The sequence below is a fragment of the Astatotilapia calliptera genome, chromosome 20 (assembly GCF_964374335.1).
Source record: "Astatotilapia calliptera chromosome 20, fAstCal68.1, whole genome shotgun sequence".
Classification (NCBI taxonomy): Eukaryota; Metazoa; Chordata; class Actinopteri; order Cichliformes; family Cichlidae; genus Astatotilapia; species Astatotilapia calliptera.
Window position 1 is genome coordinate 19780276 of NC_137441.1, and position 69849 is coordinate 19850124.

Genomic DNA, 69849 nt, shown 5'->3' on the forward strand with positions numbered 1-69849 from the left:
ACAATATGATTTTCACTCAATATTGTTACATTTTGCTTTAAATTGATTTGGTTGAAATTACAGAAAACTTGTAATGCGTCTCTTCTGTCCAGAACATTTCATCTGGTTTTATCCTGCACTGATGTTTATGCAGGAAATGGTGGCACAAATAAGGTGATTTAAAAATAACCAAAATTCAACCTACTCCTGTGAACTTATTCTTGTGTTGTCCAGGGAGGGACTCACTGATTTCCATGGAAATCCCTCAGACAGCATCAGGTTTACATGCAAACATGCATGGATCAGCTATCTGTACACAGATCACTTTGGTAACCCAGTGTAAATCAGGCCGTATGCCGCTATAACTTTCTACGCATGCAGCCATTTGAAGATGACAAAATCCAGAATTTAACTGAAAAACTGTTAGCAGTGCATTTGCATATATTCATCCACCCAGTAGATCAATACTACTCTATTTACTCCAGGTAGGTAGGTAGGTCTCAGTGGATGTTTTTTTTTTGTCTTCCAGAACAAGATCATGCTAAATGAGGCACATGCGTAGTGATGGATGTGTGTCAGTCCCACAAAGTAAAATGGGTCAACGGTCTCAATGTCAAAATGCTGGAGTAGCTATTAATCTAGAAATGAATATGATGTGAGATTAACATTTGTGAATTTGGACGTTGTCTGAATGTCCAAGTCAACACCAGTGATGGAGGAGCTGTCTGAGCAGCTTAATATTACAAGTATACTAGCAAGCAGGATGACTGATACTAACAACACGGCAGTACAGTCCTGACACGACTGGTGTATGCTTGTATTAAACATGACCAAAGGTTCAAATAATGAACTCATTGTATGTACTAATCCCTGTGAGGCAAAAGATCAGGCTTCAGACTGCTCCAAACCCCTTCAATGTTATTCTTAGCACTTTTCAGTGAAGGTTTCTTGGTGTAAAAATAAAAACGTGCCTTCACACTACAGTTGCATAAGACCCAAACAGCACTTTGGTCTAAATTGATGATGGGTTTATTTGATTGTGAAAAGCAAGAAATCTACAAACAGACAGCACTAGACCTCCAGCACTGAAAGTCCAATCCCTGATCCAGAGACAAACATCCACTCTGCCCGGCCCTGCTGGTTGGGGTTTGAAAGGCAGAGCTTCATTAACAAGGAAGGGCGGACTTTGTGCTTGGGCGGTCAGGCGACTGCTGACCCAGGTGGACAATCTGAACACGGCCCAACAGGTCCCAAAGGAAGCTGCTCAAACCTTCCTCTGGATGGCGTGGGCAGAGCCAGGTTCTAGGAGTGATACATCATTTCTTTTCCACAGTAAACTGTCACCAAATTAACACATTTAATGTTAGCCATACATCCTAAAATAAATCACCCTAATCCAACCATAACTAACACACACACACACACACACACACACACACACACACACACACACACACACACACACACACACACACACACACACACACACACTTCTCATTATTTGCTACTTTGGGCAAGTATGATTCAGTATTTTTCTTTTTTATAGAACTGAAACTCATTTTCCAGAAGCTGTTTATGATTTTGATAAATCATATAAAACAAGTTTTCTATATGAAAGGCAACAGGGAAAAATAATGCTGAGAGAGGCAGTACATTGTGCCCTGAAGTTACAACATGAAACATGAGAAGTACACCATGTTTTAGCAGCTCCTTCTAAAGCTGGACATGTATGCAGCCTGTGGTCCATTTCCTGTCTCAGTGGATCACATGACACTGGGTTTTGGTCTGTGCACTGTCAACTTTTTGACAGAAAAGGTAGATGGGATGAACAACAATTAATACACACATAGACACACTTATTCTCTCTTGCACACACACACCAGAACAGTGTCAGAGGGTGACAGTGTCTATGACACACTGGGGTCAGGGCTGGTGGAGCTGTTTTCCTGATTTGCTGCCTGGCTTCCTCGGGGTGGAACCTCGATAATGCGGGGTTTGTCAATGATGCGAGCATGACGGTCGCCTTTCTCCACAATACCAATAATCCACGCTCCGCCCACCGCCCCCTGACCCCCTGCTCCGGAGCTGAGGTTTTTCATCTCTGAGCAGAACTTGGCTGCCTGCTCTCTGGGCAGACACACCAGCAGCCCACCTGGAGAAGAGGGGGGAGAAGGGATGTGAGTTTCTAGCTTTAAATACTGCATTTATTCAAATTTAACCACATGTTTAATGTCACTGGTTGTACCGGATGTCTCAGCTGAAGTGCCCTGAAGCAGGTTAAACAGGTTTCCGCAGGCTTTACTGATGGCAGCCATCTTGGCTATGATTGGAAGGTTATGGATAACAAAGGCCACCTCGTTTTGCTGCTGTCTTGCCAGGTTGTTGGCGTGACCCAACAAGCCGAAACCAGTCACGTCTGTGGCAGCGTGGGCCTGGTACTTGTGCATTAGACCCGCCGCTGGAGGCAAAATGTGAATGAGCCAGAGTAGAACCACAAGAAAGAAAAGGGAAAATAAATTAATCAATAACAGCTGATATAAAGTCTGCTAACTGTAATTTAAACATTATTTAGTTAAATAGTTAACTAATAATACATTTGCATGACCACTAACGACTCAAGATCTTAATCAAAGTAGTGTACCTGTGCGGTTAAGGGTTGCCATGGAAAACATAGCTTCCTGATAGGCCTCTATAACTTCCTCTTTGGTGACAACCAGCTTGATCTTGTTCCACTTTTCAGGCTGGTAAAACAAAAACAACAACAAGATAATTAATCTTCAAAGCAGTGCTTTTATACATTTCTACATGCACAATGACCCACACATGGCAGCTGTGAACCTTTGCAGGAAGGAGAACTGTTAGCAAACAAAACATTTTTTTGTTACACGGACACAAACCCTGTCAGCAGTCTTGGGCGTTTCATCAAAGAACTGGAGCAATTTTAGCTCATGTGACCAGAAGTAACCAATACATATTGTCTTTCTTGTAAACATTTTTCCAAATGTGTCAGCATGCAATTCTCACCAGATATTGTCAACCAAGTGCCAATTAATATCATGGTGTGGGGCTGTTTTCAGCTAGCCAACAAAGCTACCACACTACATATAACACTGAAGGAAGGATGAAAGGAAAAATGTACTGAGACATTCATGATAAAAGTCTGCTGCCATCTACCAGGAGGATGAGGATGAAACGAGGGTGATGTTTCAGCAAGACAATGATCCCAAACACACAGCTAAGGAAACTCTCAATTGGTTTCCTGTGGCAACATTACACTTAATATTTCTGTGAACACAGTTGAATGGCTAACCTGATCGATCCACAGATAAGCGTTTACAGCCACCCGAGTGCCCAGAGGTTTGGTCAGCACCAAAACGTCACCTGGTACAGCCCCATCAGGCCTGGAAAATAAAACAAAACGTAAACATAAAACATGCAAATCTTTGCATTTTGTGAGTCACAACCTTTCATAATGCGTTATTCATAAAAGGTCTTTGTTTCTTTGTCTTCACAGGCATCTCTGCTAATGAGGCACTGGCAGAACTTTTATTGTTCAATAGAATTTTATTGCCGATGAGCAATAAAAGTTAGTCATACCCAGAATATTGTAGCTGTAAGAGATAAGAATGCAGAGCGTCTCACAACACAGAGTTGACTTGTGTGGTCCCCCATGTTTCACAGCTGCTCAAACACCCTCACTCTTGTTATGAAAGCTTAGCTGGATGTGGCCCTTCCTCCCCAGGCATCCTGGCTAGTTCAGTTATGCAGGTCTTGTCCTGCTGTGAGGCAGACTCCAACTCCACCTACTTGGACTGCAGTAGTCCTTGTTTTACACTGAAGTACCACTGAGTTGAAGGCCACTCTATCTAGAACTAAGTAGAGACCTGGCTTAGCTATGTCAGGAGTTGAACTAAATGTAGATATAAGACTCTCAAGAAAAGCCTGATATTGATAAGTTTGTCACGAATAAGTTTAAAAATAACAAATTTGTTGTATTCCCAGTCATTATTGGTATTATTTGATAATTACATTAAGAACGCATGTGCACCTCCATTTGTCATGCACATGCATCATCCCTGCCAAGAAGAAAATGTAAATCTGTGGCCACAGTTGAACACAAAATGTTAAAGTATTATTACAATTCAATGTAGTTTCAGGGGTTCTGGAGGTTTGTTAACAGTGTTAATTATGACCCTGATTTCCTTGTTACAGAGGTAGGATTGCATTAACAGTTGGGAAAAGGGAAGATCAGGTCCAAAAGGACATAAAGAGGTCTGTAAAAATGTAATAAATATGAGGTGAAATTCTAATTGACCAATTAAAATAAACATTAACAGTGATGTAATACCAACCAATCTGCATCACTGATATCAAAACCGGTGCTTTTAAAACTGGAATTCAATTAAGGAGAACTGCACCACTGACAGACTGGGGTGATCTAACTATAGTAAAGTAAAGCTGTTTCAGGTACTCACATAATGAACTCATTAGGCTGGCAGACGACCGATGCTACTCCTCCCACAATGATCCAGGGATTTATCACAGTCTGTCCACCTGTCACTGAAGTTCCTCCCTCTTCTGCTGCGTCACGAAAGCCTCGAATCATCAGCGGCATCACGCGCTCACGGTCCTGTTTCACACATGCATAAACACATGACCATAAACTATCAACGAAGCGCTTATGCTAGCTTTAATCAATGTTCATTTGTTTATGAAAATTACAAGGACACAAATCTGTTGACAGCCCCCACTTCATAATCACATCAGAGACTGACTCAACACAGCACACAAAATCCTACCTTTTCATTCATCTTCTGGCTGACACTCAGTAGCATCAGCATGTTGTCACACTCTGTGATGCCCATGGCATAGAGGTCGCTGAGGACATTAGCGCATGCTATCCTGCCCTGTAAGACAAACGGAGAGAGAGTAACAGTCATGTGACTGTTAGCTTTACAAAGCTCCCATAGATAGGTGGCACTCAAAGACAGAAATCCTCACCAAAAACTGCCAATGGCATAACTAATGAACAGAAGGAGCTGGAAGCTTTATCACAGTATCACAGTCTAATTGCCTGCGATGTGTTTTTTTTTTTTTTTTTTTTTTTTTAAATCTTGATATTATAGTCTGCAGTACTGTTTTGGACAAAATAAGTAATAATTTAATATGTGCATTTGAGGTTTTGGTTTTATGGGCTAAAATCTCCTATTATACTGCTATAATACTATAAAAAAGAAAAAAAAAAGATGTCACTTTAAACAAAGATGCCTAATTATCAGCAAGTTATCCTGTTACGTTGTTTGCATAGCTTTCCCTCCTTGCCCATGTACTGTGTAGTAATGCTTAGTGGCGGGAAATGCATGCTAGTAAACTCACCATCATGTATGGATCTTCCACCAGAGGGTAAAAGAAATCTGTGGTCTGGACAAGTGACAGTCCTCCATGTCTCAGAGGAATGACAGCGGAGTCCATCCCTATGCCTGTAAACACACCACAAGGATGAGGACAAGACAAGCAAACAAAAGTTGACTTATTTTGTGTTACTACTACTTTTTATTTTTGGTAGTCCGTATTTAACTGCAGTTAAACAAATTTAGTAGTCTAGTTATTACGGGACTGTTACACGGAATTGCCTGACACTGTCTGAACTTTACATGAATTTGTTTTAATCTTTGGGGGTTACTCAGTGTAACTTTGTATATTGCTGTTACACGGAGTTAGAAAGTGTGCAAGTCAGTTACAACAGGAACATTGGACTATCTGCACGAACTTCGCACTCAGAGCATCCGAGACATTTCTGCTGACTCATACTTACCGTGTGGTAATTTGATAACTCGCAAAACACGTGTCCTATACTTGCCTGGTTAGTTAACTATTACATGTATTAATTATTAATTATTTAGCCAAGCTAAAGCACTATTCAAGCTAAAGCTAAGCACTATATGGGTAGCTTTAGCTATCAATATAGTGTGTGTGTGTGTGTGTGTGTGTATTTGAATCTTAAAGTGTTTTCCGCCCATTGCTTTCTGTCAAATAAGCTGCCATTAGTAAACACAAGCTAGCTAGGTTAGCAACAGTTGCATTAGCTAACTGACGTTAACTTGGGTTTTAGAGTATAATGGCTAGCTCTACTAACTTCGAATTTGTCCTTTACCTAGTCGTGGGCCAGGTAGCTGTTGGCCGAACTCCGAAGCTTGGTCTCCGGCCTTCCCTGTCCCGTCGGCCCGGTCCGGCTCCAGTCCCGCCAGGAGTTTGAGCAGAGCCTCCTGCGGGACTTTGCAGCCTCATCCCTTCAGTTCCGAAAAGCTTGTAAGGCGGAACCCGCGCTCCAGTCCGTGCTCCTCGGGTTTGAACGGTTTGTATCCTGGGGGAAAACATCCCTCAGTGCCCACAGCCTCCACTGTGGGAGGCGGGGAAGTTGAGCCTGACATGCTCGTGGCCCTCTTCTCCCACACAATACCAGCTGCGTAGTATAACACCGGTGAACACAGGCACACGGATGAATGGAGCGTGTGGCTAGCGAGTGGTACGTGAAACGGAAGACCTTGGAAAAGTTAAACGGCATAAATGGAACTTCCTGGTGTTATTTTCACCATAAAATCGTTTGCGATTCAGCAGGTCTAACAGCATTCAAAATGTTTTTAAAAATTCCAAATACTACATTTGTTGCATAACTTGGGGATTTGATTTATTGTTACCACTATACCAGAAAAAAATAAGGGGCAACAAATTGAATGAGCTCTAGAGAAAACGCTTTATTTTGTAGGTGATGACTCTACTTCCGGCTTCTCCCTGTGTTTCTCAGTCAAGCAATAGGACCACAGACTGATTAAGTGTGCCTATGTAAAGAGGCACACTTGTTACTATTCGTCGGATTTATTATTCTGCATATTATTAGGGCCCGAGCACTGACAGTGCGAAGGCCCTATTGTAATTGCTCTGTTTATTATTATTATTATTATTATTATTATTTCGGCAAATGAATTGGCCGTTTGAGGGCCTAAACATGCTCGAAAACTCATGAAATTTTGCACACGCGACAGGTCTGGTGAAAATTTACGTATTTTAATGTTCTCAGACTTGGCCAGGGAAAATTAGCTCAGTAGCGCCACCTAGAAAAATGAAAAACGCGAGCCCCCGGTATGGGTATGGCCTAAAGGTTTGAAAGTCGGTACACCTATATAACGTTCAGAGTCGAACAAAAAAAGTCTATTATGGCAATGTCCTAAACCCAACAGGAAGTCCGCCATTTTGGATTGAATGTGACATTTTGGCTCTGATTTTACCGTTTCGATGCCTCGAACTTTAACGAACTCCTCCTTGGCATTTGGTCCTATACGCTTCAAATTTGGACAGTGTCAACTACACCCTTGTGCCATGTTAAATTGCGGAGCTTTTGAGTTTTCACAATACTATGAGGCCGTGGCGCCATGGCGAATTTCGATGACTCGCCATGAAAATCGTATTGCCTCTCATTTTGTCATACATTTTCTGACCTTGACCAAAGTGAACACATATGATAAGGCTCCACCCCTGAACATATTTCAACTGCCATATTTGACATCAAGGACAGCGCCACCTAGTGGGAACAGGAAATGTCATGTTTTACACTTTGGGGTACAGTATAGTGATGGGTGACATCTGCAGCCTCAAATTTCTCCAGGAAAGCCTTAAGGAGTTGGTCTTGGGTTACAGTGAAAACTGTGACTTTTCGCAAAAGGGTGTGACCCCAGCGGCATGGCGAACTTTGATGTCACGCCATGAAGAAACAAATTAGTATAACTCAATGAAATCCAGTCTGATCAGTACCAGACTTTACAGGCATGATGTCACACCCGCCCTGAACAGATTGATGTGCCCATTGTCGGAAATACGGACAGCGCCACCTAGTGGCAACAGGAAATGTCATGGCTTTAATTTTGTTGTACTGATTTTCACAGGTTCATCGTGGCCACCTCAAAAGCGGTGAATATCACCAACAGTCCCTCGTAATGCTTCAGTGTAAAAAATGTGACTTTAAACTGAACGGCGCACCCTGGTGGCAACGCTGTTCAACATGAAAGATGAAGTTACTTTTGAGGGGCTTGGAAAGTTTATAGAGGCTTGAAACTTGGCCCACGCCTCCAATGTGATGAAGGCTTTGTTGTTATGTAACCATTTTCCTTGAATAGCGCAAAATGGCTCCACAGCGCCCCCTACAAAATTCCAAAATATCAGCCCCTGCTCTGTGTTTTATCTATGAGTCTGAAACCTGGTAAGCTTATGGAAGATCATAAGATGTACAAAAAAGTCTCTTGGAGCAATATCCCAAATCCAACAGGAAGTCAGCCATTTTAAAGTTAATGTGTAATTTTGGCAACATTTTCCCATCTTTTCAGGCACCATACTTTGACGAACTCCTCCAAGGGATTTCATCAGATTGATGCAATCTCCTGTGTGTGGAATCTAAAGACCTTTGTGATGTTAAATTGCGAAGCTTTTTACATTCAGGGAAACGGGGTGGTCATGGCGGCACGTAGAGTTTCAATCACTCGCCAAAAAGCAGTAATCTGCTGTCACTCAAAGACACAATGTCCAATCTCTCCCAAAGCTCATAGGCGTGATGAGACTCGAGCTCGGAAATGTTTGTTATGCCATTTGTACATAATGGTTAGAGTGCCACCTAGTGGAACGACTAACTAATCATGAATGAATGAGTTGAAATGTTAGCTGGTGGTTAAATGCATGAATTCCATCAATGTGACATCAGATCGGAGGTGCTGGTTTTAGGTGTTGGGCGTGGCTCGACACGCCGGGGGTGCGAGGGCCCTCATAACGCTGCTTGCAGCTTTAATTATAAATGTATTTGAAAGTAGATTAAACACATCTGTGTCGGCCGTGGCTCATTAAAGTTCTTGTCTTTAAATGAACCTTGTCTTTGTGTGTTTCAGGTACTGAAATCTCAAAGACTGAATGAACCAGCATTGCAGCCATGGGTCATTGTGAGCATCACAGGGAAGGTTGCACCTGTATGACCTGCACCCATGTCGCTGCTCTTCTGTTTAAGTAGAAGCAACAGTGTTGATCCGTGTCACAGGGACTGTTACAGATGAACCTACATACTGGGTTTTGCTGGGTAATATGGCCAAGATACTGTCAGTGGTTGGCCATAAGATAGACCTCTACTCTTCAGCGGCCCAAAAAGGGCTCTGGATCAAAACAAAAACAGACCATCTGCAGTGACAGGTAAAAGAAGCCGTCCTCAAAAAAGAAAAATTCCACCTGCTACTGTGGAGGAGTTGTCTCAAGAGATGGGAAAATATTTTTCCAAGCATAGTTCTGTTCTGAATAACCCATAATGTTGCATTTAGGGGGCTATATAAATGATTTGCATTTACTGAATATGTACTTACTATAACACTGTTCAAAAGTTGAATAAAGAAACAAATAAATGTTTACCTTTTTTTTTTAAAATTACAACCACGTTGTAAAACATCACATCAGTTACAATGTAGTATCCATGTCGTTTATAGTTTACAAATGACAAAATGTTCACATAAAATCATGACAGCATTTAAATAATATCACCCACTACTAGCATTCTGTAATTTACTGTCTCTTTTTAAATGTATCACTATACAGCACAAGACTTTTAAGAGTATTTAACAAGAGCATTTTCCCCTGGTTTTACTACCACACTGGGGCACATGTTCACCAAAACGCAGCAAACCTTTGCCATCTTATCCAGGAGGGTCACCTTTTCACCCTCACATGGAAGATGTAATCTGATTGGCATGGTGGTATGCAGCATGTAGTTTGAAGCAAAGGTTCCGGCAGTGCCCCATGTGTAGTGTTGGAAACCAGTTAGGATTTGTTTCATCCATTTCATAGGCTGGTTTGCTTGCAATAATGCCAAATAATTAGCAACTCTATAAATAGAAGGTAGTTCTGCAAAATCACTCATTATGATGTTTGTTCTAATTTGCTATGACCTCAGAGCACATTGAAAATAAAACTAATAGGCTATAAACAGTAATATGAACTTATTTAGAACTTACCAGAATGAAAATACTGTAGCACACCAACAGATATCTGGGGATGGTAGAGAACTGGATATCAGCTCGTCTCACAGCTGCTATGCAGGCTAGACGCCTTCTTTTGGTAACATCCGATACATAAGCTCCCTCATGATGCTTCCAGGTGAGGAAACAATGAAAAGAGGGTCCATTTTCAAGCTTATTTCCTTGCCGGTTGTGCAATCTAACATCACAACCGACCACACAGCAAGCATTTGTTTGGCCTGCTGATATGGCGCCTCGACCAAAAATCCTGGCTACGCCCCATCCGGTAAGATCACGCTCCAGAGCCCTATTACGGATCTAGAAAGAAGATGCTGCATTTTTAACTCTGAGAGAGATGGAGAATGAGCCTATTTCCAAAAAAAGTGGAGTGTGTTCCTTTAATTACTATATTGTATATATTGTCAAAAATTAAAGTGAACATAGCAGTTGTTGTATCTTGTTTACTGTATTACTGAAAGATGATTTCAAAGTCAAGTTAACGCCACATTATAGTGAGATATTGTGTAATGTGAAATACTGTAAGCAAATGAACAAACAACCTAATTCTTGCTAAACCTTTGACTGTTTTGTTTGAATCCAACTGTTTTTTGCAGATGTACATAAGACATGTTTTACTTTTATTATTATTATTATCATTATTGCACTAAATACATTTTAAATAAAGGATACTTTGATATACATTCTACCGTAAGGTTGGAAATGTATTTTCTTCACCCTAAAATATCTTTTGAAATGTATTTCAGTTTGAAAAAAATATATTTTCAATTTCAAAAATATATTTCTTTGAGCATCACAAATACAACATATTTACCATATATTTGAAATATATTTTGGCCAGGAAAAATGTATTTTTTTTACCGTATTAAATTCCTTAACTACAGCCACATTAGCTCCACTACACTGTACGCCGGGCCGGATGTGGCCCGCGGGCCTTGACTTTGACACGTGTTGTAAACGGTTTCTTTATAGTTGCGAGAAAGCATTTACGATGACGCAAAACAAAGGCAAGGTGAGTCTAACGTGTGAAGCAATGGTGTGACTATGCCGAAATTGTGTCGAGGTTAAGAAACAATCAGAGCGGTTTCCACAGTGACATCTCATAATGCTGTTTTGTGAAGAAAAAAAAAAGAAAAAAAAATACACAAACTCTGCACAATTACAATTAAGGCCAATTATTACACCAGACTATCAATAACTTCGATCAGCACGTGTTTTGGGGAAATACCGGTACAAACAAGGAAGAAAAAACACCGAGGCTGTTCCCACATTGAGTGCTCGCTGATGGTAGTGTCCTTCAGAAAATTTTCAACAATACCATTTTCTCTCTGTTGACCTTCTTGAAGCTGTTTCAGTTGCTTAGTGATTGTTATGAAACACACAATAAATCCAGCTAAAAATATATTGAGAATGGACCGATATGTTTATTGTGTCAAGCTGTTTTGGGGCTCAGTGAGCTTTATTTTTAGCGAGCCTTGCCAACAGCCTGGGAAAACACCCATAAAAAAAAAAATCTGAATCCTTGCGCCTGACCTGCCTTGAAACAGCAGGTGAGCCACCAAACCCTTACTTATGTCACATGACATACGTGTTTGAACCCCACTCTGGAGCAGTGTTTCTAAACGAAACATCAATTCCATATCTATATAAAAACATATAAAGTCAAATGAATAACTGATTTATTTTGTGAATCTCCAACAGTTTGATGCATTTTTTCCACAAATGTTTCTATACTTAGTTAAAATCCACACAAACTGTGAAGAAATCTTACATTCAGATAGATAAATAGGTGCAACAGGTAAAGCTAAGACAATAGAAGGGTCACAAAAGGGCTGTTGGGTTAAGGACTGGGTTTAGCATGAGGTGCAGTCAGTCATGTACACAGGCACAGAACACAGAGAATGGTTACTTTTTTCCTCCAACAAGAGTAAATCCATCTCTAATACATCATAATACATGTTCTGAGGTAATGCAGACAGCTACGTTTACAACCATAACATATCTGATTTTTTTTTTAAGCTCAATATGTTATTCACATGATCATGTGTATAACATCTGGATTGTCACTTCTTTTTTTTCTTCTAAACTTATCATCACCTTAGGTCTAATAATTACTGATCTTTTGGACTGATGGAATTACAAGTATACACATTTACTTCACAGCATGTAGTGTGCTCCTCTGTCATCACTACAGCATTGAAGCAAAGAAGCAAGGAAATGGGGGATAGAGGATCATGTGAATCTAATCACTGAATCTAAAAAATACTGAAGAAAATGTGCATCAAAGTGCTGTCTCAGAGGAAAGTAAGCATAGGAAAAGGTAAGAGGGGAAACATAAGAACAGAAATGATTATAATGATTGTGGAAAGGGAAAAACTACAGCAGAGACTGGATCCACACTAGAGCTACAGGGAAATATCATGCTGATTTTCTTGCTTTTCTTTCACTTGTTCAAACTGTCATCAGATTGCCTTGGCATGAACTGTCTCAATTCCAGCATACTGAACTGTTCAACAGAAAGATCCAGAATTTGTGTTCAGGTTTGTGGATGTGTATTTGTTTGAGAGAGAAAGCGAGAGTAAGGTGCAACTATCCAAACATGTTTTTCCAGCGGGCACCCAGAAATGGGAGAAGACACACTGAATCTAAACAGACTATACATACTGCATATCTATGTATGTTGTTGTCATGGTGTGCAGGGCAATAATGATTATGTTACTGTATACAGTCCATTACATGTATCTGCAGTGTGTCCATATCTGGAGCCAGGTACTGGCACTTAGGACAACATAAATCCGGCAGCTCCTCAGTTCCGACTGGACCTTGATCACCGACTGGTCCCAATCCCGGAGTACGGAATGAGGGAGCAGGGGGCACCGTGTTGAAAGGGGGGAACACACCTAAGGCCGAGAGAAAGAAAACCTTTAAAAGAGAAACCACGTTTTACATTTCCTCAGTACATGGTGGTGGTTAAAGGTAGATTTACTCAAGTACGTATACACTGATCTTGACTTGAAAAACTAGACTGTCTATTGTTATCAACAGGACGATTTTAATTCTGTATAGTTCTGTTGTTTCTCTGGTAATAATAATAATAATAATAATAATAATAATAATGGATTGCATTTATACAGCGCTTTGAGGGCCCCGAAAAGCGCTTTACAATTCCACTATTCATTCACTCTCACATTCACACACTGGTGGAGGCAAGCTACAGTTGTAGCTAGGGATGCACCGATACCACTTTTTTGGAAACGAGTACGAGTACTTGCATTTCAGTACTCGCCGATACCGAGTACTTAATAAAAACATGATTTAAATTTGCAGGTAACAGCTTTAGTCCTATAATTTAACAAAAAACAAACAAACAAACAAGGGACTAGTTTGGAATTAAGAACATTTATTTAATGTTGTATGCAACATATTACAGAATAAATAATTATAAAAAAAAACAAAATTTAATTTTAAATTTGTTTGTCTGTTTCTCTGTTTAGAAGTGTCACTAGCACAGTCACAGCTGGGATGACATCAGAGGCTAGTCCGTCGTAGCTGCTCACTTTTTTAGTTAGTTCCTCAAAGGGGGCGAGGATGGCAACAGTCGTCTCCATAAGAGCCCATTGGTGAGCGAGATAGTCAGGGAGTTCGTGCTCGGACACATACACGCCCAGCACTCGCTTTTGCTCAATCAGGGACTGGAGCATGTAATACGTGCTGTTCCAGTGCGTCTGTACGTCCTGCTGCAGTCTCTTTATTGGCTGGTTGAGCTGTCCCTGAATGTCCTCGAGGCGGGAGTAGGCTAGGGCGGAATGTTTAAAATGCCCAACTATTTTCCGTCCCACTGCTATAGCATCAGCTATGCTCCTCTGTGCTAATAAGCGTGGGTAAACTCTTTGTACTCGTTGTTGTGTTGGGATTTTAGGTGCTTGATTAAATTGCTTGTGTTAAATGCGCTACCTTTAGAGCCTCCTCTGGACAATTTCGCTGAGCACAATTTGCAGTCCGCGTCGCGTCTTCGTTCACTTTGAAATAGTTCCACACAGCTGATATGTCTCGCCTCGCTTTCTCCCAGCTCTGAACTGCAGCCGGGGCCTGGGGGCGGGCACTCGGCGCCTGTGATTAACCCCTTACATGCCGCTCAAACATAGACAGGTCTCAGACCGTGGTATCGGTCCTCGGTATCGGGGGACTTTTAACGAATACGAGTACTTTAGAAAATGTGGTATCGAGGCCGATACCCGATACCGGTATCGGTGCATCCCTAGTTGTAGCCACAGCTGCCCTGGGGCAGACTGACAGAAGCGAGGCTACCATATCGCTTCTGCAGCGAGGCTGCCATATCGCTTCTGCAGCGAGGCTGCCATATCGCGCCATCGGCTCCTCTGGCTATCACCAGTAGGCGGTAGGGTAAAGTGTCTTGCCCAAGGACACAACGACTGTCCGAGCCGGGGCTCGAACCGGCAACCTTCCGATTACAAGACGAACTGCCAACTCGCCACGTGTAAGCAGCAGTGCACCAGTGTCCAGAAGGAAGGCTACCATAACATGAAGGAATTTAACAACAAGAGCTGAGCGGTATTTTGCACTTGCTGCTTCATCACCTTTTCTATACCTGTGAGTAAACCGCAAACAGCTGTCAAATTAGTACAATGTCATCTCTCTCCCTCTCTCATTATGTTCTGACTGATTAAATCAATACTTGTTGGGAAGAGGCTTTTGCACTGACAGTAATATAGCCAGTTGTAATCAGCTCCATTAATCAAGTTGACACATGCAAGCAGGTACTCAGCCAGTAGCAGTATGCAGTAAAGACTTTCACACGATTTTGAATTAAGGCTACATCCACACTAATGGATGGATCCATGAATCGTTTTCAAACGAAAATGCATTGTTTTCTCTCCGTTTTGGCCTCCCGTCCACACCGAGACAGCATTTTCCCCGAAAGAAAGCGCAGCGTTTTCAAAACGCTCTCGAAAATGCATACATTTGAAGATGGTGCTTTCGCGTCGCAGTGTGGACAGCGAAAACGGAGACTTTTAAAAGCAATGACACATGTTAGTCATATGATGCAGTCATGTGACCAATTAAAGATAGCGGAGGGCATTATACAGCAGTTGTTTTGTTTGCTCTCAATTTTGACAGCCCTATTAAAGATTAATATCAGTTTGTACATGCTTCAGATAGCTTTTCTTCAAATTCTTTAATTCTCACTCGCTTTTGCAACTTTGTACTTTTGTGTTACTCGGAGCACAACTCCACCTCATTGTTAGTCCATTTAAAAAAACTTGGTGCTTTTCCTCGACATTTTTCCACCAGTGTGGACGTAGCCTAAGAAAAGCAAAACAGTTAATAGCAAAAATAGTTTGTAAATTCTTACTGTTTTTAACTTGTATTATGTTTTTTACTTGTATTGCTATGTATTAGGGCTGCACAATTAATCGTTAGAAAATCGCGATCTCAATTCATACTTATGTGCCATCTAATTTCGAAATGACAACGATTTAAAAGAAAAAAGAAAAAGAAAAAAAAAGATGAAGATTGTACGCATTTTGATCCGGGACATAAGCTGCATGAAAACACGCGCTCACTCTTCCTGCTCAACAAATGACAAGGGCGGAGGCTTATACCACGTGATACAGAAGTCAGCTGGCAGGGAAAAAACAACGGAGAGCATGTGAGAGATGACGAAGCTGTAAAGGCCAAGAAAGTGACTGGAGAAAATCTGTCCCGGTCAACCACCCAAACATCAAACATCAAACAGCAAACCGTTTTATTCTCCGCGGGAGTTTGCTTCATTCATCCTGGCCGCTGTTTACATCCCGCCAGACGCAGATGCGCAGGCAGCTCAGTGCGCACTCGCGGAGCAGATTCTCCACACGGAGCGGACATTCCCGGACTCTCTCATCATTGCTCTTGGGGACTTTAACAAAGCCAATCTGAGCCATGAGCTTCCAAAATATAAGCAGTATATTAAATGCCCGACCAGAGAGGAGAGGACATTAGACCACTGTTACAGCACGATCAGCGCCCCGTTGATCCCCCTATCGCGCGGTGCCCCGCGCTTCACTCGGACTTTCTGACCACGTCATGATCCACCTAATCCCCGCGTACAGACAGAGGCTGAAGCTCTCCAAACCTGTCGTGAGGACTAAAAAACTGTGGAGCAACGAGGCTGTGGAGGAGCTTCGCACGTGTTTGGAGACCACAGACTGGGACACATTGAAGGCTGCTTCTAACAGCTTGGACGAGTTTACGGACACTGTCACCTCCTATATCCACTTCTGTGAGGACAGCATTGTGCCATCACGCACCAGGGTGAGTTATAACAATGACAAACCCTGGTTTACTCCTAAACTCAAAAAGCTGTGGCTGGAAAAGAGAAAGGCGTTCAGAAGCGGAGACAGGGACTGCTACAGAGAGGCCAAGTACAGGTTCACTAAAGAAGTGGACATTGCTAAACATCAGCACTCTGAGAAGATGCAGCAGCAGATCTCAGAGAATGACTCGGCCTCTGTGTGGAAAGGTTTTAGGAATATCACAAACTACAAGCCTAAAACCCCCCACTCCACTGATGACTTGCTCTTAGCCAACACCCTAAACGACTTCTACTGCCGTTTTGACGAGCCATCAGGCAGCCTTCACACCTCCAACGGCCCCAACAATAGAGACACTTTGGACACTAATTCCCCCACCTCTCCCCCCTCCATAGAGCCATCACCACCTTCAAACCGTTCACCTACAACACCCCCCTCCTCACCCCACACAAAAGAGGATTTCACACCACCTCCTCCCACCACAACTCTTCATATTCATGAAGAAGATGTGAGGAAGCAGTTTAAGAACCTGAATGCTCGGAAAGCTCCCGGCCCAGACGGTGTGTCTCCTGCCACCCTCAGACACTGTGCAAACGAGCTGGCCCCAGTGTTTTCTGGCATTTTCAACTCCTCACTGCAGGCATGTCATGTGCCTGCCTGCTTCAAGTCCTCCACCATAATCCCTGTCCCCAAGAAACCTAGGATCACTGGACTAAATGACTACAGACCCGTGGCTCTGACATCTGTGGTCATGAAGTCTTTTGAGCGCCTAGTTCTCTCCCATCTCAGGACCCTCACGGCCCCCCTCCTGGACCCCCTGCAGTTTGCATATAGAGCCAACAGGTCTGTAGACGACGCCATCAACATGGCCCTACACTTCATCCTGCAGCATCTGGACTCCCCAGGAACCTACGCCAGGATCCTGTTTGTGGACTTCAGCTCTGCCTTCAACACCATCCTTCCAGACCATCTCCGAGACAAGCTTTCCCAGATGAATGTGCCTGATCCCATCTGCCGGTGGATCACTGACTTCCTGACGGACAGGAAGCAGCATGTGAGGCTGGGAAAGAATGTCTCGGACTCCCGGACCATCAGCACCGGCTCCCCTCAGGGCTGTGTTCTTTCTCCTCTGCTCTTCTCCCTGTACACCAACTGCTGCACCTCCACCCACCAGTCTGTCAAGCTAATCAAGTTTGCAGATGACACCACCGTTATTGGACTCATCTCGGACGGGGACGAGTCTGCCTACAGGAGGGAGGTTGAACGTCTGGTGTCCTGGTGCAGCCACAACAACCTGGTGCTGAATGCCCAGAAGACAGTGGAGATTATTGTGGACTTCAGGAAGCACACAGCCCCACTCCCCCCCATCATCCTGACTGACACCCCCATCACCTCTGTGGACTCATTCCGCTTCCTGGGTACCACCATCACCCAGGACCTGAAGTGGGAGCCCACCATCACCTCCGTCATCAAGAAAGCCCAGCAGAGGATGTACTTCCTGAGGCAGCTGAAGAAATTCAACCTGCCAACACGGACGATGATGCAGTTCTACACTGCAATCATCGAGTCCATCCTCACCTCCTCCATCACCGTGTGGTACGCTGGAGCCACTATCAGGGACAAACAGAGACTGCAGCGTGTTGTGCGCTCTGCTGAGAAGGTGATTGGCTGCAGACTCCCATCTTTGCAGGACCTGTACACCTCCAGGACATTGCGGCGTGCAGCTCGGATCTCAGCTGACCCTTCTCACCCTGGACACAGTCTGTTTGACCTGCTCCCCTCAGGCAGGAGGCTCCGGTCCATTCGCACCAGAACCTCTCGCCATAAGAACAGTTTCTTCCCCTCTGCTGTTGGACACATGAACAATAACCATATGACTGTACCCGCCACTAACACATGACCCTACGCTGTGTCACTGCATCATTCCATGTTTGGCACTGATCACCACCTGCACTCATGTATATATCTTTCAACGTAGCACTCTTAATTCTTATTCTCATGTATATATCTCATGTATATCTCATGCACATATCTTTCCACTTAGCACTTTTAATTCTTATCCCTACTTTTAATTTTTTCCATGTCTATTTAAGTGCTATTTTTGACACTATGTTTGCACTGAAGCACCGCAGCAATTTCCTAATGTTGTAAACCTGCTCAACATTTGGCAATAAACCCCATTCTGATTCTGATTCTGATTCTGATCAATATCAGGAACCTTATACAGCGCCTCCCCATACCCGTCGAACTCCAGCAGGCACAAAGAAATTACGGAAGTTATCACTTATCACCTGACCAAAGATATGGCTCCCATCAACACTGTTCAAAACGAGGGACTTAGGAAAATTATCAACATCCTAAACAAACGCTACACAGTGCCGTCCTGCAACTATTTTTCTATTGTTGCACTACCTGCTCTATACACGCAGTGTCGAGCAACGGTGGAGACGGAATTACAAGCAGTACAACATTTTGCGGCAACAACAAAATGTGAGACATTTATTGTTTTTATGTTTATTTGTTGTTTTTATGTTCAATCTCAACTGTTACGAAGTTGATGTGCAGTTAATAAGTGCAATAAATATTTATACTGGAAAAGAAAATCGTGAGAGAATCGTGATCTCAATTCTAAGCCAAAAAAATCGGGATTCTCATTTTATGCAAAATTGTGCAGCCCTACTATGTATCACTTTTATTTATCTTTTTAGTTTCAAATAGTTGTACGGCACTTTGTTTGAAAGCACTTTATAAATAAAGTTATTATTATTATATAATTACTATTAAAAGTACACTGTAAGAATAACATCCACAAATACCCGTGCTAATATTTAGGCAAAAAAGTAGGATCGCTAATTTGAAAAGTATTTTCCTTTTTCACTGTTGCATTTATTTACAACATATACAGTGGGGCAAAAAAGTATTTAGTCAGCCACCGATTGTGCAAGTTCCCCCACTTAAAATGATGACAGAGGTCAGTAATTTGCACCAGAGGTACACTTCAACTGTGAGAGACAGAATGTGAAAAAAAAATCCATGAATTCACATGGTAGGATTTGTAAAGAATTTATTCGTAAATTAGGGTGGAAAATAAGTATTTGGTCACCTCAAACAAGGAAAATCTCTGGCTCTCACAGACCTGTAACGTCCTCTGTAAGAAGCTTTTCTGTCCCCCACTCATTACCTGTATGAATGGTACCTGTTTGAACTCATCATCTGTATAAAAGACACCTGTCCACAGCCGCAAACAGTCAGACTCCAAACTCCGCCATGGCCAAGACCAAAGAGCTTTCGAAGGACACCAGGAAAAGTATTGTAGACCTGCACCAGACTGGGAAGAGTGAATCTACAATAGGCAAGCAGCTTGGTGTGAAAAAAATCAACTGTGGGAGCAATCATCAGAAAATGGAAGACATACACTGATAATCTCCCTCGATCTGGGGCTCCACGCAAGATCTCATCCCGTGGGGTCAAAATGATCATGAGAACGGTGAGCAAAGATCCCAGAACCACACGGGGGGACCTGGTGAATGACCTGCAGAGAGCTGGGACCAAAGTAACAAAGGTCACCATCAGTAACACACTACAACGGCAGGGAATCAAATCCCGCAGTGCCAGACGTGTTCCGCTGCTGAAGACAGTGCATGTCCAGGCCCGTCTGAAGTTTGCCAGAGAGCACATGGATGATACAGCAGAGGATTGGGAGAATGTCATGTGGTCAGATGAAACCAAAGTAGAACTTTTTGGTATAAACTCAACTCGTTGTGTTTGGAGGAAGAAATGGCCTGGTAAATGGCCTGCATTTGTATAGCGCTTTTCTAGTCCATAGGACCCCAAAGCGCTTTACACTACATTCAGTCATTCACCCATTCACACACACATTCACACACTGGCGATAGCAAGCTACATTGTAGCCACAGCTGCCCTGGGGCGCACTGACAGAGGCGAGGCTGCCGGACACAGGCGCCACCGGGCCCTCTGACCACCACCAGTAGGCAAACATGGGGTTAGTATCTTGCCCAAGGATATTTGGAATGCAGCCAGGGTGCAGCCTGGGATCGAACCACCGACCTTCTGATTAGTGGCTGACCTGCTCTGCCACCTGAGCTACAGCCACCCTATACTGAGAAGAATACTGAGTTGCATCCCAAGAACACCATACCTACTGTGAAGCATGGGGGTGGAAACATCATGCTATGGGGCTGTTTTTCTGCCAAGGGGACAGGACGACTGATCCGTGTTAAGGACAGAATGAATGGGGCCATGTATCGTGAGTTTTTGAGCCAAAACCTCCTTCCATCAGTGAGAACTTTGAAGATGAAACAAGGCTGGGTCTTCCAACATGACAATGATCCAAAACACACCGCCCGGGCAACAAAGGAGTGGCTCCGTAAGAAGCATTTGAAAGTCCTGGAGTGGCCTAGCCAGTCTCCAGACCTCAACCCCATAGAAAATCTGTGGCGGGAGTTGAAAGTCCGTGTTGCTCGGCGACAGCCCCAAAGCATCACTGCTCTCGAGAAGATCTGCATGGAGGAATGGGCCAAAATACCAACTACTGTGTGTGCAAACCTGGTAAAGACCTATAGTAAACGTTTGATCTCTGTTATTGCCAACAAAGGTTATGTTACAAAGTATTGAGTTGTATTTTTCTTATTGACCAAATACTTATTTTCCACCCTGATTTACGAATAAATTCTTTACAAATCCTACCATGTGGATTCATGGATTTTTTTTTTCACATTCTGTCTCTCACAGTTGAAGTGTACCTCTGGTGCAAATTACTGACCTCTGTCATCATTTTAGGTGGGGGAACTTGCACAGTCGGTGGCTGACTAAATACTTTTTTGCCCCACTGTATGTAGTTAGATCCAAATGGTTTTGGACAATGACACATTTTAGCCATTTATCCTCTGTACACCACCACAGTGGATTTCAATCAAATAATCAAGATGCAATTGAAGTGCAGACCTAAAAAAAAAAGTATTACAATACATGTTTAGGATTTACAAACATTTTTTTACATAATCCTCCATTTTAAGAGGCTCATAATTAGTTGGACTGACAAGCATTTCATGGCCAGCAAAATGAGTTCTAAAGTGTATAATAATTTACACTCTGCTTTAATTCAGCCTAATGCCACAAAACTGATCAGATAACGTTTCAATGTACAAATGGAGAATGACCCAAACCATACTGGAAAAGCAACCCGAACGTTTCTGAAGGCAAAGAAATGGGATATATTCTTCAATGGTCAAGTCAGTGACCTGATTTCAAACCAATAGCACATGCTCTTTAGTGACTGCATAAAAGGAAACTGACGGTGGTCAAGCAAAACTAGACATTCAACAGACATCGTCATAAGATACGGGCACTTCCAAAGAGCGTTACTATTTCTTTGAATCTTATGAACAAAACATTGAATCTACTAATGAATAAAATAATTGTTAAAAACTTTAACAAATTAATAGTTTTTAATTGCAGCCCTATATGTGAATAAATTAAAAAAGAAAATAAATTCCAAAAAACACACAGCATGAAATTTTCTCTATTTCAGTAGTGAAAGTAGAGCTTCATGAGAATAAAACTATCATGATTCTGTACCTTGTGGGGGGGGGATGAGTGTGGGCCGTGCAGAGAAGTCATCCAGGTGTCTCATCTTCATTTGTTCCATACGTGCACTGAAACAGAAGGGAGCATTGAAAAGTTCTATGTTAAATCTCATCTTATTAACTGTACATGCAGATGAAACACACATAATGAAGCATAAACACATCCACATACCCAATCTGATGACACAAATAATTATTATAATTTGCAATGTCTTGGTTTTTACCGTGCGGTAGCTTCCTGTTTAAGCCTCTCATTCTCAGCCAAGGCCTGATTCAGCTGCTCCTGCAGCTCCTCCTTTTTCTGGTTTAACTTCTCTCTGGCTTCTCGCTCAGCAAGGAAATCTGCCTTGTAGATCTCAGCCTGGGTGAGAGAGACATGTGAGGTCATTTTTCATGCAGTAATTTGGGTTCATTTCAATAAACTGGCATTACATACATGTTAAAATGTCGGCGTGGCTGATGAAGACTGAAGTTCAAATGTGTGCTGTCATCATTATAAGAATACTGAGGTTCTCTCTACTCTTTCCAGGCCAGCTGCTGAAGTCACCTTAGTTTGTGGTGGTTTGAAACAATTATTAGCACTTTAGATTTTCCAGAGTGATTCAAAGGACTCCAATGAGAGGAAAGAATCTGAGGGACCAGTTCACCTTGGCTGGGATAATGTGGAGGGCACTCAAGGGAGAGCATCTAGTGGCCAGGCCTATGGAACCTATGTGTTACACTACTCAGCATTCCTGAAAATGTCTATACCAGGGGTTAGGAAAGTCCATCCATTAGTCGAATTTAGGATTCAGAGGGAACAATGTGGCTTTAGTTCTGGTTGTGGAATGCTGAACGAGCCCCTTACCCTCTCACAGATATTCAAGTGTGCATTTATTCTACATGTACTTTGTGCGTGTGGAGAGGGCATTTTTCCATTGAAAGATACGGAAGAAGGTCATTTGGTCCCTGTGCACCCGCAGTGAGAGTTTCATCCACATTTCAGGCAATGAGCTGAACACAATCCCAGCAGAGTTGGTCTCCACCACGACTGTCCTCAACACCATTTATATTCATAATTTTTATGGACAGAATTTCTAGACAAGAGCTAAGTTGCACCGGTGGCTCTCAAACAGTCTTTGTGTCAGATTCAAGATGCTGCGATTAGCATTTGAGCATTTTTGCTCCACATTGATTACATCCCACTTGGGTCATGACAATGAGATTCACTACACCACTATCGTGGACTAAAGAAATCATATCTCTAATATCTCCCAATTTATAGAAATTTTCAAAAAGTAATGCAATCATTTTTTATTTATTTAAAGTTACAGTGTGTAAAATCTCACCACTAGATGTCAGTAGACTGCAAATTGCATTCTATGCATAAACTTAGCTACATTGGCCGCTGTTCATCTGTAGACTGTCAGTCCGCTGTTTACTTCAACTGTCAATATGTGTCCATAGTCACTGTCATCTACCAGACCTGTCAAGTGACCACTTTATAAGTCAGCTCAACAGCTAAGAAGGAATACCTGTGCAGTAAGGACAGGAATTGTTTCCAGGGAGCCTTTCTGTTGCTCCACCTCTTCCTTCAGTTTATCAATCAGGTCCTGCTTCAGGGCCAGCGCTCGCTCAGCCTCCTCCAGTCGGCAGCACAGATCTCCACCCTGGAATGCATAAACACAGATTCATGTTTGGACTTGACCCCCAAGGTATTCCAAAACTAATGAGTGTAAAAACCTTTTTTAATTTAATGTGTGTTTGGTTGGGTTTTTATTTTTACCTCATTCTTCAGTTTAGAATCATAGTCTCTAAAGAGACACGTGTATGCATGCTGTAGCTGTGTCAGTTTTTTCCTGAGGAAATAAAGTGCAATATATTGGTAAACGTTCAATAAACCAAAAGGAGGAATGACCAAAGAGAATGTTAACAACACAGAGCTATTACCAATCAGTCTGTCTGGCTAGTGATCTATCACAGTTCACATATGACTTTGACCACAATTTGGGTTAAAACCCATTAGGTTATAATTGTGTATAATTACCAGTGTAATGCATCAATAGTGTAATGCAATGATCGGGGAACATTCTTAATTTCGTTGTACCTGTGACAATGACAATAAAGGTTCTGATTCCGATTCTAATATAGAACCACTTTTTTGCACAAAAGATTAAATAGTAAAGTAATTATTCAGGGTCATCACAAGCTAGTGTACCCTTAAGTCCTAAGCTCGGATAAAATGGGAGGCTTGTGTCAGGAAGGGCATCCGATGTAAAAACTGTGCCAAATCAAACATACATATCCGTTCACTCTGGTGGCCCCTTGTTAAATAAGGGAGCAGTTAAAAGCTTCTACATTTTTTTAATGCATGTTCCTCCGTTCAAATACATCTTTCTAAATAGCACAACAGTGCAGAAACATATGAATCATGTTGGCTTCTTCTATCTGTACGCGTCTTGGACTCACTTCTCCTCAGTGACAACATGTCTCTCTGACTTCAGGGCCTGCTCCAAGCTCTGGGTTTGCAGCAGCAGCTTGTCCATGGCTACATGATGCTGTTTCTTCTGCTGTTCAAGCTCCCGCTCTGCCACCTGCAGGGCCTTTATTTTACTGCTTAATCTGCACACAGGCAAAAACAAAACAAAACACATGAGCACACCTAAAGGGTGAACTAAGACATAATTCTGTGTATGGATCTATTGCAGGTGATGTAAAAACTTACTTGTCTTCCAGGAGTACGCGTTCATGCTCACTTTTGTCCAACCAGCTTTGTCTTTCCTGTAGTTCTCCTAGCAGGGAAGTTGCCTGAGCTTTCAGGGCCTCGCAGTCCTTGGCCAGCTACAAAAACACAAACAAGCTTTTTTGCACTCCGCTTGCTAGAATTAAAAGTATAGGAGGTAGAAGATTTTTTTATGCTTTCAGAGTAAAAATGACAGCTAGTCACATGTGATACCTGGGCACAGTCCTTGTCCTTCTGTTTGAGCAGGGCTTCAGTTCTGTCCCTCTGAGCTGAGCTCTTCTGCAGGTAATCAAGCTTCTCCTCCAGCTCCCGATACCTACAAAATAAAAATCACTTGTAACAGGCAGTGACAGTGACAAATATTGAAAAATAAATAAATAAATAAATAAATATAGGAATGCCCTTTTTAAATTACTGTCTAATACAAACAGACAGCATGTATATACAATATACTGCATATCATTATATATTAGATGCAAAGAGCTGATCTTTTCTATAAAAGCACAATTTGAAAGACCGGTTGATTTGACATAAAAATAAATTAATTTAAAGTAGTAAGAAAATCTAAATATTGTACTTGTACATTACTGGATTAAACATTTATAGGATGTTAGGGCTGCACAATTTTGCATAAAATGAGAATCCCGATTTTTTGGCTTAGAATTGAGATCACGATTCTCTCACGATTTTCTTTTCCAGTATAAATATTTATTGCACTTATTAACTGCACATCAACTTCGTAACAGTTGAGACTGAACATAAAAACAATAAATGTCTCACATTTTGTTGTTGCCGCAAAATGTTGTACTGCTTGTAATTCCGTCTCCACCGTTGCTCGACACTGCGTGTATAGAGCAGGTAGTGCAACAATAGAAAAATAGTTGCAGGACGGCACTGTGTAGCGTTTGTCTAGGGTGTTGATCATTTTCCTAAATCCCTCGTTTTGCACAGTGTTGATGGGAGCCATATCTTTGGTCAGGTGATAAGTGATAGCCTCCGTAATTTCTTTGTGCCTGCGGGAGTTCGACGTGAAGCGTTGTATAAGGTTCCTGTTATTGATGTTTGGGTGGTTGACCGGGATGGATTTTCTCCTGTCACTTTCTCCTCATCCCTGACGTGCTCTCCGTTGTTTTTTCCCTGCTAATTTTAGCATCACATGGCACAGCTTCTGTATCACGTGGTATAAGGCTCCGCCCTTGCCATTTGTTGAGCAGGAAGAGTGAGCGCTTGTTTTCATGCAGATCAAAATGCGGTACAATCGTCGTCTTTTTTTTTTTTTTAAATCGTTGTCATTTGGAAATGAGATCGCACATAAGTATGAATCGAGATCGCGATTTTCTAACGATTAATCGTGCAGCCCTATAGGATGTCTTTTAATAACTTTTGGAAATCATGAATAGGGATGGGTATTGATAAGATTTTAACGATTCCGATTCCATTTTCGATTCTGTTTAACGATTCGATTCCTTATCGATTCTCTTATCGATTCTTTTTTTTTAAAAAGGAGAACACTAAAGTCGATTAGCTTAGAACTGTGTTTTATATCTTCTCTTTGAACAAGATAGAAATTTAGGAGTAACATGGCCTTACAAACCCAACAGTGAGATCTTAAGAGATCCACAGCCTACGGCTCTTCAATGGGGTGTCACAGGGTCCCCAGGGAAAAAAATGTATATGTAAAATAATAAAATAAATATTCTCCTGTAGCAATAACAAAGTTTAACATAAATTATTCTGTAGCAATTACACAAGAATATCCAGTAATGTCCTGCCTACAATTAAACACATTCACTTACCAAAGTGAAATCGGGGGCATCTGCTGTGGCAAATGGGTGCAAGTCTTTGACCACAAACTTAGACACTGCTCGGTGACATTCGTCTATCCTGGCCTGAAAGGAGACGCTACCGGTAGACTGCAGCGAGAACTGCCAGCATCTGAGCCAGCCAGACTCTGTCTCTCTCATCATGGTTATCTAAATGCAACGCACAGTAATAGCAGGTTTTGTAATAAGGTAAATCGCGCTAACATAATGTGCAATGCTAATTGATTAGTTACCTGCAGTATTAACGGGAGAGGACGTGGAAACGCTACCGCTGCTGCTGGGTTGAGCTTCGCTAGTCCGGAGCGGATCAAAAACACGACTTTATTTGAACGCAATCGCGTGTTTTTTGAGCAAATGCTTTTGCATGTTCGTAGTGTTTCCTCCCTTTGATGAAATCTCTACTTTGCAAGTATTGCACGTTGCCCTGTTGTCATCCTTTCTCATAAAGTGTAACCAAACTTTTGAGCGTTTGTGCCGCTCAGGCGCCGTGTTTCCTACTGGGTAAAAGACGCTACTCAACGTGATGACGTCATTCGGGGCGACTGGAATCGATAAGGGAATCGTTTATAAAAGTGGGAACCGGTTCTCAACAAGAACCGGTTTTCGATACCCATCCCTAATCATGAATGAGATAAAATACTAGATGACACTGGACAAATCATTGCTGTTGTGTTACAACATTATTGTGTTATTGGTCTGTGAGCTGAAGTTTGGCAGCTCTAATAAAATAAATGAAATAAGAACAAATACATTTCCTAAAACAAACAAACAAACAAGGAAAACAGGCTTTTTTCAGAATAAGAGACACACAGGTAGACCTCCTGCAGTGATGGAGAAGACAGCAGAGCAGGAAGCAGACGTGCAAACAGTGAGAAAGACAAAGCCACACAGAACTGCGGGCTCACCTGCCCTGTGTGGCCTGAAGTTGCTCTGTGAGCTTAGCCAGGCTAGAGCTGGAAAAAAGGAACAGAAAGAGAGGAAGGAGAAGGAAGACAGCATCTCAAAAGTGAGGCTTTTGTTGTTTTAAGCAATCAAAAAGCATGCTGGTGTCATTTTCCAAAAGAGAGCAATTCTCTGCAGATATTCTGTATCATTAAACAGAACTGTGTTAAAGGTTTAGCAGAAAGTAAAGTTAGTGCTGTTAGTTTCCAACAGTGCGCTTAAGTGAAAATGCTTCATACCAGTCGGACGAGTGCTGTGCCTCAGAGCGCTGCTGGACAACCTCCTCAGTAACATTGTTCGTCTGTAAAACAGTCATACAAGTTTTTCCACGTCACAGACGACAAAACAGATTGTGTTTATCATCACGTTATCTCTTTTGTAATTTGCAAGCAGTGAAAGGTCACATCTACCAGTGACACGCAAAATGCAACAGAGGAAAACAAGCCATTACTTTGTGAGGAGATTTCTTCTGATAACATTTTTATCATTTTTTAAATCTTCTTTATTCATGTTTTCAAATGTTATTATTAACTGTAGTGCTAATTGCTATTTAACATTTATGCTAAGAACACACAAGGAGGCTGAAAGCCACCAGGTGGAACTGAGACATGAATCTTCAACGTAACCTAAACAGTGTTGTTCTGTCATGGCTTTAGGAAGGCCACTCAAAATTATTTTATTATTTTTGATGTGATTAGTTTTTGTTTACCATGAAGCTGATTTGTCTGACTACCAATCCAAAACCTGAAACACCTCAATCATATTTCAAATATGATTACATGCAGCAGCATCCGTGAGCGAAATGATAGAGGTCAGCACATTTAGCTACACGGTACAGTAACATTACCGATAAATCATTGCTAATATTTGGTATTTATATTATTAATATTTTTACCGATTTTACTTATTATTGTATTTGTGATTTCATATTAACTTTTACCTTAACATGCCAACTAACTTCTATATTATCTACAGTAGCATCTCGGTGTTACATTCAAGGCCAAGTGGCAGTTCATGCTATACAAATCTGGAAAGTTATGCGACAGAAACAGAACATTCACACATTGTTTTGCTAGTAAATGTTCCCTTTACGCTGCCAGGATCATCTACATTACTACCTTACCATAGTGACTCATCTGAAAGACTTTTATGTGCCTGGATATCAACGTTACCTGTGCCTGGGCCAGTTTACCCCGGAGCTGGTCTATGCAGTGAAGCATTCGCTCCTTCTCTTTCTCTCCCTCGTCCCTCTGCTTCTCTAGCTCCTCATTTTTCCTTCTCAGCTCTCGCATCCCTTCCTCCAGTTTCTCTTTGTGGCTCTTCAGCAGCTGCAGGAACTCGTTTGCACCTTCCACAGGCTCCAGAGAAAAACATGGAAGTGGCATAGAGATGGGTTAAATAGATGAACATACAGAGAAGAATGAGAAAAATGGATCGTGTTCGTTGTGGGCTTCAGCACTGAAACTACACCGAAACATCCAACACCATGTGGATAAGGAGAAAAGGAGAGGTTGTGATTGGGATAAACTGTGTTACTGTCTTTTCCAAATTTTATTTGAGTGTTGTCCAAAAAACCCCCACGTTTGACCTCAAAATTTATGCTGCTGAATGTAAAACACAGTCCAACACACTTCAGTTGCTGCCAATGTCATTTTAGTCACATTTTCTATTAGTTACAATTTTTGACCTCAGCCACTGTTTGTAGATTAGGTGAGGAAAGCTCAAACTGGATGTGTGAGGGCTGCAGGTGCAGCGTTAGAGATCTGACTGGTAGAATTAGGATGGGAGTGACTGGGCTCACCTGGCTATTGTCATTGCCCATTATATCTCCCAGTTCATCTGAAAATGATATGGGGGGAGAGGATTGTGCGTAACTCAATGAGCTATGCACACTTGTGTTATCCTAGACACACAGACACACTGATTAGATGAAAAATATGAGCAGAAAAAAAAAACAGAGTTTGACTGACCATGACAGCACATGAACATGAGCCACAAACACACACACAAACATCTTACCAGGCTGCGAGGCGGTGATGTCTGTGTGCATTGCTCTGTATCTTCGACTCTCTTCTTTTCTCGCTGATCTAGAGTCTGAGAGACATAATGGAAAAGATTAAAAGTCCATTTCTCACCTTTCCCATGATATATATGGAGGCTCGTATTAAACAGGATTAAAAAATTTTAAAAAAAGAAGACGTTTTTTAAAATCTTTGCTCTGTATGTTGTCATATGAGCAGATATCCCTAATATGTTAATCTCTGGCTATTATACAAAAAAATCCCACCCACCTATTACCCAAGCATTTCGTTACTGAGGAACAGCCAATCAAAAGAAAGCTAGCTTAAAGGGGGGATGAGCTAAAACAGTTTGTTTCTGTACTGAGGGGCCACACAAAGACCCGTGTGAGTAAGGATTGCCTTATATACATCTACAGGACACACAGATTTGGTGCATGTCTGCTTGCCTTTGTAAATTTGAAAGTAGGTAAATGGAAACATGACTAATAATTATCAATTTCCAGCTAGCCAACCTGTGGTCCGTCCACTGGTCCATTCCTGGCTGTCCGTAGCTGCGGGTTTTCAGTCTGGCTGGAGCTGCAGCAGTGATTAGACGAGGTGTTGGAGGAGCCAGGTCCGTTCACCATGCTCTGTAAGGAGTGGTTCTCCTGGGCCAGCCTCTCCACCAGGGACCTTGCTTCTTGGAAGCGACAGCTGAGAAACTCTCGTTCCTCTTTTGTCCTTCGTTGCCATCCCTCCATCTCCTCACAGCGCTGACGCAAGGCCAGGTTGCTCCGCCGCAGCGCCTCTGTGGGAACAGAATGAGGTGGTAAAAGGAGATGGGGGAGACTAATATATACTAAATACAGTCATGTGAAAAAGAATCATTTCACAGGCTCTGCAAAGTCCTGTAAAAGACAAATCTGTGAAACTGTGATTCAGTAGCTTGCAGAAATACCTGTACCTGACTATCAGTCTCTCACACGATTGTGGAGGATATTTCACTGATTCCTCTTTGCTCCACTTCACTTAGTTGTACACTTGTTTAAGCACAGCTCTCTTGTAGTCCTAACACATCATTTCAGGCAGGCTGATGTCTGGACTTTCGGCCACTGCAACGCTTTGATTCTTCTGAGGTTTTTTAGTGTAGATTTGGCGATGTGGTTGAGATCACTGTCCCATTGTTGCATGACCCCACTTTACGCTAAGCTTTAGCTGTCAGATAGAGAGCCTCAGCTTTGACTCTATAATACTTTCACCAAATGTGCCACTGTGCATTATAACCAAACACAATCTCCACTTTGCTCTCATCTATCCAAAGACATTGTTTCAGAGTTCCTGTGATTTGTTCAGAGGCAACTTTGCAAAGCTAAGCTATGCTCCCATCTTTTTTTTAAGCGAGAGGAAGTTTTCTCCTGGGAACCATTCCAGTACAGCCATACTCCTTTAGTCCTTTTCTAATTGTCAATCCATGAATTTAAACATGCTAATTGAAGCCGGTGGAGTCTGAGAAGTAGCTTTCAGGGTTTTGTAATCTCCCTTAGCATTGCATGCACTGACCTTGGGGTAAATTTGATAGGACACTCCTGTGTTAACATGCACCTGAAAACCAGCAACCTTAAATTTTTTTTAGAAATGGTCACACCTGCTGTAAGGGTGTACTTTCGGTGTGTGAAAATTATGCTTTTCACACGACTGCGTGTTAATGATATTACTGAGTAACTGAATTAGTTTGCTGATGGTTTCCTTGAATTAATGTTAATAAATATAATTTGCTTAACTGAAAAACTGTTCCACTGACACATCAAATCTAATTATACTTTTACAAACTCTTGCTCAGTTCTTGGAAATGCACTCAGATATGACTTTTATTTTTATGACACCCTTTCCTAACTGACTAACAACAATAGCTGATGTCAACATGAGCATAGAGTAGGGCTGCTCGATTATGGCAAAAATGATAATCACGATTATTTTCACTGAAATTGAGATCTCGATTATTTGACGATATTTATTTAACCCTTTAAGACCTACCATAGAACCAAGTCCGCCAGAGCTTATATTATTTTTTTACATGTTGTAGTGCCATTTTTGGGAGCATTTCAAGTTGCTATACATCAATACAACTGTTATAGCCCATATTTTAATAATATGTATGCATTAAGTCCATAGTAACTACATTAATTGCAAAAAAGTGCAAAAAACTACAAACATTTTTTTTTACATATATTTCTAATTGGAGAAATTAAAGAGGTTTATCCATCAAAACTTTAAATACAAAAAATTTGCAAAAATTAGTTTACAACAACAGGAAATTTATTTTGAGTGTCTTCATAGTTTTATTTTGGAGATACAGCAATTTTTATACACGGCAGGAAAAACAAAAAACAATCCTGTGATGCAAATTCGCAAAGAAAACAGCATGTGCATCAAAATAAACTATTTCCAGCAGTGCAATTCGAGTTCTAAGCATTCCAGAAACTGTAGTTTTTTTTACTTGTAGGCTTTTAAGGCCTACAAGTAAAAAACGACATTTTCCGCGAAAATTACGTCACTTCCGGTTTCGGGCAGGAAATGGCGGACATGCAATAGTTCGCGTTGCGTGTTTCTGGAATATTATGTTTTTGTTCCTGCAAGCCCTTTTATGCAATTTTTGCAAAGCTTTATGTGGAGGGAAACCGTGACCGAGGACCAGCTGATGGCATAAGATGTAAGTACAACAACTCCGGTTTCATATGCAAAAAAATTATTGCGCTAGCTTATGCAGTTATGGTTCTACAGGGATTTAAAAATAGTTATGCAAAACGGAGCGTGCCACTCTGACCGGCTTTAAAGGGTTAACAATAACAATGTATTGAATAATGACTTTAAAAAATAATATAAAATAGTGTGCAAATACTGATAACAGTGCAAATGTTTGCAATATAAGAAATAAATGAAAAATGTAAACATCTATGTTTAGAGAACTTTGCAGTGTTGCTCTGTGGTGCAGCTACGACACCGTAGCAAAGTTTACACACTATGTCTACTTGATCCACGTCTGACTCTGCGAACCCATAATGTTTCCACACCACTGAAGTTTTTTTTACCTCTCTTTTCAACCAACGGCAGTCACTAGTGATGTGCGGATCGATCCTGAAATATCGATTCCTCCGATACCAGTCATTTATGTTCTAGAATCGATTCTCACATTAAAATATCGATATTTTTAGTCATTTAGGGTTAATTTGTAGTTTATCACTAACAGCAACACAGTGGAAAGAAACTATAACATTCGGATTCTCTACATTCAAAGGAACTACTTCCTCTTCCGCCTTTCATAGTCATGTGCGAAATACGGCTGTATAAATGGCTCGCAGCCCCTTGGCGCGCGCACTCACAACAATGGCTGAGCCTAATTGTGCGGACATATTTTACCTCCACAAACAGCTGAGACATGGTTTGCGATACATGTGGCAAAAAAGTGCTCCAAGAGTGAGGTGTTGTGGCTATACTTTCCCAACCTTGAGACCTCAGAATTAGGGAGACAATCAAAAGGGCACATTTTACAGAGTTTATTTATCGGATAAAATACGTTAAATGTCACCGAAACAGCGGGGGTGTCCAAATTCAGAGGCTGCTTCCACCTGAGGACCCGCCCTTCACGGTCTAAAGAAAGCCGGGTAGTACGTCATGAGTTCCCTCGGTGGAGTGAAACTCAGCCGTCTGCTCCTTGCTATCTAAAATATAACCAGGCGCTGGCGTAAACTCTCGACCGTCTCACACTTTCTTTAATTAGTTTTCTGTTTGGTGTTTATTCAGCTGTGTGAAAACCCCGGAGGAACCCACCTGAGGGATTAATAAAGTTAAATTTAATTTAATCTAATCTAATAACTTTAATCTCAGCCAAACCGATTTACTCACGAACAAACAAAACACTGTAAAACCCAAACAATAACATTTTTAAGTTATCAAAGTGACTTATATATCATGTTTAACCCGAGTAGTGAAAGCCTGCGGGGGTTTGAAGACGATGTGTCGATTGGCTCAGATAATTGAAGTTTACACAGCTACATTCTCACCTGAAAACATGTTAAAAGTTGGGGGGGGTTTTGCGACCCAGAAAGAGAAATAAGAGTAATATTAAAACTAAGTAGCTGCCGCCATTGCTGGAAACTGGAATTGGCTCGGCCGCGCTATGAATTCTGCGATATGGTTTTTCAATTTTGTTGTCCAGGTGGAAATTCGGGAGAATGGTGGCTCCGGGATTCTCCCGGAAAAATCGGGAGGGTTGGCATGTTTGGTTGTGGCAACATCACTAACCTTGTCAAACACCTCAGAGTAAATCATATCACAGAATATGAGTAGCGTATGTTGAGACGAACTGAAGAGGAGGAGAGGGACAGGTGCTGCTAGGGCGAGACACACGTCTCTCACAGAGTCCTTTAGTGCTGCAGGCAGGCAACATGTTCAAATAGGGCACAACTTCAGTTTTTTTTATTTCCATATGATGAACTATGCATTATTAAGTGATAAGAACAAGTAATCTGATGACCTGTAATCATTATGACGCTATAATTTGAGATACAATAAATAAAATACGTTTTTTTGTATAAAGTATCGGTATCGGATCAGTATCGTCGATACCACCCTGAAAAGTACTTGGTATCGGATCGGAAAGGAAATCCGTGGTATTGCACATCACTAGCAGTCACTCTCCTCTCCAAATAACTTCTGCTTAGCTTTCCGAGCTTCCCTCGGGTCCTCTTAATTGTTGTGATGTGTGTTCGAAATGCAGAGAGGTGCGCTCGATTTGCCGCACGGAGCAGCGCGAGAGTAAAGCACGAGGGAGGTGCTAATAATCAGCTCAGTCATTTTTAATGATCTGTGAAAGCCCAGATCGTAATCGTGATTAAAATTCGATTAATTGAGCAGCCCTAGCATAGAGTTTAAATAATGACACAGACTCAGTTTGCTGACTCTTTCCTCGCCTTCCTGTTCGCTACTGTGTCTATTAGTCATGTTTACCATTATACAAATGTTGACAAAATAAATGTTCAACTTTATTAGCAGTAAAAACATTTCTCAGTTTAATTAATTTACATGAGCTGCAGCATATAAAGGTTAACGCCAACTAATGCTAGTTAACTTCAGATAGTTTGCTGTATAACTGAATATAGAAAGCTTCCTCTTTACACTCTATAAACTCAACAGTGAATGACTGAAAATACTTTGTTTAAATGTTCCTTTGAAACAGTAATGTGTACTCAGTAAACACACCACATTATTTACATTAATAAAGTATTTTTTTGTGCACTTATCTTGAGAGAGAAAGCATACCGAGCATACCATACTATATACTGGACACAGTTAAAGTGCTGTGACTCACAAGGTGTGTAAAGTAAAGTAAAATTTTACTTATATAGCACCTTTCAAGATAAAAATCTCAAAGTGCTTCACATAAGCTAAAACATAAAAATCAAAATCAACCAAAAGCAGGTTTAAAAAGATGAGTTTTTAGCTGTTTTTTTAAAAGCGACCACTGAGTCCACAGATCTCAGGCTCAAAGGGAGAGAGTTCCACAGTCTGGGGGCCACAGTTACAAAAGCTTTGTCACCTTTTGTTTTCAGCCTTGTGTTTTGGACAACCAGCAAGCCCTGGTCACGTGACCTCAGGGACCTGCTGGGAATGTATGGATGTAAAAGTTCACTTATATATGTTAGTGCTTGTCCATGCAGAGCCCTGAAAGTCAAGGTCAAAACCTTAAAGTGGATTCTGAATTTAAGAGGGAGCCAGTGCAGCTGAATCAGCAGGGGTGTGACATGGGAGTAGTTGGAGGACTTGGTCAGAAGCTTTGCAGCAGCGTTCTGAACAACTTGCAGATGCTCCAAAGAGGCTTTACATAAACAAGTAAACAAAGAATTACAATAATCCAAACGAGATTAAACAAATGCATGAATGACAATTTCTAATTCGGAGCGCGATACAATGGGACTCAGCTTAGCAATGTTTCTCAAGTGATAAAAACAGGAGCGGACCAGAGCTTTAAAATGAGTGTCCAAAGTCAGAGCTGAGTCAATAGTAACACCAAGGTTCCTGGTAGAAGGTTTGGCAAATGTAGCAAGTGGACCCAAGTTTTCCATAACACTAGGAACAAATGTTTTAGGAGCATAAACAAGGACTTCAGTCTTCTCCTCATTTAGTTGAAGAAAGTTTCCAGCCATCCAACCTCTAATGGAGTCTATGCACCTATGCAAAATCTGTAGCTTGGAAACATCATGGGGCTTAAAGGAGATATATAACTGAATATCATCTGCATAGCAGTGATACGAAATGTCCTTAAAAGTGCTCAGTAAGTGCTGAAGAGGAGCCCCTGATATACCCAGCCAGTGTCTCAGCCTATCTAGCAGAATATGATGGTCCACAGTATCAAAGGCAGAGGTCAGGTCCAACATCAACAAAACGGAGCATTCTCCTGCATCACATCTCATCAAAATGTCGTTGGAGACTCTAAGAAGTGTAGTTTCAGTAGAGTGAGATCTACGAAAGCCAGATTGGAATTCATCCAGAATGCTGTATTCATCTAGAACAGCTATAAGCTGCTTAGCCACAACCTTTTCTAAAATCTTAGCAATGAACGGTAATTTTGAAATTGGTCTGTAGCGTCAAGCTTAGGTTTTTTTTTAACAGTGGGTGAATAACAGCATTCTTACAATAAACAGGGACCTGACCGGAAATCAGTGAGGTATTGATAATTGTAAGCACACAGTGACCGATAGACTGAAAGACATTTTTAAACAAAGATCCATGTAAAATATCAAGAGAGCAGGAGGATGCTCTCATTGAATCAACGCCTCCATGTTTCTGCTGATCTAGCTTATGTTTTTCTGTCTGTATTTGTGGTGTAGGTAAAGGGGGATCCTGCTGCTTTGTGAGGCATCTGTTGTAGTCAAAACACTTGCAAACAGGTGTGAAGAATTGTTCAACTTCATTGCATGCATCATTAGGTCTCCATAAATGCTTACTAATTTGTAAATGTGAATAAAGGAATTTGTATCTTAAGTAACATGTGCTTGCAAACTGAGACCTGGAATTGAGTATACAAGTGTGTAAATGACCTGTAGTTAGAGAGAAAGCGTTCCCACAGATATTTCCATCTACAGCGGCACAAGTATATCTGTAACTCATGAACTTTCTATTTTTCAGCCATTAATATCTCCGTACACATCTATAGATTTCATTACACTAGGAAATCTGAAAATAGATTGAGGTTTTTAACAAATGTACAAATCGGACGTCTTTTCCTGTTAAATGATAGTTCTGCCTCACCAACATCATCAGATACTTGCTCATAGGGGATTGTCTGCTCTTTGGGGTTTTCCCTCTATTATGCTGTAGGGTCTTCACCTTACCATGCAAATGTGACTAACACCAGAGACATTGTAAGAATGAGATGTGACACTTTAAGAGCCAAGATGCTTATAGAAACAGAACTTCTAGGGGGGGAAAAAAGCTTGTCTGTAACCTTTGAAAGTATGTGTTATCTCTGCATACAGTTTGTATATCCCAGTGACCACTGAATCGAAGAGTTAATGTAGATAAATGCTTTAAAATAATGAACCACACAAATATGCTTCTAAAATGACTTTTAAAGGACAAGATTTTCTTCTTTCTTTCTTTCTTTCTTTCTTTCTTTCTTTCTTTCTTTCTTTCTTTCTGCATCTGCTGTTTGAGCTCATCACTCAGTGCAGCGATATTCTTTTAAGAGACCTTTTTTTAGTCTGAACACGCTTACCTCTAAGCTGCTGGTTGTCACTCAACAATCTGGTCACCACTTCATTGGCTGCAAGCTCTGGTGGGACCCTCAGGGTCCCTCCACTCTCTTCTCCGGACATCTCCCACTGCATGGGGCCATCGGGTTGTGGCTGCACCATCACTGCAGAAACACATCAACATTACATCACATATAAGCACATTTCTTGTTTAACTAAACCGTTATTAATGTTGAACATCAATATGCCGATGACCTCCATGGCATTCTTCATCACATGACACATGGCAGACCAGGCCTCAGCGCCCTTTAGGCGGCCCAGGCTGTAAACTTTCATTTTCACTTTAATACAACGTCTAAATCCAAGTCCAGCATGTGTGTGAAATGGGTATCTGACCTGATGATAGACTTCACGAGTCAAAGATAAAATGTAAGTGATTTTTGAGCTCACGTACAGGAATGGAGGAAAACATTACGTCATCCGCATTACCGAGGCAATGGACTCGACACAAATGTAGATTAATTAAAGTATAAACGCCAGTCGTCAATTTTAGCCAAAAGCACCAGATCGCCCCAGCTGTGTTACAGGTAACGTTATAAACATCTTATTTTCTCCCCAACTAAACAAACAGGGTCAAACATGACTCCCGTACTAATTCTAAGCCCATCTGGCAGGTAATGTAGCTGCATTACTATGTGAAACTTCACTTACCCAATCTTCTTTTTCACTCCGGTCGCGTAGAGTATCAGACAACACAGCTGTCAGTCACATACAAACTGTTAGTAAGGGTATTTAACGCAATTAAACCAGCATCGGGGAGCTGGGAGCTGGCGCTAAACAGCTAGCGACTTAGCTAATGAGCTAGCTAGGATAACAAACCAAAAAGACAACAAAGTAAACTTAGGCACTTGTTGACTGACATTAAACTAGAACTACATTAACGAGCTGTCTGTCTTCAGAAAGATATTGTACCTGGTTTGTAATATTATTCCAACGGACTGAACGTGTTTGACATGGGCTGAGCTATCTGTTAAAGCTGAAGCGAGTGTTGTTCGCGCAGGAAATGAGAGGAAAAATTTCACCCTGAGCTGAGTCTCTCAGGCTAACCCCTAAGTCTTGCTAGTTTGAAACGTTTCACATCCCATTATTTATTAGAATTAATAGAATATCTTCTGAAACTCAATTCAAATGGTGACCCATTTTAACTGAAACGGATTGCCCATTATATCTAAAACATTAACATAAACTGGGCTGTTAACTAAAACAAAATGTGGTTTATTTTACAAAATGTCAGCATTTTATCTGACAGGAACCATCATGACATGGAGTAATTTAGAGTAATTTAGAGTAATTCATTATCCTTTTTATAATTGATTTATTGGCTTGCATGCTAAAATTGAATGTGTCAGGTCAGTCACGCAGTTTTCTGTGTCAGTCTCGCAATGAGGTGCTGCTCTGCACCACCTAAGTCTCAGACCAATAAAATCAATCAACTCAAGTGTTAAATGTACTGTACTGTTGTGGCACCAGCCTGCAATCACTATCACTCATTGGCTTAAAGCTTTAAAAGAGCTAACATGCTCATAGCTTAAATGACCAGTTTTACAGATTTTGCTGATTTCATGCCTAAATTACACAGATACACAGCTAAGTGACATAACAGTGGCATATATACAAATATTAACTTTCAATATTGATACCATTAGTACTAGCGGACAATACTTCGGTGACTAAAGCTGGTTAGATATTTTGGGTATAAACTGAAATTAGTTATAATGAAACTATTAATATCTTTCTAAAACATACGACGTTGTCACCTTGAGGGACTATAAAAAGGAAACAGAACTCACTTGTATCAAGTCAATAAAAAGGCCTAAGACAAAATACTAAACAGAAGAAAGAAGAAGAGAAATAACAATTTAACATAAACCACTGACACACTCCGGGGCCTGATCAACCCTGCAGGGCCTCAATGGATGAGGGTGTCTAGTGATAATGGCTGAAACACCTGATGAATCCAATGTCCACTATTGACGATGTGTCCCAAATTTTAATATGATAACCTAGATCAGATCTCTGATCCCTAAACCTAACCAAGAGAGGAAAAATGGCAGATAAGTTTGGGTAAAAGACCGAAAGTTGAGGCACACAACGACGTGTCCCGTTGGTAAAGTTTCTGGGCTGCCTTTTCTCATAACAGCCATCCCTCAAGATTTTCTCCATTTAAAGCAATGCATTATCAGGCATTGTAACATCTAGTCATTTTACTAAAAAACTGGTTTCAACTGCATCAGAATAATCCAACAATTCCAAGATGAGGCTTCCGTCACTACTAATATGTTTTTCTTTTTCATAATACAGTGGGTTTCTGTTAGGATTAAGGATTAGGATTTTTAGATCTATTTATTGAATTTATTAAAAAGGTCTGTGCACTAAAATATAAAACTTATTCACGGGGTGAATCGTGGACGAGCGTGGAAGAAAGTCGTGCCTGAGAGGTTAAACTCAGGGCACCTCCTTACACTAGGAAATCCCCTTCCTTTTTTCACCGAGAGAGAAACGTCAGGTAGCCGCAGCGGCTTTACAACTTCCTGTGCTGATGCGCCCAAGTGAAAGAGGCCACAAGATGCTGTCTTTCCCGGCTGCTGGAGTTATTTTATTACTAGCTTGGATTTATCCAAGTGACAGCCTTTATTTTCACATAGGGGAGACGGAGAAAAAATGTTTCATTGAAGAAATTCCGGATGAGACCATGGTTATTGGTAAGGACTATTCGCTTGTTAGCATAACCTAGCTAACTAACGGTACACGCTAACAGCTGGCTGCAGCAGAGATGCTGCGTTGGAAATGACAACGGGGACCACACGAAGACTTCTTCACGGTGTTCACACCGGTTAAAAGTGTTTAAGCAGCAAACTGTCAAGTTTTGGCCTACTAAAGAGGCAATCGGTTTGTCTCTTTATACTTAAAAAATATGTTAAAGTGAGTTTCTAATCTTAGTTAGCTAAACAGTATTTTACACCTGAAGCTAGCATAGTTGGAGTTGTACGTGGTAAAACTGGACGGGTTAACATACGTATAAATATATATATAAACAACCCATATTAGTGTCAAGTATTGCCGAAATAGTATTGTAAATATTTGTGCCAGCCTTGAATTCATAATTTGTCCACATCTAGAAGGTTTAGCTTTACCTTCACTCGGATGAATGCATTGGCACTGCTCCCCGCAGATCTATTTGTGGCAAGTAACCTTCACAGTACACTTGATTCGGTACATTTTAAGCATATGGATCTTTACTGTAGTTTTATGGTGTAATAGATTTAAATGACACGCTTTCACCAAGACTTTTTTATTTAAAAATTGTCGAAACTCAATTTCTTTTTCACACTGGGTAACAATATTCATATTACTAGAAATCTGAACAGAATGATGGTGATGCACCTAATATATGACAGTATTTTTTTTTAAACCAATTTTAGGAACAGTATCCACAAAATTGTACTTACCTTACAGGGCTTTTATATGTGTCACATCTTTGCATTTTATGTATTTATGCATTTTTAGGATGTGTGTAAGGGTTCAGCTGCACTCAGAATACTAAAACATTCTTAAATTGATCTCAGAAATGAGTTTGTTTTTTTAAATGCTGCTTTAATTAGGTGTAAAAAAAAAAAACCAAAAAGAAAAAAAAGGTGACTCTATAATGCTACACTCCGTTAACTCTACTGAGTGTTTTGGCCCTTACAGTTTAATATTTTTGGTCTTGCTCTCAACACTCTGCCAGCAGTGATTTTACTAACTGCAGCAGTGGTGTTTTGAGTTTAGAAATTCCAATTTAGGCCTCTGTACACAGATACATTTACTAGCTTGTGAATTTTGTGTTTAAAAACAATTTTTTGCCTGACATGAACAGAAATATGCATATTGTCAGGATGTAGAGATTGTTCCACTTGCATTTTTAAGATCTTAAGCTGACTCCGCTATTTTCATGAATGCTTTTTAGAACGTCAGAAAACTGAATTCCAGCATTTCCAAAAGTGAAATCTGCCTTTATACCCAAACATGCATAAATGTTAAAGGCTGTTAAAACTACAGATCCACTGAGAACTGTTGTATATTTACACTTTAATGCATCAAATATTTGAAATAAAAAAAAGAAAAATAAACTGTGTTTACTTACTTACATTTTGCTTTTTATGCTTTACCATTCAATGTGTTTTTATGTCCTGACCCTGTACATCTTGTGTAAATACCCTTGTTCAGTGTTATGATAGTATTTTCAACAGTATGTTTAATATAAACACACTTTACTGGCTGTGTTAGCAGTGCAGAAGTGAATGATTACATGATCCATTGATGGTATGTTTGCTTGTTTTTTTTTTTTTTTTTATTTATTTAAAAGGAAAGTACAGGACTCAATTGTGGGACAAACAAACCGGCTCCTTCCTTCCATCCACCCCTGGTCTTGGGATGCATGTTGAGATCAAGGATCCAGACACAAAGGTAAACACATGAGAGGTAATTTTCCATGGAGTGAAATTATTCTCAAATGAATGCTCTATGTTCCACAAGTGTAAACTAAGATTTGCAAAATGGTACAATTTGTATTTTGGAGTAGTCAAAAATGTGTGCTCAAATCTAAATCCAAAGCAATTTGAAAAACAAAAGACAATTTTACAAAATACACATATGAAAACGTGAATAAATGCTAATCATTGACACACAGATTTTTAAGTTCAGCTATCTAAATTGATCATTTTTGCTTTCATAAATCTTACATATGTTTGTTAGTCATTAAGCTAAGATGAATGCTATTGTGCTGTGTTCTGAGACTGGTAAGGTGATTCAGATGTAGTTATCCCACATTACCTGAATTATATCTATATTTCGATTATACAGCAGAATAGTTATCTTGTACTAACTTTTAAGAGGATGAGCCAGAGGGATGGCTTATCGTGCTGTTCTCCAATCCGCAGAGGCATACTGATTGGCTGTTTTTGTAGCGGAAGAGCATCCACCAGGAAGCAGCAGCATATTTGAACCATATATTAACCTTCATACAGTGGGGCAAAAAAGTATTTAGTCAGCCACCGATTGTGCAAGTTCCCCCACCTAAAATGATGACAGAGGTCAGTAATTTGCACCAGAGGTACACTTCAACTGTGAGAGACAGAATGTGGAAAAAAAAAAAAATCCATGAATCCACATGGTAGGATTTGTAAAGAATTTATTCGTAAATCAGGGTGGAAAATAAGTATTTGGTCAATAACAAAAATACAACTCAATACTTTGTAACATAACCTTTGTTGGCAATAACAGAGGTCAAACGTTTACTATAGGTCTTTACCAGGTTTGCACACACAGTAGTTGGTTTTTTGGCCCATTCCTCCATGCAGATCTTCTCGAGAGCAGTGATGTTTTGGGGCTGTCGCCGAGCAACACTGACTTTCAACTCCCGCCACAGATTTTCTATGGGGTTGAGGTCTGGAGACTGGCTAGGCCACTCCAGGACTTTCAAATGCTTCTTACGGAGCCACTCCTTTGTTGCCCGGGCGGTGTGTTTTGGATCATTGTCATGTTGGAAGACCCAGCCTCGTTTCATCTTCAAAGTTCTCACTGATGGAAGGAGGTTTTGGCTCAAAATCTCACGATACATGGCCCCATTCATTCTGTCCTTAACACGGATCAGTCGTCCTGTCTCCTTGGCAGAAAAACAGCCCCATAGCATGATGTTTCCACCCCCATGCTTCACAGTAGGTATGGTGTTCTTGGGATGCAACTCAGTATTCTTCTTCCTCCAAACACGACGAGTTGAGTTTATACCAAAAAGTTCTACTTTGGTTTCATCTGACCACATGACATTCTCCCAATCCTCTGCTGTATCATCCATGTGCTCTCTGGCAAACTTCAGACGGGCCTGGACATGCACTGGCTTTAGCAGCGGAACACGTCTGGCACTGCGGGATTTGATTCCCTGCCGTTGTAGTGTGTTACTGATAGTGACCTTTGTTACTTTGGTCCCAGCTCTCTGCAGGTCATTCACCAGGTCCCCCCGTGTAGTTCTGGGATCTTTGCTCACCGTTCTCATGATCATTTTGACCCCACGGGATGAGATCTTGCGTGGAGCCCCAGATCGAGGGAGATTATCAGTGGTCTTGTATGTCTTCCATTTTCTGATGATTGCTCCCACAGTTGATTTTTTCACACCAAGCTGCTTGCCTATTGTAGATTCACTCTTCCCAGTCTGGTGCAGGTCTACAATACTTTTCCTGGTGTCCTTCGAAAGCTCTTTGGTCTTGGCCATGGCGGAGTTTGGAGTCTGACTGTTTGCGGCTGTGGACAGGTGTCTTTTATACAGATGATGAGTTCAAACAGGTACCATTCATACAGGTAATGAGTGGGGGACAGAAAAGCTTCTTACAGAAGACGTTACAGGTCTGTGAGAGCCAGAGATTTTCCTTGTTTGAGGTGACCAAATACTTATTTTCCACCCTAATTTACGAATAAATTCTTTACAAATCCTACCATGTGGATTCATGGATTTTTTTTTCACATTCTGTCTCTCACAGTTGAAGTGTACCTCTGGTGCAAATTACTGACCTCTGTCATCATTTTAAGTGGGGGAACTTGCACAATCGGTGGCTGACTAAATACTTTTTTGCCCCACTGTATATTACTGTATAGGATCTGTAAGTGAAGGGTGACAGGTTTTTTTTTTTTGTGTATTTAGAAAACAAAAATGTCTGTGTTGTTTGAAGTAATGCAGAAATCCACAAGATTGCCAGATCTTCCAGTTTTTTAACAGGACTTGAACGCTGCTTACGTTTGTGGATCTGTTCTAAGCTGACACTGTGAAAAGAGTCCCAAACCCCTCTGTGCATCTCTGAATTGATCTGTGGAGGAAGCCTTTTGAAAGCAAAAATCATAAAATTTATGTAGCTGAACTTAAAAATGTGCATAAATGATGAGTATTTATTCAGGTTTGGATATTTGCATTTGCAAAAGAGTTTTACCTTCATTCAAAAAGTTTTGTACACCTGTATGGATTGGAGCCTGCAGTTGTGAGTACGAACACACATTTGTAAATCTTAGTTTACCCTTCTTGGTTATAACATACACTTTTGCAACCCTTTTGATACCAATGTAGCTCCATAGTTTTCTAATACACACCTGCACATGGAACATATAAGTTAAATCTAAGCATTTGCTGCTTACACATTCCCCAGATCATCCTTTCGCGTCAGTATGGATCGGATGGACGGTTCACATTTACTTCCCATACACCTGGAGAGCATCAGATCTGTTTGCATTCAAACTCTACCAAGATGGCTCTGTTTGCAGGTGGAAAACTGGTATGTGCAGAAGTGCACGTCTGACTTTTTGAACTGCCAGACTGCTTTCCATTAAAAATAATTAGCATTTGTTTAACAATAACTGAGTAATGTTAAGCAGTGTATAAATGTTTAAACTGTACATTAAATGAGTAGTTTAAAAAATAAACGACCTAAAAGTAGTTGATAAATCATTAAAAAAGAAAAAGAATCAAAAAGTGTGATCTTAGTCAAGTTTAGTGTATAAATGGTTATAATGGGTAGAGATTGTTTATATTTGAGCAATTTCAGTTGGTAAGTTTGAAATTGCTAGCTAAAAGTAGCTAAAAAATGAGCTGAATTACATTTAAATTATTCAATTAAGTGATTTAAAAAAATTAGTTGATGAATTAGGTCTTAAAGTAATGGTAAAACCCTAGCTACATAAGGGTAAGTTTATAACTGATAAATAATCCTTGTAATACAAAGTTGACCAGATTTCTTAAATGAAAACTGTCACCCTTTTTGAAGTATTTGACCTTCACAACAGTGTTAGATAACACATTTACTTGTGTCTAAAAACTTAAATTTCTCAGAAAGTCTGAGATTGAAGGTGAGTTAACCCTAGACGCAATGAAACAACAACAACAGTGGCAGCCTACCTTAATGCTGTTTGATCAGCAGCGTAAATGTAGAGTCAAGTCACTAGAAGCACAGTGCTACCTTAGATAAATTAAAAGTATTGTCTCTTTTTGTATTTTTGCATTACCTATTTATTATCATACATCTTAGACTTATGTTAATATATTTTTTTGGGCACATCAGTGAGCCTAAAAATAGTTTTCACTGATATTGTTTGTTTGTTTTAATCTTTATATATATAAAAAAAAGCCTCTTAACTTTCTGTCTGGTCTGGCACTAGTCTGCACTTCACCTCAGACTGAAGTAGCAAACAATATGCCAGTATCCAGAGAACATAATGTATGTGCTGTAAAATAACACCAATAAATATGGGTGTGTTGAGCTATGCTGGAAATGACCTAAGCCCATTCTGATCCTTTTGTTCGAGCCTCTTGGAAGGTTTTTCCACCAGATTAGCTGAGGTTCTTAAATCAGTACAGTTCAATATTCTTGGGACCAGCATTTCAACTATGCTTTGAGTGAAAACATCATAATCAATAATAATAATAATAATAATAATGGATACTTTATTGATCCCCATGGGGAAATTACTTGTTTTTCTCTGCATTTGACCCATTCACTCAGTGAAGCAGTGGGCAGCCCACTAAGCAGGCGCCCGGGGAGCAGTGTGTAGGGACGGTACCTTGCTCAGGGGTACCTCAGGGTAGCCGTTAAGTGGATTCGAACCGCCGACCTTCCGATCATGGGGCGACCACTTTACCTACTGAGCTATCCCTGCCCCTGTCTTATACTAATCGTGGTGCAGGCCAGTGCACTGCATGAACTGATACCTTCAAGGATATCAAGGATACATTAGCACCAAAGAATCCCACTGATGTCACCGTTCTTCTTCTGTGGAAGGAGAACCTGCTACTTTTTGCTTCCAGACAGGAGTGAAATTTTAAGGTCTAAAAAAAATTATTTCATAAGGACAGTGTGCAGCTGTAGTCACCATTTCCCAAATAAAACTTAAGGTTTTAGTTAGTACATCAATTTAGCTTATTCTAAGGAAGTTCTTGATCTGAAGTTGACTGAAAAACATGTAAATCTGAAGTGTCTGTTACTGTAGAGAGTGCATCTGGACATTCAAGTGGGAGAACATACCAACAACTATCCTGAAATTGCAGCTAAGGACAAACTCACCGAGCTGCAGTTACGAGTCCGACAGCTGCTGGACCAAGTCGAACAGATCCAGAAGGAGCAAAACTACCAGAGGGTGAGTTAAAAAAACAAAAACCAAAAAAACCCAAAACAGTTCTGTTTTATGTCAAAAGTATTGGAGTTGAAGCCACTGCAGTGACTTGAATGTGCTGGTTTTCTTCTGCAGTATCGTGAGGAGCGCTTTCGCATGACGAGTGAGAGCACCAACCAGCGTGTTCTCTGGTGGTCCATTGCTCAGACGGTCATCCTCATCGTCACTGGTATTTGGCAGATGAAGCATTTGAAGAGCTTCTTTGAGGCCAAGAAACTGGTGTAACGTGAGTGTGAACAGAATCAGTGAGTGTGAAATGACACGAGCAGACAGACTTTGCTCACCCAAATAAAAAGGTGTAGGAGGAGACACTTGGTCCTAATATTAGCCATAAATGGTACGCGCAAATCTGCAGATACAATTTTGTGTCCCGGGTAATGTGGCTTTTTCCTTTCCTTTTAGTTTTTCCACAGTAACTCAAAACGGTTTGTTGTGTAATCCTGACAACACTGGACGTGTCACTTTTCTATCTTAAAGTGCAGGAAAAAGCATTTTTGTGATTGTATATGAAGGAAAATGAGAATGCTGAAGTTGTTATAAGTATTTAATTTTGGTCATTGTTAGTGTTACACATAGTTTCACACAGGTTTTGTAACTTTTAACCATAGGATTTCAGCTGTACTCATCAGGTACATACATTTCTGCATATACTATAATGCCTTTGGTTCCTTTTGCGCCCATTTCAGTGCTTGAGTCCCAGTTAGTTTTTATAAGCAGCATAATAAATAGTTTATAATTATTCCAGAACTGTGTTAAATACGCACATACAGGTATTCAAAGATTAACTCACGATACTTTGCCCACAATAGCAATGACATCATGATTCTGTGATATACATTAGGTTGATTTATTCAATGCATTGTGAGTTTCTATAGCTATATTTAGCTATATATAATATTAATATTTATTTAACCTATTGAATATTTTAGAGCTACAGCTTTGATATTGTTTCAGGTGCTTTACAGAAGCTATACCAATATTAAACCACTCGTCGAGATAGGCTTACAGTTATATTATAAACCTGCTGCTTGTTTGTGTGAAATGAAATGTTAAAGTGTTACCATCCATCTTTCTACAGACAATGTATTGTTTGTAGTATACCAGATCTATCTGTAGAGCCAGTTTATGATATTAACAACAGGAATGTGTGTATAGATACTGGCTGCCCTTTTCTAATGCTTTTTACAAGGATTTAATACTACAAGAGCCTCTACACTTATCATTCCTGACACTAGATTGTGTTTCAACAAAACTTATTTATTGAACAGTTGTGACTTTTTTTTTTTTGCGCTGGGCTAGAGCCAAGTTGACTGTCAAACATTAGCAGGACAGCATTTTAAGATTTCTGATCATTTCTTAAATGCAGAGTTTAGATCCAATTTCAGATCCATAGATATCATATGCACTAAAGCCTTTTCAGAAATGTTAAATTGCCACTCTGGAAATATTCTGTTTTTTACTGTGGTCTGGGTGCCTGTTTCACATGCTTAATAAAAAAATAATAAAAAAAAAAAACTTTGGCTGAACTTTTTTTTGTTGTTGTTATTTGCGCCACTTTGTCCTAAGGAGAAGAAATACACAGCAAATGGATCATCGTTTCAACAATAAAATTTATTGCTTGGCTTCAGCTTCCCTGTGAGCCAGATTCCAAACCAAACAATGCTGAAATGCCTCGGTAGGACAGTAACCACACATTAAATCACAAACTGACCTTTTTTCTCCCCATGTTGACAGAAAAAAAAAAAAACAAGACCCACACAGATCTTGTGATACCGGTAAATAAACCACTGCTACACCATCAGAGCTGCAGTGTGAAAACCTAGTTGGATGATGAAACAAAATCACCACTTTGCATAGGTTAACCCTCACACTCACCTCCAAAGCACCACAGCACGGACACGAGACTGCTACACAGAAACACTTCCTCGGTTTACGCTCAGGTTTATTAATATCAAGAATAGAGTTTTGTCACCTTTGGCACACCAAACAGAACAATATCAAACACACAATACAATGTGTCATTATAAAGGGATAAATGATTTATTTGTTAAATCAGGTCTTTGTTTCATATGTTCAACAAGAGTGGTACACTGTGCTGTGTGGAGGTCCTGATCTGTGGGAGACACATTTCAGCACCGTCCTGTGTTTGAGTGGAAAAGTAGAAAATATCACACACCAGCACAAGAATCCAAAGAAACCTCACGCAAAAACACTGAAGTCGTCGTGTTTTCAGTAGTTTGTCTTGTATCCAGTTATCTTGACTAAAAGGTTTTCCATGAGGAGCAAGTCAGGGCACTAAACGTTAATAACACTTGTTAAACAACGTTAAAAAGGTTTTCTAGCTCTGTGCCAAATGCCACTTTAATGCTTAAACTGCAACAAGGGCACACAAAAAGTTAGGATTAGGCAAATACAATTTACAATTAATGCAGGATTCCTCAATCCTAGCTCCACAAGGCTGTGTGGAAAAGATCTGCTTCACCGCTCTGTTCGTTCTGCATGTGAAGAGCAGAGCTCTTTTGTTTTGCTTTTTTAATTAAAGGTATTTCAAAGAAGGAGAGGCTCTTTCTTAGCGTTCAGACACGGTGAGGTGCTGCATCTTCTTGGCGGCATCTTCTGACACCATCTTAGATGTTTTCTCAGGACTGGGAACTGGACTGGGACCAGGACTGGGATTAGGAGTGTTCAGTGCACTGTTGGGATACTCCCTGTTGCCGAATATGATGCTACCCACTCGCACATTGGTGGAACCCACCTCAATCTTTATATGGAAGCAAAGAAAACAAAAACAACAGTTAAAAAGGAGGAAAATAGGATGTGCAGATTCAAATCAAATATCAGCAACAATGCTGAGGAGTCTCCAAGGACAAATGTTTGTGCAGACAGTCAGATTTTCATGATGACTCCACTGATCTTTTCTGCAGTGCCGGTACAATGTTGACATTTTTTTCAAAGTTCAACTTTTAGGAAATGCAATGTATGTGCTGATGTGGGGTTTGACACACATTCATGACCTACAGAGGATCATTGACTTTAATCAAAGTCAATCAAAAGAAATTTGATTTCAGAATTTGGACACAAAGTTTTTTTAAATTGCTGTTACCAGCTTCCATACAGGAGTGACACTCACCGCATGTTCAAAATCGGTGGACATACCCATACTCAGCTCTACATCCTCTGTAGGCAGCTTCAGACTGTCACACACCTCCTGTCTCCGACTCAGCAGCATCTGTGCAGGTGTATTGTTAGGATTACAGACTGACACTAATATTAATAGTGTTTTTCATTTTTCTTGGTGCACACAAAAATGACCACAGGTAAATGTAGCCGTTCTGTAATTGTTTCGTACCTGGAAGTCTGGGTTGGGCCCCAGAGTGAGGTCATAGCCGTAGCGCCCAATGGTCATGAGTCCTAAGAAGTGCAGGGCGGGACACTGTGTCACTATGTGCTTCACCGTGTTGACCGTGTCCTCTGGTGGCAAGCCATGTTTGCCTAAGACAAACATTTGACGCATTGTTCACGTAACAGCAGCAGTGTTGGTGATCAGATCGTCACACCCAAGAAGCACTCACTCTGTTCTCCGCTGGTGTTGACCTGAACCATGACCTTTAACCTCTGTGTGCTGGCTCCTCTGATGCGCTGCCACGAGCTGTTGACCCTGTCAGCCAGTTTTGCAGAGTCGATTGTCTCCACAAGGAAGAGATTCTGCACTCCTGCAAAAATGAGGATGAAAGGGCATCATGCTGTTGTATGTATTCACTTATTTATTTAGAAATAGCTTTAATTTGGTACAGTCATGGTAAAGAGAAAGTACACCCAACAAGCGTCATGGCCCTTCCCACACTGCTTCTCAAAGATCACTGCTGATTGTGTTCCCTTTGTTAACACACACACCCGAATGGTCCAAATGATCACACTGACAAAAGTCTGCCTTTATAGACGCGCTTGTAACGATTAGAAGTACCTGACTGTTCTCTCTTTAATTACTATGGTAGCAGTAAGAGTGTACTTTTTTCAAACACTGTTTTGTTAAAACAGATAATGACAGTGTAATATGACGTGTTGTTGTTCATCTGAGGTTCTATCTACCCAATTTTCAGACCTGCTAACGACAAGATGTTTTTAGGGTTTTTTTTAGGTTTACATAAAACCTTAGAATAACCACAAAGCACTCTGAGAGAGCATTTCACAGGTCTGTGACCTCTACGAGAGAGCTGATGGTCACTCACCCAAAAGTTTGTTGACATTATTCTTCTGTAGATGGCCGATAAAATGCCACTTGATTTCTGGACACAATTCTAAAATCTGGATGAAGGGAAAAGAAACAAAGTCAAGGTCTGCGGTGGGGGAGGAGCAATCCAATCTTCTAAAATATGTGAACCTACCAGAGGATCTGAAGCTTTGTCAACAAGTTCATTAACCTAGGGAGAAATGAAGGGCAACGTCAATCATCTGTATTACTGTCCACCTTCATTCTCCTCACAGGTCATTCAGAGATGCTGGCAGTGTTGCACACTCACATAATTTTCCCCAAAGTTCCGCTGCCCTTGCTTGTAGGCCTCCACAACCATCTCTGGGGGTTTTGTCTTGCTGACAGCTACAAGGCGGGGTGGTACAGCTGGTAGTGTCTGAGGAAGGACAACAAAAGCTCATTTTTCATCCGTATCAGTGAGCATGAGCAGAGGAGCGTGTGATGCAGCATGCAAGCAGAGGTCTTTTGCAGAGGAGTGAGTCAACCCTGTCAGCATCATCCAAAACAACGATGCTTCCGGCTGCATCCACATCCTGCTACAGATCGTTCAGCTGCTCCTCATCATTTAGATAAACCAGCTCACAGCATGTTCCCACAGCTGTGACCTACATCAACCTTGATTCTATTTGAATGGAGTGGCACTTGTTGAAAAGGACATCTACACTCGTGGACGTTTCCCATAGAGCAATAGTCACACAATAATGGAATGAGTAACTGACAGACATCATCTGTACCCACTAACACGCAAACACAGCCAGAGTGCGTGTACCATGCTCCCCGCACGCACTGTCACGCATGGGGTGTTATGAAAGTGCTGCCGCAAGCCCGACTGTCTCCCATTCAAAGGTTGAAGTGTTTGGCAGCCTTACATAACGATTCGTGCTGCCGCAGCACGTTTTTCTCAGGGCCCCAAGAGAGGAGCGAAGGCAGAGGCGCTACCGAGAGGAGCATCCCGGCCTGCAGTTACCTTAGGCCGCCGGGCCGCCGCCTGGTTCACCCGTTCCACTACCGACTGCAAAGCCTTGGCAACTTCCTCCGACATCGCTACTTTCCACATTCCGTTAAAACTGCTATGACACAGAACGTAAAGAAACGCGTCCGCACTGACGACACTCGGCTTTCAAAATAAAAGTCTAGCTGAACGGGAAGTCAGTCGTCCGGAGTGCGCCCCCTGTCGACCCGCCGTCAGCATTTGCGCATTATGATTACAAATGCACACAGCACTCAAACACACCGGAACTGAAACCTGAGTGAGAATTGCATTAGGATAAGACAGGTTTAGTCATTTATTTGTGTAGTCTTTAGTAGTTCTCTTAAAGACAATGTTGGCTGCTTTTTTATGGGCTCAAAATGTGGTCATAAATATTTTGTACTTGTAAAAAAGATTTGTATGTGTAAAAAAGATTTGTGTGTGCGTAAAAAAGATTTGTATGTGTAAAAAGAATTTGTGTGTGCGTAAAAAAGATTTGTATGTGTAAAAAAGATTTGTATGTGTAAAAAGAATTTGTGTGTGCATAAAAAAGATTTGTATGTGTAAAAAAGATTTGTGTGTGCGTAAAAAAGATTTGTGTGTGCGTAAAAAAGATTTGTATGTGTAAAAAAGATTTGTGTGTGGACTTAGAAAAAAAAAACCCTGCAAGTTACAAGTACGGATTTTTGACCCTATTTTTCTACCCTTCATCTGATTGGTCAATGTCATGTCAATCACAAATGTAATAATCCAATCAGAGAACAGATGGGTTTGGCTGTCGGAGGGGCGCTTTTTTGAACTGCAAGTCCTTGAAGGGTGATACCGTTTGTATCCGATAGCAGCTAGGTCCCCAAACTTTCAGTAGCTGTTGAAAGGAAAAAGTTGTGGTATATCAGTGGTTAGAAATAACATTATTACTTTAGGATTAGTTTAACACAAAGTCAGGGCTGACCCAGCACCATTGCTGTGAGTCACAGTGCGCAGCATAAAAGTCCTTTCAGATCGGATGCAGGATACGCTGCTAATGCTAACTGCTAACTAAAAGCAAAGGATCCAGAATTTGTTACGCTGGCTGCTGGGCTCTATGGGTTTTTGCAGCAGCTCTACCTGTACTAGATGCACCTGCTCCTTGTCTTTTCTATCTCTGACTTTATGTCCTCTACAAGAGTTTGTTTTTTTTGCTAGTTCTTCAAATGTTCAATAAAAACATGTATGCTAATTCATAACGAAGAAAGCTTTGTAATGAAGACTGTCATTTCCAAAACACTGCCCGCCCCCACCCCGCGGTCCGCAGCGCTGTTGAAAAGGCTGTGGAAGTCCCTGTATTAAACACGTAGACCTGTGACATAAAAAGCACCAAACTTGGACTACCACAGACTGTTTTCCTTCGTGGTGATGAAGGAAAACGCTGGGTTGGCATGTAAAATGGCATTTATTCCCTTCAAAGACCTGCAGTTAAAAAAAAGCGCCCCTCGACAGCCAAACCCATCTGTTCTCTGATTGGATTGTTACATTTGTGATTGACATGACATTGACCAATCAGATGAAGGGAAGAAAAATAGGGTCAAAAATCCGTACTTGTAATTTGCAGGGTTTTTTTTTTCTAAGTCCACACACAAATCTTTTTTACACATACAAATCTTTTTTACAAGTACAAAATATTTATGACCACATTTTGAGCCCATACCTTTTTGTCCCATTCTCTGTCAACATGATCCCACACTGCTTCACTAATGTTGGCTGAGCTCTGGGGACACCAAACCATGACTGACTGATCAAATTTCACTCACTTCACATGGCCTGTTGCCACTGATTTTCAAGCCACTTCTAATGTCAAATCAGAATCCTTTAATAATCCCTAAGGAAATTATGTGAACACTCATACCTCAGCCTTTTCTGCCTGTTTGTCTTCCTTAAGGATGACTTGTTGACAGCCACTCTTCCACTCAGACCATTTCTGACGAGTCTTTGGTGAACAGTAGATGGGTCAGTAAAGGACCTGTGCCAGATCTCTGCTGGATTCTTCTTTTATTTCTTAAGGACATGACATTCAGATACTGTTTGGCTGCTGTAGCGCTTTAGGCCTGCCACTCCTTTAATCCTTCACTTGTTTGTTTTTCCCAAAAATTTTTAAGCACACACTTGACACAATCTTGGCTCAAATATTCAGTTAACAGCTCTTTGGGCATCACATCATTGGTGAACCCCCCACTCTTTTACATCTGTCAGGCTGCTATCTTTGTAGATTCTGAAGCAGCAGGAATAAATTACTTTTTTGTAAAAGGCAGTGACTAAGTGCATACCTAAATTCAACATGTATTTGGTTTTCTCCTTCTTTTGAAAATAGGCAGGTATAAATGAGCTCAGCAGCAGCCAATCTCCAAAGAAAAACTTTTAGCTTCCGAAGGCCCAGAGAATCACTTAAAATTTCTAAGAAGATCTGTCTCTTAGCGGGGAGAATATGAAGAAATAAGGGTGTTCCACAGTATTTTATATCGGTCCAGCTGGACTCTTATCATCATATTTAGTGTGCAGCTTCCTCTGCCTGTTGCTATAGTAACATGTTGACAGTAACAGAACAATAACTTGTTGTATTGTGGTAATGTGATATAAACTGAATGCAGAAAACCAATTACAAAGAAAACTGATTTATTCACAAGATCACACATTTCAAAAATCCAAACAAAAAGACTGTATCTATCATCTCACAATTCAAATACAAATGCTTTGTCTCCTTACTGAGGAGCCAGAAAGGGACAATAATGTAAAAAACAAACAAACAAACAAAAAAAAAAAACAAAAAAAACAAAATGTAGGGATCATTTTCTTCAGGTGCCTCCTCCGCTCTCATACTCTCTCCAAGGCCTCCAGCATGATGATGCTGTTTCCCCTGATGACCTGTGAGAAACAACACCACACAGAGTAAACACACTACCATCATGACAAATGTCCTAAAGGTTTTAAATAAAGCACTGAGCTTTCCAAATCTAAACAGAATTTAGTATCTTATTCATAGAAGGTAAAGCAAACAGCTTTTCTTGACATTTTAAAGCCTAAATTATACTGAACAGCTGAGCACTCATTCCTGTTGTTTGTAGTTCATTGCCTGGGGAGAATGTGTACTTAGTGTAAAGTAAATCATCCACAGACACAGAGTCCACACAGTCACAAAAAGCAGGCAGGCACAAACTGCCCTAACCATCTCATGATGAAATTTATAACAGTGGGACCCGAGTATACCCTAGCGGACTTGCTGACGGTATAATTCCTGCTTCAAACCGAGTTAGGATGGTTTTGAAATGAATGAAAATGATTTCCTGGAGCAAACAGCAGCAGATGCAGGTATAACTAATAATGTATGGTATGTGAACACAATTCCACAAGTGTGCTATCGTGCAGTCCACCAAACAGTCCCAACAGCATGTCACTGGATGTGGAAGACATATGTGTTGTTCAAATGCTCACAGGTTGACAAGTGGGCCAGAAACGGGGAGGGCGCGATTGTGGAGTTCGGCAGGAAAGGGTATGACACAAACATGAAAAGAAAAGTACAGACAGTGACTGCAGTGGACACTTTTCGTTGTTTTTGAACACACTGTTCACTTCACTTCACTCCCTCCAAGACATCTACAGGAAGCGGTGCCTGAGGAAAGCGGGGAGGATCATCAAGGACTCCAGTCACCCCAGCCATAAACTGTTCAGACTACTTCCATCAGGAAGGAGGTTCTGCAGCATCCGGTCCCGTACCAGCAGAATGAGAGACAGCTTCTTCCACCAGGCCATCAGACTGCTGAACACGTCATAGACACCTCACCTTCACTACTAGAACTTCAACATTATGCACTCCATACTGTACATTAATGCCACTGTTTTGCACATGTCTCAACGCTGTATATTTTTATATATTTTATTTATTGTTTACTCTATTTAATTTGTAAAATATGTGTATACACACACACACACACACACACGCACGTAGAAAAATATTTAGTATACACATCCAGAAATGCATATACTATTATATATTGTACATATATTTATTAGTTTCAGATGTAGCCATTCTTGTATTTTGCTTGTTTACATTATTGTATTTTGCACAACTCTGTTGCTTGTGAAGCTCGCACACAAGAATTTCACTCACATGTACTGTACCAATGTACCTGCACATGTGATGTGACAATAAAAGTGATTTGATTTGATCAACTCGTTGTACTGAGAACTTTATACTTCTCCAAGGCTGGCTGATGGAACAACGACAGCACATGCAAGTGTGGCCCATGCACAGGTTGTAATACATATTTGTGATACTCCATCAACAACAAACACTCTCTGCAGGCAGTCTGTGATTGCGCAGGAACTGCGTTCATGCTACTCCCACTCAAGAATAAAACAAGCATAACAATCTGACGTTGTTCAGGTCATGGTTAATGTTATCGGGGACATGCTAAATGTCTGTGAAATAAGGGCCTAAAACTTGTTCCACCAGCTGAGCTAAAACCAAACCGTCAAGTACAACCAGGTTACAAAGGACGAAATACTAGTAGCACATGATATGCAACCAAAATGTATACAAATGACTCCACCAAGTCTCTTTGCACTCCATATGACAGGAAGAGCAAATGGTGGATGGAAATGACTAATATGATGGAAAAACAGGGCTTTAATCAGGTACAAAATATTTATTTTATTTTGTGATGATATCATGCAGATTTCAATTTGTACTGCTGCTGAAACAGAGTGTGCCAAAATGCAAAGGGTTCACGTGCAAATGAATATTGGCAATCCTGTTAATATACTACAGCTAAAGCTATCAAGAAAGATCGGGGTCTTAATGGGAGTGCTTTGCAGCATGTTCAGACCGTGGCAAATATGAAGTCTGACACCATTATAACCAGAACTCTCTCGTAAATAAGCAAGCTGTAGTTAAGAGGAGAGCAGACTGCTTGAAGATAACAATGCTGTGCTGTGCTTAAGCGCACAACTTTTCTTTGGTTGGATGCACAAACTAAAGAATGAACAGAAGGAATGGGTTAATGGCCTTTGGTGACAATACAGAAAATTAAGAAAGACAAAGGTACTGACCACCATGCCAATTGTGTTCTGCTGTCCTCCGGGGCCCATCTCCAGACAGTCATCCACCACCAGGTTCATAAAAGGGTCGAACCCCCGCAGGATGCCTTGCACATGTCTGCCTCCATTCAGCTTCACTGAAAGGAGAAAAAAATAAATCACTATGAGGAATTTTACAAACTGCTCAGTTCATTTATTTCTGAGACTGATCCATCTTTAAACTCAAAGTTTAGATTGTCCACATACTACCACGAATATTTACATACAGCAAAATAAGACATCCATATTTATGCTATCACATAACCTAACTTTTGAGTCCACATCTATGAAAGGTACTTGACTTACCCAGTGTGAGGAATGAACTTATTATTCCGAGGGTTACAACAAGCTTATTTTCCAACTTTTAAGACCATAAAGACATCTCACAATTATAGTATAGTGTCAATGAAAGACAGTAGGGGTTATAAGATCTGTGCAAGTTATACAATATATCAACATTTGTCCTAACCATCGCATTTCTAGCAGTACTTCCCAGCAACACAACACGCTGCGCGTATTAAAATAAATTCCCCCCCTCCCCATGTGTATTGCCTGCACTACATGTCTGCTCTTTGTTATGAGATCCTGAACAAACAGGGAGCAGAGGTAATCGAAGAAGGCTTTGTGAAGTGTACCAGATGAAAACGTAATTACTGAAATTATTCAATAACTTTACTTTGATATTTCATGCTGTTGCTCAAAAACAACGAAAGACAGGAACAGATTCACTTTTAACATTCCGGCTGCATTTGAATCTGTGCTTGGAGTCATACTCACATGAAAGCTTCTTGTCCATGAACCTGGAAAAGAAACCCATCAGCATCGGTTACATGGTCACAGTTTCTTCACAGGCATGTTAGCTAATGTTAGCTTGTGGCTATTACAAACAATGTACCAGATCTGCTATACAGGAAACAAGAAGCAGGTACAAAATAACCAGTGCGCGTTTATTTATCAAAGATCATTGACTTACTTCTTCAGCTCGGGTGGGTGTGCTTTACTCATTTTAGCTGTATTTTCTGGACGCCGAAGCACTCGTTCGCAATCTTTTCGTTTCACGAAACCGCGGAAGGAAAGCGTGCGCCGACAACCGGAACTTCATTGGTGAACTCTCATAGTGGACCTTCTGCGTTTTCCTCACAGCGCCGCCATGAGGACAGGAGGAGGGAGAGCCGGCCAGCTTTGAATGCATATACCGGTAGTAGTGGAAGAAATATTCGAATCATTTATTTAAATGCAATTATCACAGTATATCCCTCAAATCACCACCAGAAACAGCCTTTCCTGTTGATAAAAGGCAGGATAGATTCATACTTTGATGTTTAGGCAAAATTCTGACCCTGCCATCCAAATGTTGCAGCCTGGGATCAAAACTCATCAAACCAGGTAACATTTTTCTAACCCAGTAATGTCCACTTTTAGTGAGCCTGGTTGATTCATAGTGTCAGTTTCCTGTTCTTAGCTCACAGAAGTGCCACCCGTTCAGTTCTGATGGTGCTGCAGCACATCTGCTTCATTGTCCGTGTTGTGCATTCAGAGATGCTGTTCTGCATACCTTGGTTGTAACCAGTGGTAATTTGAATTATTGTTACTGTCTGGCCTGACGAAGCACTATGCCAAAGCATTTTCACCCAGAGAAATTTTGTTCACTTACTGGGTGTTTTCTCTTTTTTAGACCATTCTTTGTAAACCCCATTTATGGTTGGGTGAGGAAAATCCAGTGTATGTTCAGTTTTTTGGGGGGTGTTTTGCTATAAGACCAAGTGGGCCCAATGACAACCATTATTTGTTGACAAATACATTTAATAATTTGAGGAAAATCATATTAGTGTAACTATTGTTTTAATAATGAATCTAATGTACATTATTGCATTTTATAACATTGTTTTACTGTTCCTGCTTTAAGAGTAATGTGTAAGCTTCATGGCCATTAGTTGTTATACTGTTGACTATGTTCAGAATACAAATGGAAGAGCTTTTAGCTGCGACCTGTTATTTTAATAATGATTTATATTATCTGAACCTAGAAACTAGCTAAAATCATCAAAAATAAATGTATATATTTGAGTAGAAATGAAATAACTTTAAACCACTTTGAATAAAATCAAATTATGGTATAATTTTTGCAATTTGCCCTTGCTAATTTCAACTGTCATCCATTAATTACTATCAGTCTGCTGTATGGCTGTGGCATGCAGTCAGTTTGAAAATTCACAGAATTAGAACAGCAGAAATGATGCAAAGAAAACATCTGACAACTGTTAAATTTTATTTATGTCATCTGCAAAGAGCCATACACACCAACTTACAAAAGACCTCAGAAAAGTAGAAACTTCAAAACCTAGAAACGTATCTTCTACATGTTCACAGTCGCATTTTGAAAACAGTAGTTGAAAATACTTTAGAAAAAAAAAATCATGTTGATTTAAGTTTATTCACCAAAGCGCACTTATTGAGCATCGTAGACACACTGAAGGGCTGCCGTCAGTCCATCTGTTTGCATAGTTAGGAAATACGACCAGAGCTCATGCAAGCTAAAAAGCAGGGGCATTATGAAAGGCATTGTTTCGGGTAGAGTTATCCATGAAAGCCAAGTTTGCTCACTGTATAGATTACTGCGATCTCTCTTCCATGATAAAATATTAGGAAACAGCATGTAAACAAACAGTGTTACACATTACAATCTCATTCAGACCCTGGGGCTGCATTTTATCTCTCGAGCAAAGAAATGAACCTCCACCCAGTGCTCTAAGTAGTGCTGCTAACACTCACGTTCGGGACACAAGACTGACAACACGACAAGTTCAGACACCACAATTGATGAATAATTATTGCCAAATTTGTAAGAAAATACAGCAGAAAATATAACAAAAACTAGACAAGTGGCAAACAATTTGTCAGGCAGTGTTCTGGCCAGAATGTACCACAGTTGAGCAGATGGCCTCATTTCTCAAAAGAACAAAAAACAAAACCCTGAGGCAAAGATGAGCTTAGCTCCACTTTGAGCATGCGAGCAAATCCCAACCTGTTTTTGGAAAATGGGCTCGATTAGAAATGAACAGTTCAAACTCTAAGAGCTGGGAAGTTTATCCAAGGTCCAGGAACCTTTACACAACTGATGTTATTATTAACAGCCATTTTCAGCTGCTCCCTTCTCAAAAGGGATCGCCACAGTGGGTGACTCCACAAGTTTGACTGGCAGAGTTTTATGCTCTTTTTATGGCCTTTGTGTATCTGGCTGGAATTAAACCAGCCCAGTTGCTGCCAAGTGGTGAGACCATCTTCCAGGATCATAAGCTACCATTCTTAATTAAAATAAAAAATAAAAGGAAAAGCAGACAATTTGTGGAAGTTTTTATACCACTCTGTGGTATAAAAGTGGATACACAGACAACAACTGGTCTGAAAGAGGGACTCCTGGGTTTAAAGGTTTGGATACTTTGAATGGATCAAACGAATCAAAATCAAACTGTTCTGGCTTCTACAGTTTTCAATGCATTATAGAGTGAAAATTTGCAGACAACAGTCCTTCACAGTGAAAATATTAGCTTTATGTTCAATTTCATATCATCAGTCTTGCTGTAATAAAGCTGAGGCTCATCTTAAAGGCTGCTGCTGCTAAACAACATAAACACATATTCTGTGTAATTCTTCTTTGTTGTATTTCACTACAATGCAACTTGTTAATGCATGGTTGCTCTGCAAGACGCATCTGAGAAGATGTCCTGTTCTCAGATGTACAAACACTGATTAAACCTCCCTTTAAAAGCTGCTGTGATGGATCTTAGACAAACTGATATCCACACTGTGCTTTTCAATGAGTCTTGCAGGAGAAAATAAAATTCATGGTAAAGGGCTAAATAAAAGCTTAATAAGACATTCTTTTTAACTGTTGATATGGTTTGGATAACAAAGCCCGAGTTTGGGGTACAAAAGCAATATATTCTGAATTCTCAATCAGTGAACTCGTGACTCAACAAGAATTTCACAGAGATTTCATCACTCCCCTCTGTCTAACCCTTCAAGGCAAAAAGGCGGGTTGCTGATGACATTCACACTGACACGTCAGGCTTTGTCGGCTTGATGCGTGTAGCCCTCTGTCAAGCTGTCCTCCTCCACCCTAACTCGAAGGTGCTCCTGACAGTGTTCTAGGAAAGAGTCAAGTGCAGAGAACCCCTGCTGGCAGGGCACGCAGTGGTACAGCCTCTGCCTCCTGGAGCCTGGCCATTTGCACGTGTCCATCTCGGTGGTGCACACACTGCACTGTCTCCTCTTCATGGAGGTTTGGTGGAGCTCCATGTGTTCCTTCAGCTGCTGCTGCAGAGAGAAAACCTCTGCACAGGAGGGACACGGGAAATCTCTCTCCACCTCCTCCTGAGCTTCAGGCACTTCTGTGCATCTCCCTGAAACACCTTTCTTGGTCAACTGTCGAATGACTTTCCTGGGTCTCCCTGGGCCAGCCCTGACTGTCTTAATCTCAGCGAGGCTGGTTTTGGCTTTATTTGGTCTGTTTTCTGATAGTTTGGATGAGTCTTTGGTGGTACATCCTACAGTCTTGCTTTTGTTTTTGATAGCCACCAAGCTCAAGGCTGTATGCTGTCTGTAGTGTGCCCTAAGCGATAAATGGTGGACAAAGACTTTTCCGCAGACCTGACAGGGATACGTGCCTGCTTTCCTCCGCTTGATGACGACTGGCCTCGGCTCTCTCCTGACATTCTTCTCTCTACTGTGCTTTTCTTTTCTGTGCATGTACAGTTTAGAGGTGCTCCTGAAAACCATGTCACAGGAGCGACAGCTCAGCAGCTTTTTTTGAGATTTTGAACTCTTGCTTGGCTCTTCATCCACCTTAGCACTCCTTCCTTTCCTCACCTCCCCATCGGTGGCACTTTGCTCCTCTGCATGGCTGGCCTGTTCATGGCGTTGCAGTGCAGCTTCTGAGCGGAAGACTCTTGAGCAGAGTTGACACGTGTTGATAGCTCGGCCACTGGGCCCTGGAGTATCTGAAGAATCAGAGCGAGTGGAATCCCCCTCAGAAACAGGTGAAGAGCCGTCAGGGAGTCTGCTGGCATCAGCTATATCGGACAGGGACGGCAGCTCATTGCAGCCGGCCTGTTGGTGCTGCAGCAGAGCCTGCTTCTGGCTGAAACCTCTCCCACACGGGGCACACGCATATGGGCTGTGGTCCATGTGATGAGGCTGGCGGTGAAGTGGCTTGTCCAGGGGGCTGCCAGGATCAGAAGTGTGAGTCACACACGTAGAGCAGGGGGAACCAAATAGCGACATCCCATGACAAAGCTCGCAGCATGTGGACTCGCACTTGTGTAGCTGTAAGGATGACCTCAGGGAGAACTCCTGGCCACACGAGGGACACCGGTGAGGCTTGGGCAGTGTGTGTTCAGACTCCTGGTGTTGTAACAGATCTGTGGCATAAGGAAAGGCGTTACCACATTCTTGACACAGATAGGTGGGCTGCTGGGGCAGACGCTGCCTCTGGGTTTGTGTGTGCTGTTTTGTCTCTGCCCTAGCGATAAAGGTGGCAAGCCTTGACAGAGTGTCTGTGGCTGAGCTGGAGCGACCAAATGACTCCTGGGACCTTGTAGTACTCCAGCTGACTCCATCCATCCTCCTTCACCAAGCTTTCTCCTGGCTTTTATGGAGACACAAGAGGTTTTAGCAGCTACCCTTTAATTCACTCAGACACAAGATCTAAAAGGCTAAGGTACTGAGAAGTGTTTTGGTTGTAAGCTAAATGGCACCACGCCTACAGTCAACAGCTAGCCAAGCTCTGTAGGATGAGGGGAAACGTGCCTTCTTTTTAACTTGTTCCTCTTTTTTTGTTGACATTCTGAATTACTGGTCGCTAAGTTTTATTCTTCTATTCTATTTGGACAACACAGACTGCGACGATAGGTATCAGTTTAGTGATAAGTCTGAGCCTCTACAACGGTAAACCTTACAACAACACAGCTGCGACCACGGGCTAGCTTTGTGTTTGCTAAGGTTAGCTCGCTGCTAGCCTCGCCAACACGTCAGAAATGCACACTTGCGCTTGTTAACTAGCTTACCTTGGCACTCAGACAGGAGCAGTGCAGCGGCTGTATTGACGAGTGAATAGATTCAGACAGTGCGTTGCATTATTAATGGGATTCTTTAACACAAACCACACTGGCATGACTGCTAAACTGAAAGCCAAGTTTTCTTAGCACTTCCGGCACGTCACTTACCCACTTTGCAGCTTGAGTTCTCAGGTATGCGCAGTAACTGTAGGTATGATGCTTCTCCTCTCTCTTATCTAGCCCATTTACAGTCTTGCTAGTTACAATTAAAAGGACTTTCAAACCAAAACAATTTACTAATTTTTTTAAAATTAATGCCAGCAGTTGCTGACCCCTAATTAACTATTAAAAAGACATAAAATCAAAAATGTTCTCTGCCCCTTTCAACAAGGGTGTTTCCAGATTCATATCGACCATGTTACAGATGGGAACTAGAACAAATGGTGCGATATGGCAGCCTCACTTCTGACAGTCTGCCCCAGAGCAGCTGTGGCTACAACTGTAGCTTGCCTGCACCAGTGTGTGAATGTGAGAGTGAATGAATAGTGGAATTGTAAAGCGCTTTGAGGGTCTCGAAAAGCGCTGTACAAATGCAATGACTGACTGTTTGTGTGTTTTAGTCCTGTGATATACTGGCGACTCGTGGAGGATTACTCCACCTTTTGCCTGGTGACCCTTCCCCCTTTCCTGACTTGGAAAAAAAGAAGAAAATGAATGGCTGAAATAAATTATTGTCACACAGAAATACTCAAGAAAAATTTTAAAACTAGAGAAACAACCCAAGTAAGTATAAAATGCAGTTTTTAAATGATGATTTCATTTATTAAGGGAACAAAGCTATCCAAACTTAATTTAAAATAGTAATTACATGCGACCCCTGGCAGGAATAGCGACAATCAAGAACAGTGGCTCACATCGCTGTGGAAGAATTTTGTCCCACTCTTCTTTGCATAAGCATTTCAATTCAGCCACACACAAAGGTTTTTGAGCAGAAGCCGCCTGTTTAAAGTCACACCAAAGCATCTCAATCAGGTTTAAGTCTGGACTTTGATTAGGCCACTCAAAAAACTTTTTTTAGTCATTCACAGGTGAACTTGCTGGTGCATTTTGAATTTTTGTCTGAATTATTAAGTGTGCTTGAGCTTCAGGGCATGAACAGACGGTGAGAAATTCATTCTTTCGGGTAGAGAGCAGAATTCAGCAGACGACACCGTCGTGGTGGGCCTGATCTCTGATAACAACGAGACGGCCTACCTGAAGGAGATTAGGAATCTGGAGAACTGGTGCCAGAGGAACAACCTCCTTCTAAACGTCAGTAAGACAAAGGAGCTGATAGTGGACTTCAGCACTAAGCAGGAGAGGAACTACCAGACCCCCGTCATCAACGAGTGCCCAGTGGAGAGAGTGGACAGCTTCAAATACCTCGGAGTTCACATCACGCAGGACCTGTCATGGTCCTGTCACATCAACACCGTGGTGAAAAAGGCCCGACAGCGTCTCTACCACCTCAGACGCTTGAGAGACTTCCAACTGCCCTCCAAGGTGCTCAGGAACTTTTACTCGTGCACCATAGAGAGCATCCTGGCGGGAAACATCTTAACCTGGTTCGGGAACAGCACCATGCAGGACAGACGAGCTCTACAGAGGGTTGTGCGGTCAGCTGAGCGCACCATCCGCTCCGAGCTCCCTGACCTGCACTCAATCTACAGCAGGCGGTGCTGGACCAAGGCCAGGAAGATCGTGAAGGACCTCAGCCATCCCAACAACAGACTGTTCTCTCTGTTGAGGTCAGGAAAGCGATTCCGCTCCCTGAAGACCAACACAGAGAGACTGAGGAGGAGCTTCTTCCCGCAGGCGATACTGTCTCTCAATCACACCACCACACAGTACTGACCCACACATATGGTTCTTACACACACACTGGACTTTCTGGACTTTGGTTTTGCACAACACTGGTCACTATATTCTTCATTTCTGGTTAATACTTGTACAGCTGCTGTTACTGTGTATATATTTATTTATATTTAGATTTCTTCATACATTCTTATATAGTTCTATATTGTGTATTGTGTATTTTGTTGTACAGTTATTTTATTTTCAACTTTAATTTATATATTTATCTTTATCTTATTCTTCCCAGTTAAATTTACCCTTCATTCTAATTTGTGTTGTACAGTTATTTCATTTTTAACCTTAATTTATATTTTATTCCTTCCTAGTTAAATTTACCCTTTTTAATTTTTCATATTTATTTCCTTTCTTATTCATAGCCTTTTCCTTTTTTGTTTTCTTTAGGTCACGAGCAGTTGTCCAAGCATTTCACTACATATCGTACTGTGTATGACTGTGTACGTGACAAAAAAAAATTGAATTTGAATTCATGGTTCCATCAATTACAGTTGAGTTGATGATGGCTGGGATGACGTTCTTCCTATGAAATGATGTAATATTTTTATGTCAAAGTGGTTTTTACTACATTCATATACAATTTTTTTGTTAGGTTTATATGAATGTGTGTGTGATTGGGTGAATGACCTGCTGTAGCAAAAACCACTTTGAATGCCCCCCCCCCAAAAAAACAAACAAACCAGGAAGACAGCAAATACTTTTTCACATCACTATATGTGCTTGTATAATTTTTCCTCACATAGATTTCATCATAAATGTGAAGCACGTTGGAATTGCGTGCTTTAAATGGTGCTATAAAATAATATATCAACCCAATCCATGTACACACATGTTGTTTGTTTAATATCATCAGAAAAGGTGAATATACAGCTGAGACTGTAATAATCTAACAAGTCTTCATTTAAGGCTGAAGCCAGCATTGACTAGTGAAGCACTCTGTAAAACAGGCTGTACTTGTACTGTTCCAATAAAGATTGGATTTGTTGTTGTAGCTGCATGGAAAAAATTTTTTTTGTTAGTCTTTAGTTATTAACATCACATTTTTTTTAACAGAATGACCTTTAAATTAAAACAAACAAACAAACAAACAAACAAACACAAAACCCAGAATGGAGTCACAGTAATGACAATCATGCGGCTCACCTGAATGAATGAAAGTGACTTTAAGGCTACACGCATACTGTAAAACTCCAAAAAACATTCAAGGTGGTAGATGAAGATTGATTATGGAAATCTGATGACTGATAAATAGTGGACAAGACTGGTGTTCCTTCATAAATAAAGGAGAATCTATTTCACCATCATGTCTTCAGTAGCACTTCACTGAATAAAATGCCATTAAGTAGCTCAGAACTCCAGTTATAGTCGAAATGGATTAAGACTCATGAACAATGTTGCTCCATTCAGTCTGCTGTGATCTATGGTGATGACGGTGGCATCCATCTGCTGGGCGTCACAACTTTCCAACAGAGACTTTGGTCCAGAATGAATCAGGTTAAAGAGTGAAGCAGATGACCCAACTTAGATTGATTTTCTTTCTATTAGATGCACAAAGTATAAGAGTGTTGTCATACCTTTCAAACATATGTTGCACTATTATTATCACTGGCAATGAAGGTAGATGAGTTGTAACGCACACAATCATATTTAAAAAAAAAAAGAAAGAAGAAAAAAGAAAGAAGAAAAACACTGTTGCACAAATAAAGTTTCATGGAGCATGTCAGGAAAGCGTTACACTGTATGTGTACCTTACCAATGCTCTATAGGGTATTGTCAGGGATGTGGAGCTGCATTCAGATAGCATAATGACTTTCAATACCAACACAGGCATTTCCTCCAATTAAAACATACTGATTGTAAATATTCTGTATAACTGATGTTAATGAATGTTTTTCATCACTTGTAATTATGCACAGATTTTACACTGACAGGTATCTCTTGAAACACTTCGGGTAAAACCTCCACCCTCAGGCCAAAACTGACAAGCTGGCTGACTTTTGAGTGTTGATGCAGTGTGTCAATCTGCAATCTTCATCAAAAACTGGATCACAATTGTATAAACTTTACTACAATTTTAAGCAGCTACTGAATTAATTTAGCACAGTTCAGGTTCAGGAAAGATCTGAACAGTGCTAAGTTTAGATTTTTAAATAAAACTCTAACTTTACAGTTGTTGTTATTTCCAAACTATACCTCCGTTCTTCACAGTGATTTAGAAATTAAAAGTGATATTGATACCAAATCAGTCTTTTTGCTTTACACCCCAAACACAACCTAAAAAATGAAATACAATACCTTCTATTTGCTACTCATAGGTAATACTTACTAATTACAACCCAGATTATCAGTCGCGGCTTTAAAGATGCTGATCGTACAGAGCGATTTTGGTTAAACCAAAAAGCATCTATTTAACAAAGAAAGGGGACTGACAGCCAGACAATGTAAAACTAAGCTTTGTATTCCAGTTGCCTGCTTTATACCCAATATTGTCCCTTGTAAAACAAAAAATGCAAAAAATATAATCTTTAGATACCATTTCTCACTAAAAGGATGATCTCACAAACATTCATCATCCCACTATATTACAGTGTCTTCTTTCACGCTTACAGTGAACATAAGAGATGACCAAAAACAGTATAAGTAAACCAGAGTGGCATAGTCGAGTTGTTTTTTATACTGTCACAGTCCACCGTTGCAGTGCAACACTGCCTGCAAAATAGTCCCATATTCACTGAGCTGTGTGCAATGTAAGCCCCAAATCCACTTAATATTCACTGGACTTCATTTTCACAGGATAAAGTTGATATCACTGACATAACATCCCGTCAGTCTCTTTTACGTTACCTCAGAGACAGCACCTGATGTGCATCACAGACACCGAAGTTGCCCACTCAAGGTTTAAATTGATTTTTAAAAGTCAAAATGCAGCATTTTCCCTGGTGCGGAAGCATTGGGCTTATCTCTTGTAGTGGCTGGGAGCATCTGCAAACATGTATTTGAGCCTGTAAGCTTCAGCCAGGAGGAGACCGACTTCTTCATTCCCCCAGTGGATTGTAGGAAGGTTCTGCAGTAGCATGAGGAGACCCTAAAGAGCAAGAGAGAGTCCTTAAGACACTCAGTGTTTTGAAAGTTGGAGATACAAAGCCTTTCATTGTCAAACATAACATATGGGTTAGCATATAAAACTTAGCAGATGTACATGCATACTTGGTTGGTAAATCTACTACAAAACTACAAGCAACACTTTTATTTTCTGGTGATCAAATAAATACGGAGCCCCGCAGGGGACATGGGAGAAAAAAAAATTAAGACGGACTTTTGCGAAACAAACAACAAACAAACAAACAAACTCGGGATCTCACAAAACTTTTGCGAGATCTCGCAAAACAAACTTGGGATCTCACAAAACTTTTGCGAGATCTCGCAAAACAAACTTGGGATCTCGCAAAACTTTTGCAAGATCTTGCAAAACAAACTTGGGATCTCACAAAACTTTTGCGAGATCTCGCAAAACAAACTTGGGATCTCGCAAAACTTTTGCGAGATCTCGCAAAACAAACTCAGGATCTCGCAAAAGTTGAATTCCAACAATGGCGGCAGCTACTTAGTTGTAATATTACTCTTTCTGGGTGACAAAATACACTATTAAGATATTTTGAGGCGTGAATGTAGTTGTGTAAACGTCAGATACCTGCTCGGTTTACAAGACATCACATATTTGCAAAAGTGCTCCAACGTTTTCGGAGATCTGACACCCACTATCTCGAAGCTAACGGGAGGTCGAGACCTACTATAGCCAGGAGGAACACCGCTTTCCCAGCACATTGTGCCTCGACCTCCCGGTTGGCTTCGAGCTGACGGCCTCCGAAGAATGCGGCTAAAACCTTTGCGAGATCTCGCAAAATAAACTCGCAAAACAAACTTAATTTTTTTTTCTCCCATGTCCCCTGCGGGGCTCCGTAAATAAATGATTACACTGACATGATGATGTTTAGAAGGATGAAAGAAAAGGAAATCAAATTACAGTATTTAAACCTACTGCCCCCTTGCTCTAGTTCAGGGGTGTCGAAATCCAGGCCTCGAGGGCCGGTGTCCTGCAGGTTTTAGATATCACCGTGGGTCAACATACCTGAATGAAATGATTAGTTCATTACCAGGCTTCTGGAGAACTTCAAGACATGTTGAGGAGGTCATTTAGCCATTTAAATCAGCTGTGTTGGATCAAGGACACATCTAAAACCTGCAGGATACCAGCCCTCGAGGCCTGGAGTTCGACACCTGTGCTCTAGTTCATCATCTTAGTCACTAGTTTCAAGTCTTACCAATTGCAGCAGATTTATTTGGTAATAAATTATGCTACCATTAAGAGTAAAATACACATAAAAGCAGGATATGATGCAGGAAGTGGCTATCTTATGATTGATCAAAAACAAGTTAGACCAGCATCAAAATTGAAGAAGAACTACAAATGATGTGATTTAAACTTTTACAAAGTAAAGTTGATTAATTTTAACTCAGAAGACTCCGCCCTTGTCCGCCAGTCTGCCTTAAATGGGTCATATTAGTTTCTCTGCCGTGACTGGATGACATAGACAAATGTACCTGAAAGTCAACCATGGACAGGATTTCTTTGCGCCACTTAATGAGGAAAGCAGCACAGACGTACAAGTGGAAGCGGGAAAAACCCTCTGCTTCAGCCTGTGGAAAACAGAATAATGGTAGCCAATTATACAAATCAGCTTCAATCAAGAAAAGATTTGTCTAATGACTTACAAATATTGTGTAACAGGCCAAATATTGCAACCACTGACATACACAAAGGTTAAATTATTGTGAGTGATTGAAAACGGCATTCTTTCTAATGTTCAGAAAGAGGCAACTCCTTTGACTGCCAAAAGAAGAGTCCTTGTACAGAATTCTGTGAGGGAAAAATGTTACTTTTCACTTTATCTTCGACCTCAATGAACACATTTCTGAGGGGTTTATTCAATTCAGTTTTATATGTATAGCCTCAAATCACCAAAACAGTCACACTCAATTCACTTAATATTGTAAGGTAAAGACCCTACAATAATACAGGGAAACCCCCAACAATCAGACAACCTCCTGTGTGAAG

At 40.9% G+C, this 69849-nt stretch overlaps 7 protein-coding genes across 13 annotated transcripts in view; 1 reads left to right on the plus strand and 6 right to left on the minus strand.

Moving 5' to 3' along the window:
* Nucleotides 1-990: 990 nt before the first annotated feature.
* On the minus strand, nucleotides 991-6693 carry sephs3 (selenophosphate synthetase 3). Of its 2 annotated transcripts, none has more exons than XM_026154781.2 (8): nucleotides 6134-6693; nucleotides 5356-5459; nucleotides 4779-4886; nucleotides 4455-4609; nucleotides 3290-3380; nucleotides 2621-2720; nucleotides 2225-2437; nucleotides 991-2131 (listed from the first exon to the last, which is right to left on the minus strand). In XM_026154781.2, the coding sequence occupies exons 1-8, from the start codon at nucleotides 6408-6410 to the stop codon at nucleotides 1887-1889; spliced, it is 1293 nt and encodes a 430-aa protein (XP_026010566.1). In that variant the 5' UTR covers nucleotides 6411-6693; the 3' UTR covers nucleotides 991-1886. The 2 variants fall into 2 exon arrangements, with proteins under 2 accessions (XP_026010566.1, XP_080150693.1); XM_080294567.1 differs by having other exon boundaries at nucleotides 6116-6693.
* Nucleotides 6694-11699: 5006 nt separating this feature from the next.
* Nucleotides 11700-38266, minus strand: ikbkg (inhibitor of nuclear factor kappa B kinase regulatory subunit gamma). Of its 5 annotated transcripts, XM_026153592.2 has the most exons (17): nucleotides 38165-38265; nucleotides 37904-37950; nucleotides 37216-37356; nucleotides 29975-30249; nucleotides 29461-29535; nucleotides 29243-29344; nucleotides 28614-28799; nucleotides 27681-27742; nucleotides 27405-27452; nucleotides 24890-24992; nucleotides 24659-24774; nucleotides 24403-24555; nucleotides 23720-23792; nucleotides 23469-23603; nucleotides 22179-22315; nucleotides 21947-22023; nucleotides 11700-12937 (listed from the first exon to the last, which is right to left on the minus strand). In XM_026153592.2, exons 3-17 carry the CDS (start codon nucleotides 37352-37354, stop codon nucleotides 12753-12755), a joined length of 1866 nt encoding a protein of 621 aa, XP_026009377.1. In that variant the 5' UTR covers nucleotides 37355-37356; nucleotides 37904-37950; nucleotides 38165-38265; the 3' UTR covers nucleotides 11700-12752. The 5 variants fall into 5 exon arrangements, with proteins under 5 accessions (XP_026009377.1, XP_026009376.1, XP_026009380.1 ...); XM_026153591.2 differs by having other exon boundaries at nucleotides 37904-38266; XM_026153595.2 differs by lacking the exon at nucleotides 29243-29344 and having other exon boundaries at nucleotides 37904-38265.
* A 1457-nt stretch (nucleotides 38267-39723) lies between these two features.
* On the plus strand, nucleotides 39724-47953 carry tmed4 (transmembrane p24 trafficking protein 4). Its single transcript, XM_026153598.2, has 5 exons — nucleotides 39724-39954; nucleotides 41598-41698; nucleotides 44422-44547; nucleotides 46256-46402; nucleotides 46514-47953. The coding sequence occupies exons 1-5, from the start codon at nucleotides 39792-39794 to the stop codon at nucleotides 46661-46663; spliced, it is 687 nt and encodes a 228-aa protein (XP_026009383.2). The 5' UTR covers nucleotides 39724-39791; the 3' UTR covers nucleotides 46664-47953.
* A 77-nt stretch (nucleotides 47954-48030) lies between these two features.
* On the minus strand, nucleotides 48031-51836 carry plpbp (pyridoxal phosphate binding protein). Its single transcript, XM_026153597.2, has 8 exons — nucleotides 51658-51836; nucleotides 50959-51066; nucleotides 50824-50859; nucleotides 50668-50743; nucleotides 50011-50151; nucleotides 49788-49930; nucleotides 49569-49667; nucleotides 48031-49199 (listed from the first exon to the last, which is right to left on the minus strand). Exons 1-8 carry the CDS (start codon nucleotides 51745-51747, stop codon nucleotides 49008-49010), a joined length of 885 nt encoding a protein of 294 aa, XP_026009382.1. The 5' UTR covers nucleotides 51748-51836; the 3' UTR covers nucleotides 48031-49007.
* A 2456-nt stretch (nucleotides 51837-54292) lies between these two features.
* snrpg (small nuclear ribonucleoprotein polypeptide G) lies at nucleotides 54293-57949 on the minus strand. The gene is made up of 4 exons (XM_026155204.2): nucleotides 57743-57949; nucleotides 57547-57569; nucleotides 56743-56867; nucleotides 54293-54558 (listed from the first exon to the last, which is right to left on the minus strand). Exons 1-4 carry the CDS (start codon nucleotides 57772-57774, stop codon nucleotides 54508-54510), a joined length of 231 nt encoding a protein of 76 aa, XP_026010989.1. The 5' UTR covers nucleotides 57775-57949; the 3' UTR covers nucleotides 54293-54507.
* A 1072-nt stretch (nucleotides 57950-59021) lies between these two features.
* On the minus strand, nucleotides 59022-63129 carry LOC113013874 (uncharacterized). 2 transcript variants are annotated; one of them, XM_026155085.2, is made up of 2 exons: nucleotides 62994-63129; nucleotides 59022-62416 (listed from the first exon to the last, which is right to left on the minus strand). In XM_026155085.2, exon 2 carries the CDS (start codon nucleotides 62389-62391, stop codon nucleotides 60835-60837), a length of 1557 nt encoding a protein of 518 aa, XP_026010870.1. In that variant the 5' UTR covers nucleotides 62392-62416; nucleotides 62994-63129; the 3' UTR covers nucleotides 59022-60834. The 2 variants fall into 2 exon arrangements, with proteins under 2 accessions (XP_026010870.1, XP_026010871.1); XM_026155086.2 differs by having other exon boundaries at nucleotides 62835-62995.
* A 2426-nt stretch (nucleotides 63130-65555) lies between these two features.
* The window catches only part of tbc1d22b (TBC1 domain family, member 22B), a 23749-nt gene continuing 19455 nt past the window's right edge, over nucleotides 65556-69849 (minus strand). Inside the window, exons 13-14 of the mRNA XM_026154117.2 lie at nucleotides 69336-69431; nucleotides 65556-67818 (exon numbers count right to left, since the gene is read on the minus strand). Of these exons, the coding sequence (XP_026009902.1) occupies nucleotides 67690-67818; nucleotides 69336-69431 (225 nt within the window). The 3' untranslated portion in view covers nucleotides 65556-67689. The remainder of the gene's footprint in view (nucleotides 67819-69335; nucleotides 69432-69849) is intronic.

Coding starts and splice junctions, on each gene's coding strand:
- sephs3 (XM_080294567.1), bottom strand. CDS start 5,451: ATGGACTCCGCTGTCATTCCTCTGAGACATGGAGGACTGTCACTTGTC. Junction 4,887..5,355: donor TGGAAGATCCATACATGATG/GTGAGTTTACTA, acceptor TTTGTCTTACAG/GGCAGGATAGCATGCGCTAA. Junction 2,438..2,620: donor GGCAACCCTTAACCGCACAG/GTACACTACTTT, acceptor TTTTGCCTCCAG/CGGCGGGTCTAATGCACAAG.
- ikbkg (XM_026153591.2), bottom strand. CDS start 37,354: ATGGTGCAGCCACAACCCGATGGCCCCATGCAGTGGGAGATGTCCGGA. Junction 27,743..28,613: donor GTAAACTGGCCCAGGCACAG/GTAACGTTGATA, acceptor ACTGTTTTACAG/ACGAACAATGTTACTGAGGA. Junction 23,604..23,719: donor ATTCTAAACTGAAGAATGAG/GTAAAAATAAAA, acceptor TATGCATTCCAG/GGTGGAGATCTGTGCTGCCG.
- tmed4 (XM_026153598.2), top strand. CDS start 39,792: ATGCGCCCAAGTGAAAGAGGCCACAAGATGCTGTCTTTCCCGGCTGCT. Junction 39,955..41,597: donor GGATGAGACCATGGTTATTG/GTAAGGACTATT, acceptor TTTATTTAAAAG/GAAAGTACAGGACTCAATTG. Junction 46,403..46,513: donor AGGAGCAAAACTACCAGAGG/GTGAGTTAAAAA, acceptor TTTCTTCTGCAG/TATCGTGAGGAGCGCTTTCG.
- plpbp (XM_026153597.2), bottom strand. CDS start 51,747: ATGTGGAAAGTAGCGATGTCGGAGGAAGTTGCCAAGGCTTTGCAGTCG. Junction 49,931..50,010: donor CAACACCAGCGGAGAACAGA/GTGAGTGCTTCT, acceptor TGTTTGTCTTAG/GCAAACATGGCTTGCCACCA. Junction 49,668..49,787: donor GGCCCAACCCAGACTTCCAG/GTACGAAACAAT, acceptor ACACCTGCACAG/ATGCTGCTGAGTCGGAGACA.
- snrpg (XM_026155204.2), bottom strand. CDS start 57,774: ATGAGTAAAGCACACCCACCCGAGCTGAAGAA. Junction 57,570..57,742: donor CACCCACCCGAGCTGAAGAA/GTAAGTCAATGA, acceptor TTTCTTTTCCAG/GTTCATGGACAAGAAGCTTT. Junction 54,559..56,742: donor AGAACACAATTGGCATGGTG/GTCAGTACCTTT, acceptor TGTTTCTCACAG/GTCATCAGGGGAAACAGCAT.
- LOC113013874 (XM_026155085.2), bottom strand. CDS start 62,391: ATGGATGGAGTCAGCTGGAGTACTACAAGGTCCCAGGAGTCATTTGGT.